The 72,089-nt window shown below is 40.0% G+C and overlaps 2 protein-coding genes across 2 annotated transcripts; one reads left to right on the forward strand and one right to left on the reverse strand.

Annotated features, from left to right (window-relative positions):
• Positions 1-576: 576 nt before the first annotated feature.
• Positions 577-33,138, reverse strand: LOC115367321 (immunoglobulin superfamily DCC subclass member 3). The gene is made up of 14 exons (XM_030062992.1): positions 33,090-33,138; positions 22,959-23,264; positions 19,236-19,380; positions 18,619-18,749; positions 18,027-18,164; positions 17,618-17,776; positions 8,479-8,644; positions 7,086-7,336; positions 6,132-6,296; positions 5,450-5,638; positions 3,307-3,420; positions 2,149-2,278; positions 1,699-1,822; positions 577-654 (listed from the first exon to the last, which is right to left on the reverse strand). The coding sequence occupies exons 1-14, from the start codon at positions 33,136-33,138 to the stop codon at positions 577-579; spliced, it is 2,145 nt and encodes a 714-aa protein (XP_029918852.1).
• Positions 33,139-50,807: 17,669 nt separating this feature from the next.
• Positions 50,808-57,627, forward strand: tmem200b (transmembrane protein 200B). Its single transcript, XM_030063253.1, has 2 exons — positions 50,808-51,090; positions 53,609-57,627. Exon 2 carries the CDS (start codon positions 53,659-53,661, stop codon positions 54,913-54,915), a length of 1,257 nt encoding a protein of 418 aa, XP_029919113.1. The 5' UTR covers positions 50,808-51,090; positions 53,609-53,658; the 3' UTR covers positions 54,916-57,627.
• The last annotated feature ends 14,462 nt before the right edge of the window (positions 57,628-72,089 follow it).

Consider the following 72,089-nt stretch of genomic DNA (forward strand, 5'->3'; position numbering starts at 1 on the left):
CAGAGAAAAATGCTATATGAAGGCAAAGCTAGCAACTCTCTGTTACAGTCAATAAGCTGGAAAACAAATGCTGAAATACAGTAGGTCAGTATATTTGGCATCATTTGAGGCTTTAAGACCACAGAGAACAAACTTGTCAGTTTGCAAGGGGAGATCAGTGAAACAATGAAAAGAACTCCCACTGGAAATATGGCACAAGTTTTTGTGGCACTGACATAAAAATACAGTAACAAGACTAAACCAGGAGTGACAATATTTTGTAAAGGCTTTCATCCTTCATGCACATGGGCACAGGCAATAAAGGCAATACGCTTTGGTTTGGTGGTTGGAGGGGGTGTTCATGGAGATTGTTGAACTCAGAATGATAAGGACTAACTCTGTATTGGGTCGGCAGTTTGTTACAGTTATTAGCAACAATGCTACGGGGGAAACTAAAACTAGGACCTTTAGCAAAGGGCAGGAAGGGAGGGAGCAGGGGGTAGGGTGGGCTTTGGTTGGCCAGGTGAGGTGGAGGAACCTTGCAGACTGTTGGAGGGGAGGTCAGGGTTGAGGTTGGGAAAGTTATAGAGTAGCCAGTTAGCCAGTGCCCGTGCCAGGCAAACCAGCTGAGTGCTGCTCACTAATAACATGGCACTGGGCTGGACATGTCACTTCCTGAGAAGCAGTCATTGCAGGATGAGAGAAGAGAGACAAAAGGGGAGAAAGGAAATTAGTTAATGATTCATGTATGCGAGTTACTTTGGACTTTCTCAACTAATGTCATGCAACACCTTGCTTCTTTGCGTCAAATGACTTTCTTAATCGGCTCTCTTGATAATAACCAACCCCATTACTACCAAGCCGGGGAAAACCTCTTACTACGATGCAAGGTCCTGTTTGGATGTGAGGGGACTTGGCAAGTAATGATACAGGGTGTCCACAAAGTCTCTTTACAATTTAAAAAATCTATTACAAAAGCAATTGATGAGATATATTAATCAGATTTGTTCTATGTACTCAGTGGTTATCAAAGTTTTTAATAACACCTGACATCAACGACCTGAAGCAAAAGATCACTGATGCCATTGCCACCATTGATGAGGCTCTGCTACAGTGAACATGGCAAGAAATCGAGTACCGTCTTGATGTACTTTGTGCAACTAATGGTGCCCGTATAGAGGTGCATTAAATGAGGCAAAAAAACTTCAATATATACTCCTCATTTTGTAATAATTTCCACAGATTTGTCTATTTATTTGCTTTTGTAATAAATTTGTTAAATTGTAAAGAGACTTTATGGACACCCTGTACATCTCCAAGATGAGATTTATCATAAGCACATACATAAATGCTATGAAAAACATAAAATGTTTAAAAATATATTCAAAACTTGCTACTAGCCTGTGAAACTGGACCACAAAACAAACAAACAAAACAAAACAAAAACAAATGCAGCATTTGAATGTGTGCAGTTTTCATAGACATCAGTTTTCATAGAATATAGATATCTTCATGGGCCATGGTATCAATTTGTTAGTAATTTTTTTTAAAGAAATAAAGGGAATTACATATACCAGTCAGAGAATTAACAGTGCATGAAAGTATTGTGGATACTTTCACATATTCACCACCTCTTTATAGTGAAGGAATACAGGTAACTTATAATTTTCGGTTGTATTGTTTACTGTTTTATGTACAACAATCTGTTGCAGGTACTACCTGAGGCACTTTTTCGACTCTTGAGCGAACCGCACCATCTTTGGGGATGCCATTGTGACCAAGATGTCCTGCATCGTCCCTTGGTACAGACCAGCTGTCCTGGGTCCCTTTGCTGCAAAACAGACTGAAAACAGGTCCCAACTATTAGGAAACATTCTACATAAGGTTGTAATACATTAGCATTGCTGAAGAACAAATCTTTGACATTCAGCATTTTTAGGGGCAATCATATTGATCAATAAACAAGCCAACTTTTAGGACATTCATTAAAAAGCTTAAGACTGTTTAAATGTTTAGTTTCAGGGAAATTGGCAGCAGCCAGTGATTGATTTTTGATACTAATGCATCATAAATCATGATCATGATCAAGTATATCCCATTTAGTTTTGGTTTATCATACCATGTACTAGTGTGTAAATAAAGGGATATGCTATGTGTACTACAGGTTACCTGCGACGGTATCCAAACATGAGGAAAAGAACACAGAAGATGATGCAGGCCATGCCGATATGAATGCCAATTATGATGCCACTCAGAGAGCCCTCTCCATCCCTGCAATGACACTGGGTTTTCCTTCCTGCTGATTAAAGACAGTTTGAGGTGAGCACTGTAATTCCATCCTCATAGCACACAGCTTACATGATCAATACCTGCTATGTATGCTGCCCGTCGTTTTTGTATTAATGTACAAAAATAACTGAATAACTGTACAGTCCAGCATACATGTATTAGCATTTTAAGACCATTAAAGTGATTAGTCCACAGAAACAGAGCTATAAAGATAAAAAATGAAGGACGCAAGCATTGCTGGGTCTTAAGTTAACACTAAAGGTGCTCTTTGGACAGATCAGGTGCTTCAGAACTCATGTGATGTGTGGAGTGACCATTTTCTTGAATTGTTGATTATTTTCTCAATTGTAAAATTTAGGTCTTTTCCAATAACTCCAAGGCACACTGTACTTGTCCTCTGATAAATTAGAAGCCTTTATTTTACATGGCAAATTAATAAATGAATTTTGCATGACAAGCATTCCCTAAGACTGGATTGTGGACTAGGTAAACTAGGTAAGAGTTTTGGGTCTGCATTCCAAGTTTACCATTTATCATGCAAAATATCTGCAAAATAAAATAAAATAAAATAAAATAAAATAAAATAAAAAACTGTTAGTTTCTTTATTCAGTCAACTTTCTATACCAGTGCATTTTTCTTAAAAGCACATTCAATTATATCATAATACTTTTCCTTTTATATCAACGGCAACTTTTCAAAATCATTCAAACAATTCATTGCCAATTCATTGTGTATTCAGCACTGTGATTGGATTCTATAAGAAATGATTTACATATGATATTTGATCACAGGTCAGATTAAATTGTCTCATGGGTTGGCCCCAGCCTCTGGGCCTTAGTTTGCCCCAGACTGGTCACATGGTTTTCATTTCAAAAGTCAAACCGTAGTAATGTTTGACAAAATGTGTCACAGCTGATACAGGATTCCAGTTGTAGTAATTGCAGCTTCAGTCACGAACATGCAGTCATTTGTCACCAGGAAGAGAAATGACTGCAGCTTGTGGCTGGGAAAACATATTCTATGAAGCAGTCACTCACCAGTGGTTTGTGCAGCTGTGCCTTCTTCTGCCAGTGACACCAGTCTCTTGGAGCAGTCACTCTCACCATTTCCATTGTAGGCAACCAGTTTAATTTCATACACTGACCCCGGTTCTAAAAGAGAGGTCCCATCAATATCAGTCAAAAGTTTAGGTTGAACTGAGTAGACACAGTCATTTTCAGCACATTTATACAACCATTCATACTCGGAAAGAATACTTCCTCTTGCTGCTGAGCAAGGGGAGACTGCTACCCCTGCACTTTCCTCCATTATGTTCGACCTGTTGTGGGGATTCAAGCCAACAAAGCTCTGTCTCCTAAAAATTACATTCTCATACAAATACAAATACAAATTCTCATACTTTCTCATAAAGTGCATTCTCAATTACATTTCAAGGGGAACGTATTTTGTCATAGATTAGCCTTGTAATCACTTAGTCTGATGTCCACATGAAGGTAGGGTGGCAAAATCTGTGACAAAATATGTTTCCCCCTAAACATAATGAAGAATACAGTTTAGTTGTATGGGAGTGTCATTTTTAGGAGACATGGTTGACCAAAAACAACCCTTCAACATCAGCCGCTCACTAGTAAGCTGCATATTCAAAACAAGAATGAATCATTTGGTCTTTTAGCTGTAAAAAACAGTGGGTAGTGTTTTCATAATAAAGTCTGTGGATTCAAATATTTAAAAGTGAAATATTAAGTATATATAGTCAATGTTGCTACTGTTGCAAGTGGACTACCACACATTTGTCCATTTTGTAGTGATTCTGAACTATGCAGAGGGTCTCATTGCCCACAAGTCTGTTATCTGTCAACAGAGTGTATGTTAAAGGGTTAGCATGGAACACTGGAATTATAAATTGACAAATGAATTACAAATGAGAAAATTTCTTTCTTGTTCTCTCTGTCATCCCTCTTCATCACCCTTGTACCCCGTCTGTCTTCTTGGCTTTATGGATCACTGTTAACTCCAGCCCCAGCTTCTCATTACAAGAAGAGAGATTCTGAACTCATTCAGTCATTCGCAACAATCCATCTAGTAATTTTCCAGAAAAAATCTTCAGCATGCCTTTCTTACTGACAAATAGCAAAAAATATCATATTGGTCAGTAAGCAGAAAAAATCACTAAAATTACTATAATTTGCTGGCCTTCAGTACAATAGCTATATTTTTGTTTTCATGACCAGCCACATGCAATGGCAATGACAAGTAACTCCGCTACATTATGGACTGATGCCTTATTGACATTCAACACACTGCTGCGTCAAACACCACAGGCATTAATAGCTCTTCTCTTTAGAAAACCTCTTCAGTACATTTTCCAAATACTGGAGATTTAGGACAACAGCTGTTAAACATGCTTACAGGCAACAAAGGATTCCAGAAAATAGATAACCCTGCAAAGGGCCAGGTACATCTTAGCCACATCTCCCGTTAAATCACCAATCTACTCAACCACTGAATTCATTATTTTCTCACAGCAAGCTATGACTGTTTCTTTTTCCTCATTCGATTAATTATCCTCTGTACCTCCTTCTTTATTGTTTTAATGCTGACTCGCCAAACAGTTCATATTGATAGACTGGTGCAAGCTCCTGAGACACAGCATGACACAGTCACTATCAGTCCATGATACTTTTTTGCCTTGAAAGTTGCCTGTAAAGTAGCTCTTCTTAACCCCAATCATACCATAGCCTGGGAGTCACTCTCGACCCTCCCCTACCAACAGGAACTGGGGAGCTTGGATATGTTTTCTGAGATCGCCGTTCACTGAGAAACAACATTTGATGTCAAAACAAGTTCCTGGCTACAATAAAAAAGCTTCTGCCAGCTGAAAACTGTAAATAAATACACACAAACTGTCATATTTTATTTGATGACTCCATTACACTTTTTGATTTTGTGCCTTGCCAACTTTATTTATTCAGTGAAAAAATGTGTGGTATTCTTTGGACTATGGCAAGCAATGAATAGGCTAAAATTGACCGAGTACCGCTCTCTGCTCCCAGGATGTCTTGAATGCAGGGTAAACCTAATCTCAGTTTTCATTTTAGCCTTAAACAAGTAAATTGCACAGGTGGGGACCAGGATTTTCCTCATCTTTCAACACTTCTAAAGACATTTGGTCACACTCACCAAGATGAGCGATGGTGTGGGCGTTGATGTGACAGGGCAGCTGAATTGGCCCCTGGTAGTCGGCATGAGGCACCCGGCGGTAGGACAGCCTGAAGCCCTCAACCTTACCAGCCTTACTGGGAAGCTCCCAGAGGACCTGCACCGCACTGGAATTCATCACCTTTGTGAAGAAGGTGGGATTGGTTGGCACTGAAAGAAGAATGGAAGCAGAAATAAATAAATAAATAAATAAATAATACTTTGCCCAGGATAAGAAGAGATTAGATGAAACATTATTGATCCTAATAGGCAAATTTGGTTCTTTTAGCAGCAAGTAGTAATAGTATTTAGCAGGAAAAAGAACACAAATTTGCACAAGTAAAATAGAAAGTAGGCAATAAAAACAATGGCAAAAACAATGAAGCAATAATTTACACACCTATGTTGATGTGCACATGTATGCTGCCAACAATTAATGGAAAGAGAGGGTGCAAAAACATGTAGAAAAGAGAGAAGTTGCTACAAGCTCTTACAGGGCTCAGCAAAAGTCTGACTAAAATACAGTGTATGGAGGGGCCGATGGAAACCCTGAGAGGGGGTGGACATATCCTGATTACAAAGGCATCAAGTGGAAAAACAAAGTTGGGGAAATTAATTTGCCACATTGTCCAGACCAGAGTTCAGCAGTATGTTATGCCCTTACCGCCCCCTAGTGTTGTGGCCACCACAGTGCTGGACTGCTGGCTGGCTCCCAAATTAGAATATGCCTTTAGGTAGATGGAGTAGGTGGTGGCTGGCTCCAGGTTGGTGAGGTCATGTTGAAAGGTGGTTTTACTGACAGCTTCCTGCAGCTCACGGCTGTTGGGCTCTGATACACACAGACAGACATCATTAGTATAGCGCTATTACCGATATACCTTTCTTTTCATTGCTATGCCATTCCTGCAGGATTTATGAAGTTTTTTGTGGTTATTAAGACTTAAATTGCGTGATTTTGCAACATGTGATTTGCTGTAATATTTAAGGAACTGATAAAAAAAAAAAATAACAAGGAAAATTTGCTGATATGGCACCAGAAATACATACCAATAATGGGATTTTTATATTACCTATTGAATTAGAGTTGTAAATGTAAAAGTAAAAATGAGCATATGACATACCACAGAAACATCTCAATCCCTTAAACTAGTGCAGAGCAGTTTAAAGGATTAGTCATTTGCATGACTGTGTTGCATCACAAACAATAGCCATAATTAGAAGAAAAAAACCCTCCAATTAGTCCAGTTCCATTTCTTTTTAATTGTACAAATCAACAGAACGAGCACCGCAGTCAGTCCACACACACACACACACACACACACACACATACACGCCCCACCCGACACCCCCAGCCCTAGTGAACAACACGTTGCAGTATAGTTTGGTGGTAGATCTCCTAAATTCAGATTTGAATAAAGTTTGTGCTAATGTCTTTGATTAATATAACATTTAATATAACAGGTTTTTGAGATTTATTTCTATGAAAATATTACAGGTTATTGCTTCAATATGAATATGTTTTTCTTGAGGGAAGCTTTGCTGTTGTTCAGTTTCTTTCAATGTGAGGTAAGTGGACAAACAGTTGCCTCCTCAACACTGTGAGTGTCCTGAGACTCACCGCCAATCTTGCGTATGTGCAGGACGTAGCCGATGATGTTGTCGGTGACATCGGCAGGCGGCTGGCTCCACGCCACCTGCAGGGCGCTGTTAGACAGGACACTGGCTGTCAGGCCCTGGGGGGAGGCTGGCAGGTCCTTAGCTTGAGCTACAGCCAGACGTGCGCTGGCCTGGTTGGTTCCAGCACTGTTCTCAGCAATGCATTGGTAGATGGCTTCATCTTCAGAGCTGATGCGTGTCACAGCCAGGGTGCTGAATGGAAATACAACCTGATCAGTACAGCACACATCACATTCCAGCAGGCACTACTAATACTAGCACTGCATGGACACAGTAATGTAAGTAAGTATGCATGTAAGTAAGTAAGTAAGAAAGTAAAGTTTAATAAATGAATGAAATAATTAATTAAATAGAAGAAGGGGGTTCATGGATAGGGACTTTGGTAGAGAACCAAAGCCAAGATCTACAGCAACATTACATCTAAAAGAAATTATGCCACATATGGATGGTAGTTCAGCAAACCCCTACTTGATTAAATTAACTCCCACATGGGTAGATTCTAGGAATGAATGCAAACCGTCTGTACCTTGAAAAATAATAGTGCTGAAAGCAAAATCTAGGACTACAATAAATTTTCTTACAGATTTCTTAAGTGGGATCATTTTGAGTGATTTAAATTAAAGTCAAATTAAACCCCTGACACTCACTTTGATTGGTACGACTATTATGATAGCAACTCCAATAAATTAATTGCATCACAAAAAAAGTCTCTGAACAGCTCATTAAGAACCACTGTTTTAGTCCAAACAATCAGCCTTAGATATGATTTTGCATGGAATTGCTTAATTGTCCAACAGTAAAGTCTTTGTGTATGCATACTTGTGGTTCTTAGAGTTTTTTAAAGTTAGAAATTAACGTTCATCTCATTTCAATTCATTATTCTTTAATTTCTTTAATTATTATAGCTTAAATATTCAAATGTAGTTCAAACATTCTGTGCTTTAAATCTTTTTTTTCCATTGCCTGAGAAAATCATATAGAATGATGTTTTAAAAAAATCTGTGTATATTAATTTTAATTTTATTTTATTTTACTGCAGCTTCTACTCTTATAAGTAACGGATTTTTCTATTATTTCTATTATTTATGGTGTTGTTTGTTGAGGTTTCCCTACCTGACAAGAAATGCATCCACACATGTACATATTCAGCATGCATTATTTCTCATTAGGGATGCACTGACCAGCACTCATTTTAGTCCTGTGACTGTCTATACTGATGGTTAGGAGCGGTGGGGTTAAAACCTATTATCAGAATGTGCTGCCTTTCTGTTAAATGAAATACAAAGTAAACCAAATTATTTCCCAGAGCCCCTCAGTGCTGTGTTTTGTCCCACCTGTTGTTATTGGTCAGCTTAACATTATCTCCAGGGGTCAGGACTTTGCCGTTCTTCAGCCAGATCAGGTGAGGCTCTGGGACGCCCTGGGCCACACAGGTGAACACAGCACTGCCCCCTGCTGGCTTGGAGACAGACTGTGGCCACTGCAAGAACTCGGGAGGAGCTAAAGAGGAGGAGGGAGAGATGAGCAGAGAGAAGACTCAGAGATCAGACTGGAGATTCGAATCACTTTTATGAGGAAGTAAGAGAGCACATACTAATAAAACCGTGACACAAATAATTCTAAAAGTAGTATATATTCCAAAAAAGAAAGAAAGGAAGGAAGAAAGAAAGGAAATTTACAGGAACTTGTAACTTGTAGCTTGTGTAACTTGCAAAAAAAAAAAAAAAAAATTAAAAACTGATAGGAGGACAATTGATAGAAATAGCATATTTAACAATATCAGGTTTCTTGCATTTAGATGCTGTTAGCACCTATAAGAAATTACCAGAAAATTACTGAAAAATATATTCATAAATAAATAAATAAAATATAGAAAAAAATTACTGCTTTTCACCAGCACTTTAATAATACTTTCACAATTTTTTACACACAAGACATCTGATGGAAATTCAGCATAATTTATCTGATGCTTGTTGAATGTCTTATAGCATCAACAAATGATCCTTCTTTTGACCCCTCTTGAGCACACACACACACACACACACACACACACACACACACACACACAGGCACTGTGCTGATTCCAGCCAGTCCTTTGCAGTCATGGGACAGATGCAAAGTTGACTGTTCTGCCTAACACCCGGCTCAGTATTAAGCACACATGAATATATATGCAGGGATACAGGCAGTACTCTCTAAGCCCTAATTCCATCCCTCTCTCTCACTCACACACTCACACTGCATCTCATTGATCTCTTGACACCAGCACCCGCTGTAGCTCAGACCCCCCACACACCACCCCCACCCACCGCTGCCCATTGTTGAACTGTAGAAACACTGGCGTTAATCTGGAGGGTGAAGTTTCAACAAAACGCCTATTTCATAAATCAGTGGAGCCAGGGATTTGTGTTGTCGCTCTTGTTTTTGAATGTGCCTGGACAGAGATGCACTGTTTATGGCCTCCATCACAGGGGGAAATGTAGATGTAAGTGGGAGAAGAACTTGGGACTTCATATTTAGGGAATTTGGTGAATAAACAGCTTTTAATGAGTAGCATTGCTCTTTTGTAAGATTTATTGTTATATCACTTTGTTATACCCATTTAGTCATGTAAAGAATGCTTTCCCACTTTTTATTTGGAATCTCATATCTAGGATACTTAGCAGCTGTATTTATCTGCTTTTAAAAAAAAAATGCATTTAAACACTGGAATTTTAAGGAGTTTAAGTACAATATCTAATTTTTGTGGTTCAGTACAAGTTCAAGGCTCGTGTTTCCTTCTTTGTCAATGCCAGATCAAGGATCATTCATTTGTGTGTGCATGTGTGTGTGTGCGTGTGTGTGTGTGTGTGTGTGTGTGTGTGTGTGTGTGTGTGTGTGTGTGTGTGTGTGTGTGTGTGTGTGAGTGTGTGCATGGGCACATGTTTTCATTACCAGGGGGAATAGCTGTCCACCCCTTCATCTGTTCAGCTGTCCCACCAACATGATCTAAACTGTCAGGCGTCCTCAGTTGACCATTCAACCAATCCATACTTGGTATTGATCAGCTATTCTTTCGGTCCCAGTCTTGACCTTGAGTTTCACCATAGGTCATTCCTCATTAGGTTTGCTCCCTTTGTTTTCTAGCCTTTTTGGGGGTGAACTGGGATTACATACATCTGTCCCCTCTGCAAATCTGCACCTATGGATTTTACATAGCACTACAACTTGATTTACACAAGAACAATTCAATCTGTGTGATCCAGGCTGGGTGGCTTTCCGAAATCAGATGTTATTTTGCTTGACATTGGGCCACAATATGTTTATTATCTTTAAATTCAGCCTATTTTGAATCCTAAATGTTTGGTATCTACTATATGTTGTGTGGTCTTTGTGGAACATGGGATTTGCTGTTTATCTTCATCAGTGTGTATGAGGGGCTTTGGAATCACTTTTTTGTGGAAACAAAGCTAGATCCTCAGAATTTCCCATCTGTAGTCAATATTTTTTTTACAAAACCATTACTAATATTTTTCATGTTGTTTCACTTTTCTTACAAATTAAAGAACTACTTTAAATGATCATTTTTGTGTCTTGATCCTAACTATAGCTAGACAAACAACTGTTCATATAATTACAAAAGTACAAATTACAGGAAGTAGTGTAGTAATCCTGTTAATTTAATAACAGTTACCTGTCATTATTTTTTTCTGTTAATTTTATAATTATTACATCATTGGGTTTTATTGCACTAAAAATGGGAGGGTGGCTGCAATCTTCTGTTTTCATAATGTATTTATAACCAAAGTCCCAATCATATTTCACAACTCAAATGTCATCTATTCACACATTTTGTTATTACCTACTATACTACGCTTCAAAGGGGATGAATTTGAATTCTGTATTACATTATCAGGTGTCCCTGCCTGAATATCAGCTAAAAGTTTACACACAAATAGTGACTTCTAAGTTTAGACACAAATTTATAAGTCACTAGCTGCTATATGCTGTAGCATCCCTCAAAAACAAATATACATGCATCCTTAGAAATGAACAGTAGATGTCAATAGAGATATTCATACAACCCTCCTGGTCGAGGCAGATAACTGCTGACCCAGAGCCGGGTTCTGCTCGTGGTTTTTGGCCCTGTTTTAAAGTTTTCCTTGCTACTGTGCTTGCTATTGAGGGAGATTTTGGTCCATGGATTTGGCCAATATCTGTTGGGTTTCTGTACAGCGCCTTGAGATAACTTTTGTTATGATTTGACACTATACAAATAAAATTGAATTGAACTGAAAGATTGATTTTTCTCTGTTCTGACATCCTATCATTTAACAAGTACACTTTTGGTTAATTCATATCTATTCATAGTGTGGGAAATGTTTTCAGGACATAAAGCATTTGTGCTGATGTTCATATAAAATGTGTGAAAGGAACCCTCTCAGTGGGATCTGCATCATAAAAGCTTTGGAACCCATCTCAGCCTTCTTCCATAGGAAAATATTTTCTTGACAAAAACCACCAAGGGGTGGTTGAATATATTTAACGCACTATTCAGAAAGCAGCCATCTCCAAAATGGCCAGTCGTCTTTTGTGTCTCCCCCTGTGTGATGACATCACGGTCACCCTCTCCCCTCTGCTGGGATACCATCCATCTTCCAACACCCCCCCATCCCCACCACAACCAATGAAACCTTGAAACCACACCTCCTTTCCCTTTCAACTTCCCTATGTTTCTGTCCATTTCCCATTCTTCACCTACCCCCCTACCCTGAGTTCAACTGCTTTCAGAGCAATATGCCCCCACCCCCACCCCTGCTCCCAGTACTCAGGTCAAGGTCCAGGGTCAGAGGTCATAGGTCATCTGTCAACCCCCCCCCCCTGCCCTTCCACCCCGCATTGACTATCTAGTCCTCCTTCCTCCCCTCCCTCTCTGCTCCTTGCATCTGGTCTGGCCTCCCCTTGTCCTCTTTGTCCCTTTATCCTGACCATGACCATGGACACAAACCAGCAGGCAAGCAGAGAGATAGACTGTGTGAAAGTTCAGACCTTGCTGGCCTCAACTAACCTTCTGCCAGCAGCAGCCGGTGACACTGACTTTCACTTCTGTATAGACCCATGTAAATTTGAGTTGCCTTAGATGATGTGACCTTCACCTTGACTAGCTGTCTTACTTTCAAAGTTAGTGTGAATCAGTATGTTTGCACATATGCAGTAAATTCACAATATCTGTTTCCTTTAGATCCTATATCCCTTTTATTGATATATATTATGAATATAGAGGTGTTCCAGTTGTGTCACATGTCCCATCAACATGTCTGGTTTGATGATGGAGATCTAACACAGAACTGTCTGTTAGAGGTAGACTATGCAGTTTGAAAGAGGAGGGCACAACACTTTGTTTACGTAAATAATGAGTTTGAGAAAAAAAAAACAATCCCCCCGTACACTCATTGCGTCAATGTAACAGTTATAAATGTCTCTTGAGTCCAATGTTTTAATATCACATGTCCACAAAAGCATAAAAAATGGAGTGAAATCCCCTTACATTTTGATTATGAGGAAAAAGAGTTGTTCAAAATATGTCAGATGTACATAATTTGTGAAGAATTACCTGACATTCAACATTTTTTACTGTATCATAACACATTGTTGTGCCCTCCCCTTTGAAACTATATAGTCTGCCTTTAATAATGTCCAAAAAACAGTCAGGCAAGAAAAAGAGAACTGGCTGAAAAAGCTCGTAGTCGTAACAATGTTTCCATATGTAGCTTAATGTGACACAGTAAACTGTCTCATCTTTGGCTTGTAGTCTCTACTCCAAAACACTGGAAGTCAGCTAGTTCAGTGAACCTGAACAAACTGCTTGCTAACTGTCCAGCAGCAAGGTCAAACTGGCAAAGCAACTGAAGTTAAAGTTAGCATGCAATCCCTAGCCCCTAGCAGATGTAACCCCCCCATTTAGTGCCATGTTAAATGGCACTAAATACAACTGTTCTTGTACCTTGTCAGTTGTTACTATGGTGAAAACTAAGCTGATTTATGGAATGATAGTTCTGGGTTATAATTTGTTTTAGTAGAGTATAGTTGCTGGTAGACAACAATTAAAGTAAAGCAGTAATTTGGCCCTGAATTAACTGAGCAATCTTAGGTCATTTCAACTGCTAAAATACTTGTGGCTCTCTAAGCAACCTTGTGAGTGAACATGGCACCAGATGACCAAAGGATAAAGCTCTTTGTTCTTCTCTATACCAACCCAAAAGGATAGAAATAGATCAATAAATTAATGAATATATTAAAGATCAGTCTGTTCTCCCCCTCCTCTCTGCCAGATGAATCGTCAATCTACTTGTGAAACACTGATAGGGGGAAGTATTGATTGATCCAATCAGAGAGTCAGACACAACAGTGCTGAGGGCTTAGATGGATGGATGGATGGATGGATGAATGGATGGATGGATGGATGGACAGAGTGATGGATGGATAACAGAAACCTAAGTTCAACTGAAGAAAAATATATGAATATAAGTCTATATTAGTGACATTTTCTTGCATCTTATATTTGGCTGCTACAGATTCTACATTGTAACTCTTATTTAGTGTTGATCTAATGAAACATAAAAATAGCTCTGGCCATTCATACATCTAGTTCATATAATAAGGGCTGTTTTTAGGCACACAGAAAAATAAGGGTTCTAAACTGGTTGTGTGGTTAAATGGAGAACCATCAGTTAATAAAGAACCACTTCTTTTGGAGAAACCCTTAAAGTCTGATTACGTTTCACCCTCAATACCTTCAAAGTTAGAAAAATAATGTTTTTTTTTTTTTTTTTCCCATGTTGTGCCACAATGTCACATCCATACTGTGGATCTGCTGGTTGCAGCACTTCATTGAAGCTACACCACACTTATATTGAGTGAAATATTCAAACCAAAATGCCAAAGATGGCTGCAGCATCACATCAAATAGAAAATATTCAGAATCCTGTGCATCATTTTAAAAACATTTCCCTATAATTCAGCTGGACATATTAGGAATCTTTGGAAACATTGGGATCTCCACTAAAAATTAAAGTTCTGTGGATGTTAACAATTCTCAGCCATGTTGTCATGGCCATCGATGGGACTGGCAGCGTTGAAGTGGTTAAAACTCTTGGAAGAACCATTTCTGGTTCCGCAAATAACTTTTTTCAGTGGGCCTTTGAAGTGCCTTTGGGGATTATCTGAGGACCCATTAAAGAAACTGCTCTTTTAAAAACTCAGGTCTGAAAGGTTCTTGGTTCTAAAACATTCTTTGTGGAAACAGAAATGGCTCTCCTATAACATCAATATGAAGAGAACTATTTTCAGTTCCAGTTAGCACCTTTACTATTCCTTTAAGAAAGGAGAGGTAGATCATTTTGATGTACTTTGTCTTTTCTGTCCTTGAAAAACCATCACTGGTTCCTCAAATAACTGTTTTGTTTTATGAGGCACTTCTGAACCATTTAAAGAAATGCCTCTAAAGAACTATGGTCAGAAGGTTTCTTTGTGGAACCAGAAACCCTATGGCATCACTCTGACAAAACATTCTTGGTTCCAGCAGCTTTGTTTTTCTGTGCATATAGGCCTATGCAACGTATACCAAACAAACTGGACATATTTTCATTTAACCTGCTTATTTTATTAGACCTTAGATTCCAACAGGAGCAGCACCATGTTTGTGGCACTAGAATTATCTAACAGGAAAATATGCCACATTCATTTCAGATTTGACTGTCCTGTAAGGAAAAAGCAATCAAACTCTAACCCTAACCAGAGATGTTTAGAATTACAAGTGCAATAGAGAGGCTGTTTTATAATTACATTTTGACGTAATACATCTGATGGTTGTTTATGGTTTGTCTTTTTCCTCTGTGTTGCCCCCTAACATCATGGGAGGTGTGGTAGTAATGAGCAAGCCTCAGGACAGCCAATTAAAACACAGGTAATGACAGTGAGAAATATGAGCAGGCTAAGAGTATGGACATCTATAGGGTGATGGATGAGCCTTTGTCATAGAAAGTATGCACACGCACACACACACACACACACACACACACACACACACACACAAACCCAGCTGGACACTGGTGTCAATGCTTAATTATAAAAAAGGGATGTGGGAGGAGTATGTGTGTGGTGGGAGGGAGGATCTCCATCACAGCAAAGGCCAGCCCTGGGTACCCAACCCCCTGTGGCTAAGCAACCAGAGGCCAAAGGTGAGAGGGAAGGGTGGAGCTTGGCTATTGACTCTTTCCTTCCCTTCATCAGCATAACTCATATCTACTTCAGGTTACTGTGGTGCGCACACACACACACACACACACACACACACACACACACACACACACACACACACACACACACACACTTGTCACTTAGTCTTAATGAGCAGTTCACCCATTTGTGATATTATTTCACTTTCCTACTTTCCTCCTAGCTGCTCGCTGTCCTACATAAGAGCTAGTGGGGAAGTGCAATAATATCACATTTTTCAAAATGGATGAACTATCCCTTTAATTGTATGTAAATGTATAAGAAGACGCTAGATCAGGGGTCAGCAACCTTTTTGACATGGAGTACCAGTTTGAAATCCTCTTGTCAATTAGTGTGCCACAGTGTTAATTTTGTCAGCTATTTTTCAATTTAGTTTTAGTCTTAGTCTTGTGTCAAATGCCCTTATTAGTTTTAGTCATATTTAGTCAACTTGAATTCTTTTTTGTTTAGTCACATTTTAGTCAACGAAAAGTCTTGGCATTTTAAGGGTTTAAGGGTATTGATTTTGTCTCATCTTCGTCATGAAAAAACCCATCGTTGACGAATATATTTCGTCTAGTCTCGTCTGACGAAATTAACACTGGTGTGTCACGGGCGAGCGGTCATAATAAGCTATAAATGCAGCGCATGCCCAAGCCCTTCAATTAAAATTTTTAAAATGTTGGTCTCTTAGTGTGTCCTTTTATAATATACCTTATTTCTATCATTTTGGTTGCAAACCGCTGCCTATATACACGTATCTATCTCAATTTGCTAGTGAAATGCTGGAGAGTTGACAGCTTGACGCGTGCATGTGCTCTGTGATACGAGTATTTACAGTAGTTTTGTAGCCGGTGTTTCCTGTACGTGGGCGTTTTGAATGGAAAATAAGCTGTCAATAAGCTGCCAATCAGCTTTTCAGAAGACGCATGCGCAACACGAGTAGCTACGTAGCTGGCTAGCTAGTACGGCAACGTTAACATTAGTTTGTTCTTTCATCTGCATCGTGCCAATCAAAATGGGTGAAAATACAACTTCAGTTGAGTAACCTGACATGTTTCATCAATTTAGGCTACTGCAGGTGTTCTGAAAAAGAGGTGTTCTCTGACGTTTATCACTTTGGTGCATAGCCTGATGGGCAGTTGGGCATGTTTGTGTGTCATTTCATTGTCCATGTAGGCTACCTGGTGACATTGCTGTGACTACACAAAAATGTCACCGCTCGCCACTGGTGTGCCATAATCAGCAGTAGCCTAAACAAAGTTAAATTATGGTATGACACAAAATACAAAAGCATTTCCATCACACCTGCACACACGAATCTTTTAACCCCACTGTTTGCTGATCTCTGACATTTTCTGCCATTTCATCGACACGTCGCTGAACACTTCTTGCTGACGTGGGAATGTCCTTGATTCTTGACTTGATTGTTTCTTTGTTTGGCAAGTTCTCAAAAAGCATATCTGAGCAACTGGGAAAAGCCTCCTTAACATATTCTCCATTGGTGAACGGCTTTCCATGCTTAGCAATGCAATGAGCAATGCGATAACTAGCTTCAGCGGCGTGATTTTTAGCAGTGGTGAGGTCTTTGAGCGTGCTGGCTTGACTCCCATACCTGGACATAGCACGTTTAATCGACTTTATCTGCATGGTCTGTGAAAGCCGTCTGGTGCTTTGTCTCAAAATGTCACTTAACACTTGACGTTCGGCACACAACAGCAAGCTAACGTTACGGTTACCACATCTGGAGCGTCGGCCTGTGTGGTAAATATGGGCAGGGCAGCAGGGCAGCGGCTGCACCTGCAAAATGCGGCGTGTGGGCGGGAGTTTGGGCTGTCACTCAAACTCACGCTGCCACTCATGAGCTGGTACCATCCTTGACAGGTGATTTTAAACAATAGGAATACTGAGAGGACCTTCACCAGTGTGCCAATGATTATGCTGCAGCGTGCCAACCGTGGCACGTGTGCCTGAGGTTGCCGACCCCTGCGCTAGATGCAGAGCTAGTTGAAAACGTGTGTTGTTATGTTACTGTTCATTTAGTAACACTGTTCAACACTGTAAGCAAAAGTGAACATTGTTATGATTTGTTTCCAAAGGTACATAACACTCTAAACCTTATTGGCTTAGACCTTTTCACTGCCACTGAGCAGCACTAATGGAGGTTAAGTGTCTTGCTCAGCAGTGGTTTCAGCAGTTGTTTCTGTAAGGCCTCACCTTGTACCACTAGCCTGCCAAGTGCAGTGCGTCTCATTCTGGTGCCAGGGCGGTTGGCAGCACATACATACACACCAGAGTGCTGCAGGGAGACATCAGAGATCATCAGGTTCCCAGTTCCCAGAACCTGGATACCCTCCACGCCAATGGAACGCCCATCTGACAGTAGAAAGACAGAGAGAGAGAGATGAACACACTCATACACTCACAATCATACACACACACTTACTGTGTTACACTGCCACTGAGCAGCTGCAATAGTACAAGTGAGATGTAGGGAGAATGATTTGTACTGATATCACAGCTCAAAGGTCCCATGGGGCAACATAAGAGAGGGTTCATGTCTGGTTTATGATATAAAACTGCTGTTCATCATCATGAGTGACAAATCAAAGAATGCTAGTCATACCCAGCCTACTCCAGGAGACAATGGGCCTTGGGTTTCCAGTGGCAATGCACTCCAAGATGGCTGTTTGATGGACATTGATGGTTAGATTCTGTGGTCCAGAAAGGATGACTGGCTCCTTGTAGGTCCTAGGAGCTCCATCTAAGAAGATGAGGGAAGAAAAATGAGAACATGTAGAAAGATTGGGATGAAGAATTAGTTACCATACAGTCACATTTTTCAGAATGGGTGAGCTATACCATCAATAACTCTGAAACCCATAACCTCTATATGACAGACCAAACCACTCAAGGGGTGTTCGGACCAAGTGCAAAGGGTGTTTTCGCACTACGAACTCGTGCCAATATGGATGTGAACTTTTTGCTTAAGTTGAAAAACTTCAACTGACGTCAATACATGTGAATCCATGTCATTTGTAATGTGAAAATTTGTGTCACCTGCTATGAATTTGCATTTATTGGCATCTTTGCATTGACTTTGTTAAAAACTTGCTTTGCAATTGGTCTGAACACACCATTACCCTGGCAGTGCCTTGCTCTGTCTATTGAGTTCCAAAATGAAACCTCTGTAGCTGGGGCTTCATGTGTCCACCTACCAGTGACATTGAGCACTGCCTCACGACTGTAGCGAGTGTTAGCGATGTTGGAGGCGACACAGCGATAAATCCCTGCATCAGTCTGCTGTACCCCCGTTACCTGGAGAATACCCATTGGAAGGAGAGTGTACCTGGAAAAGGACGAGATTTTAGAGCACTGAACAGAACAAGGTCCAGGGACCCCCAGGGGTCCTTCAGGGTCCAGAAAAGGGAACATTTCTTTTAAATCCCTGCACTATAATATACGGTCAATCTCAATTTACTTTATAGATATAGATAATGCCCACCAAATATTCAGCTGTTGAGTATGTGCATTATTAGTTCAGTGCATAGTGCATATATGTACATAAAAGATAACAATATAAATTAGATGTAAAAATGGAGTTTTAATAATCATAGTTATTCTTTTATTATTATATTAGTTAATTGCATTAATGATATTGTGTTTATTGGATACCTATCAGAGATGTGCATTGTGTGTTTGACATGAGGGATTTTCTGAGTTTGTGTTTGCACATATGCTTTCACGTCCATTTGCATTCAAAACTAGAAATTAGGGACCAATCTAAAAAAAAACGTACTTTACTTTTTCTGTGTGTGTATTTGTGTGACGGTACCTGCTGTTAGAAGTGCTAAGTGCTGTCCGGTCTCTCTCCCAGGTGATATTGGCCTCAGGTATGCCATTGATCTGACACTGGAAACGAGCCACACCTCCCTCATCCACCCACATGGACTCTGGGTGGGTGTGGAACTTAGGAAGTGCTGAGGAACAAATCATACAATCATGGGTTTTAATAGACAATATATCAGGTGATAACATTTTTAAACGTCAATATATCGTCAAATTAATTGTGATCATATTTCCCCTAAAGCCCCTTTGTTTCCTGCCTTGCCTTCATTTTCTTTTGTGTGTTTTTTAAGGGTGAGAAATTTCAAACAAAATTAGAGCAGTAAACAAAACAAGACAAAGTAAATATATTAAAAAAAGTAACTGTAAAACAAGTTTCAAAATACTTAGAAGTAACAACTTAGAAATACTTACAGCTTACAAATACCAGACAAAAAAGCATCTTCATTGCCCAAATATTTTTTTTTTTCAGTATTTTCTAGATAAATAAAGGAGATTTCATTCCAATCAAATAGTTAAACTCATTATACATATACTTACTTTTGCTTTATTTGTGATTTATGATAATTTAACAAGGGTAAAATGACACATGCACTATGTAACGAGAGGAGTAATGAGAGGACAATAGCAGCACTTCTGTTCTACATAACAGCTGGAGGAGAAGTGAAATAATGTCACGTTTTTTCAAAATGTGAACTATCCCATTAATAACAGAATAATAGATATTACATCTCAAGAATGGGCACCCACGCTGTCAAACGTGGTTTCCTTGTCTTGTATGTTCAAATGCTAAGGGTGGTGTGATTCCCAGTGAGAGGGAGGAATAGCATCAAAAAACATACAACTCACTCACACACACACACACACACACACACACAGAGAGAGAGAGAGAGAGAGAGAGAGAGAGAGAGAGAGAGAGAGAGAGAGAGAGAGAGAGAGAGAGAGAGAGAGAGAGAGAGAGAGAGAGAGAGACACACACACACACAAGGATTGCTATTAACATTGTGGCTATAATCAATAAGGTTGTATATTAACGGAACGGTCTGCAAAAAAGACTGTCACTATGGCAACTCTTTGCATTTAGGGAAGACCACCTAGAGATAACCATAATTCTCCTGCATTACCCATAAACCCTTGGTTTTATTGGGCCAAAGTAAAGGGTAAGGAGTGGTAAGTAGAGGGTTGTGTTCTAGGGAACAGGATTGCGTGTACATGTGTACACGTGTATATGTGTGTGCGTGCGTGTGTGCATGCGTGTGTGTGTGTGTGTGTGTGTGTGTGTGTGTGTGTGTGTGTGTGTGTGTGTGTGTGTGTGTATGTATGTACTCAGTAAATGTGGCCACATACTGTACTGTATGTGACAGTAGCAGTACATGTGTTTTATTGGTTTTATGTAATGAAAAACTACTATAATTGAGATAAATTGTGTGCCAACGAGTCATGAGTTCACTGTGTGGGTTGTCCATTCCTTCTTAAAACACACAAAAGATGAAAGAGACAGAGGGGGTCTTTGGTTGCCAGGTATAGGACAGAAGTGTTCGCCATGTGAAGCATCATTTATAACAGAAACTATGGGATGTTTTGACAGAAATGAGACAACATGCAGTGACTATCTGTGGGCAAGACTGAAGCCAATTCTTTCGCCCCGGAGCTATTTTATGACCTCTTAGTAATGCATGAACATCTATATAAAACTGGCCTGGGAAATGACCAAAGTGTTAATCTTTAAGTAAGCAGGAGGACGAGACTGTAGTGTATGGCAGCCATCTCTTATCTTATCACTTTCATGTGGAACCATTAATATGTGGTTACCTCTGTTTGTAACTGTGTGGGATGACGTATGCAGAAAAATAATGGCCATTACACAAATAAAAGAAAGAAAGAAAGAAAGTAAGAAAGATAGAAAGAAAGAAAGAAAACTGTGTGACATGCATATGACATGTGACATTTTGGAGGCTAATCAATAAATACTGTCTCTAAGAATTTTCCAAAGTAACATGACATGTATTTTATATGTAGATGTTTTTTTTTTTCTTTTCTGATAGGATATCATTGAGGTATCATGGGAATGAAATGTTCACTTAATGGCAATAAAAAAAATAATAATAAAATAAAAAAAAACCTTCAAACCATTTCTATAATACATCTTAGCATATACAGTATGTACCCTAAACAGGAATCCATATAAACACACCAATATCACTTTATTATTATTATTATTATTATTTTTTTTTTAAATCTTTTTATTTTTTTTTTCTACTGAGCCTCTACAATAAATCAGAACTACAGTCTATCAACTTTGAATTTCATTTTACTGAAGCTTAAAGCTTCTTATGCACACCTGAATGGCAGGTGCTGGAAGAATAGCAGAAATTTGCAAATAAGGGGTACACTCCCACACCATCTGCACTATAACATTTTATTTATGCAATTGCTGTACATTGACCTTCCTCAGACAGCGTTTTACTAAAGCTTAAAAAAAAAAAAAGGACAGCAAAACAAGAATTGCTGTCAAATTTGCTGTCAAATTTGCTGTGCTGATTTCAAGAGTTCTGTACCCATAAAAGGTTATGGGAATAATGAGGCATAAAACTGGTAATCGCCCCTGCAAGTTGCAACTGGAAAAGAGCTTGTAATTGTGAGAAGCATGATGACATTGTGATAGTCCTTTGTTTGTGATAGCATCCATCTTAAACCATTCCACACCAGGGCCCACTCCAAACTATCACATTACAGTTTTAGTTCTACAAACATTCCTTGAAGGCAGAAATAATCTCACTGGTTCAGTTGAAAAGCCTCAAGAACCACTTTTTTTCTCCTCTGGCCAAGAAATGTCACACTGAAGCTCCGTTATTATGAGCAGGTGGCCAATATTGATCGACCTCTCACACCTACTTTGTTTGGTCTGGACTTTTGGCCTTTTTTGTTTGATCTGAACCAAACAAAATAAATAAAAAAAACTGAAGCATGGTTTGCTTGCTTTCTAGTGTGAAAGCATTTTTTGGATGGTTCAGACTTTGGGACCAATTAAAGTGGTATGCATCCATTGTGGAGCTGTATGTAATTGGGCAAAATAAACCCAACATTTTCAAGCATTCAGAAACTTCTGCATCAAAGTGGCAGCCTTGTAGAAAATTTGAGTTAATACCGGGTATTGCACTTGAAGGTAATACTGGTAGTAATGCCATAATAATCTTGGTATAGTGGCAACAATATTAATCTCTTCATTTTTCTAGGTTTCTAGGAAAACAAAGCCATACACCAAACATAGGTGATGACAACAGGACATAGGTATGTCATGTAGCGTACTTTAGTGCTCTCACATAAGTGCAATGTGACACCAAAACTAACATGATCAAATCTATCCAATGTAACAAAAACATGAACCAAGGTTTGGCCCTTGATTTGGACTTTTGGATATGAAAAGGCCCTAAGAAACTTAGTCAATTTTGCTAAACTTCCAACTTCTTCCAAATTCATGCTAGCCTACAGCAAATCTCCAGGCTTTCCATCGCTGCAAATGCAATGATAATAAAAGAATGAGAGAGAGATAATTAGGCTACAATTGATATATATATTTTGAGTATATATTTCAATGTGGCACTTAGCTGACTTATGCTATGACTTAGCCTCCAAGAAATGTTTGTAGAGCTACAGCTCCAAAGCACCTGTTTACCAGTGTAAGTACAGCTCCACAAAGTGTCACACTTACATGCCAGCTGGACTTTGGCCTTACGGCTGACCAGCATGCCATATCGATTTTGGGCAGCGCAGTCATACTCGCCCACATCCGGGTCATTCCCGTCTCTTCGTTTCTGAAAGCTCTGGATGAGGAGTGTTCCATTTGCCAGCACTTGAACCCGCTGGCTGGTGGGCACGGGCACCCCGTTTCTACGCCATCTTACCATGATGGGTCCCTCGCCCTGCACCCGACAGTCCAACATCAGCGGGCGATCTCTCACCGCAATCACATCATTGGGCTCCAATAGGAAGGCCAGCTCTGAGGCCAGGCAGGCATCTGGAAATGGGAGGAAGGAACTGGTTAGCAGATGCACGTATAAACAGCACTGTCAATATGTAATATGTCAAATATATGCTGCTCAACATTAAAAGTGGTTACATAATCCACTGGAGAACTCATATTCAGAAATCTAATTAGATTTATGCTGATACTGCTTGTAAAATGATTCTGTCTACAAAAATCCATTGGATTTGCAGTTGTACCAATTTTAGGACAATATGTATGATGATGTTAGCACTGTCTACAGCCTTTATCAACCAGTTTTTCATGTCTAGCACTATTCTAATAGCCATGTTTTCAAAATATCCTTTGTGTGAATGAAGAATGGATAGTAGAAAGTGCAGGCTATTTTCCATCTTAAAGCCACTAACACCCAATGGTTCCATGGCGTCCCATATCTGTTAGTTACTTAATGTTGAGACACAACACCACAGGAAACCTCTCTGATGGACACAAAGCCTGGGGGCATACTTTGTACAAAAAATCTTCACTTGACACCAAAAACCATCTCATTTGATTGATAGCTCAGTGGATTTCGCAACCTCCAACGCTTTCACTGAAAACCAACCACAATGGAGGCTGAATGCCAGCGAGCCATCGAGCCAGTGCAACAACAATACACTTCCAAGAGTTGCTGGAGTCAAGTTAGGAGAGCCTCTACTGAAGCAGCGGCAAATAGCAACAATAGCGTTGTGATGATGCTTACTTCCACCCAACCCCCTGTAACCTCTGTAAAAACTCCCATCAACCACCATACACCCTAAACTCAAAGGGCACCATCTGCCCCTTCTTATGCATACCCTCCACCCCTCCCATCCCCAGCCCTCTTTTCAGTCCCATCTCCGAGGTGACTTTCCCATGCCACTGGATTGCTCTGTCTTTGCCCTTGTTCCATCGTCACATTGACCTAAGTGACACTCCCAGTCGTCCCCATTTTTGGGGTGAATATCCCCCAATTCAAAGTGCCCCACCCTGACCCCTTGGAATAGCCATTGTCTCTTACAACCCAGCTGCTGAAGGGGAGACAGGAAAATTGCAGTAACAATCACAAACTGGCCTTGAACCTGCATGATGCATTCAAGTTCAATGTGAGCTTTTGTCATCTGTTAGCCCAATGTTACTCACCCTACCCCCACCAACACCATCCTGCTCAGCTCATACTACTCAGTTAGGGAAGGTTAAGAGAGTAGTTTTAGTTGTCCCACCAACTAACTCCCAAACACAGTCAGAACATCACATCCACTACTGAGCAGCCTGTAGGTGAACTTGACTTTGTATTCATTCCAGAGGTTTCTGTGATATTTCTGTTCTTAGTAAAGTTCATTCCCCTCCTATAAAGGACATTTGATGTTAATACTAATGATTTGTACCTCCTTGTCTTTGTCAGCACACCATATATCTCCACTGATCTCTAAATGACCTGAGACATCTCTCTCCTCCATGTTTAGGTTTGTAACACATAATGTTCCTTAACAAATGACTTACAAGGCAATTATAAATATTTAGATGATCATTTTGACACTTTTAAGTACTTACAAATATGTTCATAAATGTATGTAAACTGTTTACAAATATGTAAACATGTACAAGTGATTATTGCTTCATTTATAAATGTTAAGTGCTTGCTTTATTGAAATATTTGTACATATATTAATTACATGTAAGTAACTATCTTTAACTTTCTCTAACCCTAAACCCAACACTAATTATCTGTGAAGCGTCACATATATTTATAACCACTTTATAATGATAATCTATTAAATATGTATGAATGTCTTTGAATCATTTGTTGAGGGACAGTATTATTAAGTGTTACCTTCAGGTTTCTTAGGGAATGGTTTTGTCTTACTGCTGATCTGTTAGCCCTAAGTGGGCTGACTGGTTAGAGCGGCTTATAGAGAAAGAAGTTGGGAAATTTATTGTCCACAAAGTAGAAAATTGTCTTCGGCTTCACCACAAAAACAGTTAACAATTTCACCAGGTTCTACTTCATCTAACTTATGTACAAATTTATGCCCTCTAAATAAAACAGATCAAATCAGTGGAGACATACATAAAATGGGATCTTTCACACCAGTTATATATTGTATGGCTTCATTCTCTGTGCGTATGTCAGATAAATGGTATGAAATGAATTGAGACTTTCCTGATTGTATTGTAAAGTATGTACAAAGATGGCCACATGACATATTGTTCAGCTGCATTTCCTCTTGACAGTGTACAGGGAAAACAGAGGGCTGACAACATGCTTGACTGAATGGCTGTTTCAGGTTCTATAATAGCCCATCAGATGACAGTTTCCTCCCTGCCAAGAATAAGATACAGCCATGCTGCTTTCCCATAACCTGAAAAGACAGCATAGTCCTTCCTCCATCAAGTAATCCCTATCATCAGTTTTCTCATCTGTCACATCAGAAAATGAACATCTGCACCCCTTGTAATGAGTGGACTCTCACCCAGCAGATGTAGCAAGCAGGGAGGACTGTGGGTCCTCCAGTCCGCTGTGTCTGGATGAACTGATAGAGCCCAGAACACCGACACAGTCCTGTCCCTCAAGGTTGTCAATGAAATTCAAGGGTCCCAAGGGGGGACATGCATCACATACTACACCCACAGTTATCAAACGTATGCTGTTGCAACCTGCAAGGCTTTAGACACACTTTCAGCTTTAATTAATGTACCATCGAACTATTAAAGCATGTGCTATGTACGTTTTGAGCCATCTTTAATATAGCTGTAATGCCAGGGAAAAAGCATGTGACATTGTTGCTCAAAATGTCACTCATAGTAAAGTACATCAAAATGGGAGCTCTTTGGCCTATTTTTTCATGTTTGGACAGCTGTTTTTGATTGAGCACCTAAATGAATTTTCTTTAGATTGTGGCTGTCATCACTTTTGTCGTTCTTGAGTCACAGTGGTGCATGACTGAGAACCACTGGGTTACTTATCACATTATTCCATGTGTTCCACAAAATTTGCAAGGGTTAAAGCCAAACTCTGCATACCATATCAGTACATCTCTCAATAGCTGTTGTTAATTAGCTACTGAAATTTCTACCTGGACACATTAGCGTTGACAAGGAATAAATGAGGGATACTCTTCTTTTATGTCCCAAATACATTGAGTCTAGACTAAAGTCTCCAAGTTAGCAAGTCTATCAGCATTAGTATGTATGAAGGGTGAATACAGAATGTCAAGGTTAAAGGATATCTGATTAAAACCTTTGAAGTAAACCCAGTCTTGAGCAGCAGATGACAAGTTCCAGTTTGCTGAAACTCCATGGGATGTGATTGAGTGCATAGTACTGGGGATGAAACACTTTTCAGTGTAGGGGGTAGGACTATAATGAGATTTTCACTTAGGGAGGGGGTTGTCCGGTGACCCACACACCAGTACCTTGTGGCTATAACCCCTGGCCTCAAGGGGGTCATGAGAGAGTTGGAGGAGAGGAAGATGGACGGATGGATAGAGGAGGAGGAGGGGAGTGGGGACAGCTTGTGTCCCGTCACCGGTCCTCCCCCAGCCCTCCATTACCATTGTTTACCAGACTGCCGCCCCTAAAGTTCACAGCTTATTGTGACTGCAACCCCTCCCAGAAAGGGATATATAATGAGAAGAGAGAGAGTGAAAAGGGGGGGTTGTCTTGGGCTCCAGGGATAAGACAAGCATATCCAAATCCTTTCACTAATTTCTTCTCCTTTCTCCACTCTCCACCCCTTTACATATCTCTGTTTTGAGTGCATGCTAGGCAGCAGTGGGCACATTTGAGCAAAGAATGACCATAATATCGTTATTAAATTATCTAAGGAACCTTTTGCACAGTTTTTTTTTCCTTCATGTTATGAAGAATCATATGAGAAATATAAAACTGTACAGTCTGAAAATTCTAGCATTATTTTGTTATAAAGTTTGATATTTTATGGAAGCAGTGCATATTGGGTGTAAGGCATATAAATATTAGGTGTACATGTTGGCACATAAAAACACACAGACTTTCAGAATAGCTTGGGTGCCCATTGTGCAGCATGACCAGTACATATGCAGCTCTAATTTTCCCCCTTCTCCTTTCTCCCTCCCTCCTCATCTCCTTTTATATCCATTACAGAAGGAGGGGGTGCATTTTAAACAATGGTCTGACCACAGTTAAGGGTCTGGGCTGGAAAATGGGAATGGCTGAGCAGGCGTGAAGCCTATTGCCCCGGGGCTTCCCCTTTGTCCACCTAATGGAAGTTAAACTCTTCTCCCTGCTCTGAGGCAGCAAGTTCCTTCTGCTACACAACGCAAGCATGCTATTGTTGTGCCTGCAAGGGGGCTGGCTTTTTTTTTTTTTTTTTTTTTTTTAAACCACTGATTTAGTTGACACAAACCTTCAGACCTACTTGATCCACTAATTTGTTGATCAACTGAATGTAGACTCATTGTGAAAAACTGGTCTCTCCAACATTACTTCTCATTTTCTTAACCTATCAATAATACCTGCATATGCATTGACCAATTTCACAAATGCTGCATCTGCCTTGGGAGATGGGGCATTCAATGATGCAAGTTTCTGATAACATCAGTTGAAAAAGGCCAAAACCAAGGTCCCAACTAGCCATGCAGATCAATAAGTAATAATATCAAGATGACGATGATGGAAATCATGGAGAAAAGGCCTCCCTGTTTGACCTGCAGTTTTAATCACTCTGGTGTCAGCCTACAGAAGGGGCACTACAACTCTTATTAGGGAAGTCGCATTCAAATAAAAACCCTGACAGTCCACTCAGCCCCCACAAGATGTAACGTAATGTCGAATCTGCCGTATAGAGGCTGGGCCTCTGACCAGGTAGATGATGTTGTGAACCTGTGAGCCCTTTCAGATTCTCTACAAGTTGTTTGCACTTTAGATATTTTCATAAGTACCTTTGGAGTATAGTATACAAGCTAAAAGGGGGGGGGGAAATCAGTGCTAGAAGACGATGATATGGCCACAGGGCATTTATTAGCAATAGGCTCTTACATCTTTGCTTCGTATTAGATGAGACTGTTGAATTTCTCAGAGTGTGCACACTTAGTGGCCAATCTATCTTGTAAGGTTGCAGCTGATATTATATAAGTCATAAGGTTCACCACTCCTCAGGTTCACTCTACTGCAGCTCCACTAATGCCAAGCCCTTGTCATTTAAATGTCATTTAAAAATGCCCCTCCTATTTAGTCACACAGTGGATACAACGATTAAAGTGGTAATGCTTGTATTTTTCATTATACCTTTGTTGTCAGTGTGTCTACAGTTTGAGCTTCTGTATTTAGAGCTCTGTTCTTTGTCTGTTCAACCTTGGTGTCTACTGGTGCTCATGCAAACCAACAACCCAGTTGTTCTTCTGTTTATTTCCAACAAACCACTGTTATATGGACTGTAACTCTGAAGGAGCACGATGCAGTTTCTTCTTCTTATTGTATCACTGGGTATGCAGTCTTAATACATTCACCAGTTCTGTAGTTCCAATGGTTTGTTGGAGAAATTTACCCTCCAGTGAACACCTAAGCTACCTGTATTGATAGAAACATGTATGCTTCATTGCTCTATTGCATTGCTCTAATATCCTATTGGGTAACTGATATGAGGGTGAATATCCCACTTACCAAATGTTTGTCTCATATGGGATGTTCATATGAAATAAATAGCTTTTATATATATATATATATATATATATATCTAAACTAATTTGTATGATCTAAAATTGTTTAGCGATCCTTTAACCCTTGAAATTGAAAATTTAATTGAAACTTTAGTGTTTTTATGCAATATTTTATCAGTGAAAACATTTGATTCCATCATATGCATTGTATTCCTCAAAATTTGTGTCTATGATCCTCACAGAATTAACTTTTAAAGTTTAATTTAGTAAAAAAAAAAAATAAAAAAAAAATAAAAAAATCCTTTGAAATTATTATTTATGATATTCAGATGTTCTAAAGATATTACCTTACTCTTAGCAGGTAAATTTTATGAATTAGAAAATGAACTGAATCTTTCTCCTTCCTATATTATAGTTAGAGATGGTACATACAACAGACTAACAACAGAATGATAGACTCAGAGATTTATTTTCCATCATCTAGATATTTAGATGGGCTACTCTAATTGTAGCTAATATTAGTAATTTGCTAGACCTTTTGATTGTGAATTAACTGCTCCGTACTTTATCACTGTTAGATGTGGTATTGAATAACTGATTGTTGGATTGATAGATGGAACTAATAAAGAAACAAACAATATATGAATGAATGAATAAATAAATATATTTAAATTTAAATGTTCATTGGAAGTGAGAAACAAACATGACTGAAATTTGTGTATGATCAAATTCTTAATTTAACTCATGAAGTTGAAGATAAAGAGGAAAACATGTCATGTTTACAAGGAAGAAACCATTCATTTCAATAGGGGGAATTTGGACCCCTACTGCATGCATTCATGGATGATTTTTGGGTCAGGCATTGTAGGGTTAAGTGCGTGCTGAGAATTAAACTGTTGGTCCAGATTACTTCACAAACCATGTAAATAGTGGGAACTGTTGCAGCTTTAATTAAAAGAAAGGATGTCTGACAGTGAGGCTTGGTCAGGGTGGTGGGATTAAACAACCAGGTATATTGATAAACTCCCACACCAAGACCGATGCTCCATGGGGTGCTTGATGGATGTGATATTGACTGCTGGTGTGGAACATGTGCATCACCGAAGGTGCTACTGACAGCATCAACTATATCTGTTGTGATAAATAAATTAAATAAATGAATAAATAAATAACAGAAGTAGAGTAGTAGCTTAAACCACTTTTCAGGTAAAGCTATGAAAACTATCATGGTCGACATACAAGCTGTCAATGTGCCAGCTAGTCTTTGAGCTGACATCAAAACCCCTGAACAACACTCAACCAAATGATCATCAAACTAAAAGACAAATACCTCAACTATTGGAAAGAGACCACCAAATTCCCAGACAGCAAAGTTATCTGTCCCTAAAAAAATGGAACACGTGAGCAGATTATCTTATCTCCAGGAAGATAGCAACCGGGTACAGGCTCACAACAGACAGCCACAGAAAAGGAAAAGGGAGAATGTCAAAAAGTATGGCTCCCAAGAGAAGACAGGATATGTGGTCAATGTGAAATGAATGTGCCTGAGACTGAGCTGTACTTCCTGACTGAATACTGAATTCAAATAAATTTGAATATATTGAATTGTGAATATATACGTGTAAATAAGTGAGCACAATGTTTGGGACCCCTATTTGTCAAGCTGGCAGGTAGCTTATCAGGGTGTCTATTTTCCCATTTGTCTTATATTTAGAGCCTTGCAGCTGTGGAACACCCTGCCTTTGGTTAACAAATTCTGTATCTTCTTTGAAATCACTCCTCAAACACTACCTTTACAAGAAGGGTTTCCTGTAGTTTCTTATCCATCTTTAACGACTAATATTTTACTGATTTATTGTACAGTTCATTTTAAGTTTTACTGAATTCACTGTATGCTTTGTTTTGTCAGGTCCTATGTTTTATTCTATTATTGTTTTGTTATTATCATCATTATTATTGTATGATTGTACTTGGCAATAAAAGTGCTGTCATGCTGATACTGCACCTTTGAATTGAACTGAGTGGTCACTTCTGTGTGTGTGTGTGTGTGTGTGTGTGTGTGTGTGTGTGTGTGTGTGTGTGTGTGTGTGTGTGTGTGTGTGTGTGTGTGTGTGTGTGTGTGTTCTCCTGTTCTGTGCTATTGGCAATCAGTTTATGTGTTAAAGGCCTTCAAATAGTCATTTGATCCTTCATGAAGTAGCTAGTGGTCAGGACTTGGATTCAGGTTTAGTTTTAGATTTAGCTATAACTTATTGTACTGGAACAGCTGGGGCTTCAAGGGCATTTCAACAGCAATCACTGAGAAGGGAGAGAGTTACTCATTTCCTGCTCACATTGTCCCACCTGATCTAGGGATTTCAACCCACAAACACTTCTCTGATCTTTAGTTTAGTGTTTTTCAAATTATGGGTCCAGACCCACTATGGGGCCCCAGCATAGATACTAGATAGATAATGATGCATTTCATTGGTTTCATAGATTAACTACTTTTTTGACAACTTTATTTTGCCTCACACAATAATTAGTGGATCTTGAGACAAATAATGCTTCTACCCCTGGGTCAGGGCATGAAAAGGTTTGGGAACCCTTGCTCCAGGTTACTCCTGCATTCAAAAGTTACTTTGGGAATAGAGCAAGAAAATACATTGACTCAGAACCTTGGTTGTTGGATTCAGGCTGGGACAAGAAAGTCCCACAGTGGTATACATACAGGGTTCAAATCCCCTCAGCATGAACATAAACCCTCCAGAGATTGAGCTATTAGCTTCTGCTCCATCACACTGGAGGAAACACCGACCACCACAGATCCATTGTGTCCCACTGTGGATTAAACCAAGGGGTGTCTTTTCAAGTTATCTCACCCTGGACATTGTGTGTGTGTGTGTGTGTGTGTGTGTGTGTGTGTAAGAGAGAAAAAGAGGGAAAGAAGGCAGGCCTGCAGGAGGGGGTTGTTAAGGACAAGGTCACGGACAGCTGTAGGGAGATTACCCTGGACATAAACATACACACACACACACACACACACACACACACATCTTTAATAAGGTCTCAATCTGAGGCCAGACTGGAGGGGACAAGCGGGTAGTGTTATGGAGATGAGGGTGTGAGGGTCAGGTCACTGAAGGGTGTGGGTGGAGGGTGGTGAGGGGGGGAACATGATTGTCTCCCTATTTTTTTTTCTGGCTCCCCCTCCACCAACTGCTCCACTGACCAGGGCAACCCAGAGCCTCCCCCTCCCCCTATAAGGTGAAAGGTTGCTAACCCCAGCCTCTCACACTGGTCTCAAGATGGAGACTCTTCCACACCATCTGGATTCTACCCTTTGTCATGAAAAAAAAAACAAAAAACAAAAAACAAAAAACTGAGCATGTTTGATTTTTCCCCTTGAAATAAAATAAGAACTTCCCTTCTTAAACTTTTTGAAGATTTACATTTGGCAATAATGCCTAGTAGCAACTTAAAACTTGATGTTGACCTTGAGGCTTCAAATTCTTAAGAGAAGAGGCATAATTAAAATATGGATAAAAATGAATGTTGGCTACAGAAAAAGAGAAAGAGAAAGAGGAAGAGAAAGGAAGCCCAAATAAAACTAACATTGCTGTGCAGCATGGCCTATATGAGCTGAATAATAAAACTAATACCCTGATGCATTAAATTATCAGATCAATCAAATTGAACTCTATAATGGAATACAAGTGTAAGCGTCTTATGTTTAGGCATGTTAACTGGCTCATTAATTAAACTTATCAGCCATGTCTATTACTATTTTCAGCCAAGTAATTAGCTGATAGAGCTGAAGAGTCATCCCACCCCCTCCTCCCCATTCAATATCTTACTTTCACTGTTTCAAAGGGGAGAAAGTGACACATTGACAGTGAATTTGCATAATAATTTCCACACTACTGAATGCAGTGGACACACTGCATTCAATAGTGTGAAAATATCAGCTGAAATTGGACTTGTAAGTTAGGTTTTGGCATAGCACAACAGAGAGAATCAGGCATACTTAATATGCAATATAGCAGCAAAACATGAAATTTAGCTGAGAAGTTCTACTACTTGATGAGTACAGGCACTTAGCATGAACTCAACCATTTGAGGTTACATCCAACCACCCTGAACTTAACTGGCACATTTACTCTCTCATCCATATCAAGCCATATCAGCTCACTGATGTCAAAATATTGTACACCATACTTACTGAAACAGATGAAAGCCACTAAGCAGGTGAGTAGAACTCTTGGTTCCATTTTGGTCTTTTACAATCCAGACTCCTTGGTAGTAAAGCTTCTTTCCCTTAGACAATTCAAAAATCAAACAGATGGAAAAAAAAGTATTCCAGAAGAGAATGTGCTCTATTTTCTATTAGCTTCTTATCTATATTCTTTGGTGATAAAGCTAAAATGGGATATCCTTTTTTCTACAACATTGCCGTTCTTTAAATTCTCTGGCCCAGCATTTGGCCCATGGAAGGCTGCCGGTCACGTCCAAAGCCACTCTAAGAATAGTGAGAGGATGACACCTCACCCTGGAAAGCATACATTAGTTATTCAGCATCATTGTTTTCGGCGAATGGACATTGATGCAGCAGCTTTCACCGGGCACTGGCAGGTTGGTCTCCTATGAGCCAATCACAGCCCCTGGATGTCAGAGGGGAGGGCGTTCAGCCTGGGAGGCATGATTGATATTCATTTGAACAGAGGGCCGCTGGCTGTCCGCCCTCCCCTCCCCTGCTGCCTGATGGGCCAGCTGTGGCCATGCCTTGACCAGCCGCACTGCCCCCAGTCAGCTGTCAGCAAGGCTGGACCAAGACTTTAAGGTGTGAATATTTTGTTTAATAAATCACTAGAATGTGAAACATGCAGTATAAATCTCATTAAATACAATTTGGGCAGTCATTCTCAGACTCAAGACAGGCAACAGAAATTGCCTTCTTTTAATGTTTGCTATGTGTGTCTGTACAGGATGTTGTGATGTTTTCTCTACCTAAATGCACTTGAGGAGCTGACCAGGAGCTGACCAGTATCACAATTCAAGTTATTGACACATGATATTTTTAAATGGCACCAAATTGACATGGAATTACCACAATTACAGAGTTTTTAGTAAAACAAATTGGCAAAAAGGAAGCTGTGAACTCAATTAAAATATTGAAATAGAATAATAGAACAGAATGCCTTTGTTGTCATTACAAGTACAACGAAATTAGGAGCAATACTCCTGATCATTGCAAAAATATTAATAAATTAATAATAAATGTATAATTGTATCAATTTATCATTGTAAAGCACACAGTGCTTTACAATCCAGGTTATCCCAGATCATCCAGAAACTTGTATGTGATTAAATGCACTTTAAAATGAATTGTAAAAGAGACTGGCAGCTAATGCAGTGAGGCCAGGATTGGAGTAATATATGAAAACTGCTTTGTTTTGGTCTGGCTGATGAATTTTGGACTAGTTGTAGCTATTCCTCAGTTGATAAAAGCATGACTGGACTACTTTCTGTACATGCTGCTCCAGATTCAAGTTATAGTCTAGGATAACACCCAGATTTTTTGTGGCTGACTTTATGCTGGTAGTGAGGGGGGCAAGGAGTAGTCGAATTTGTTGTGAGACATGCGCAGAGCCAATGATGAGAACTTCTGTCTTATCAGAGTTCAATTTTAAGAAGTTTTGGGACATCCAGCTGTTTGTCAAGTATGTAGCTTACGTAATGAAGCAACTGGTGTCTAAGGGTTAAAATAACAGATACAGCTGTGTATCATCCACATTAAATGCACTTTAAAATGAACTGTAAAAGAGACTGGTAGCTAATGCAGTGAGGCCAGGAATGGAGTAATATATGAAAACTACTTTGTTTTGGTCAAAAGACTGGCTGATGAATTTTGGACTAGTTGTAGCTATTCCTCAGTTGAAAAGCAGCAACGTGAACATGTCATGTGCATCTTATACAAGGGTAACATGTACAGTGTGAACAAAATCGGTTCCAAAGTTAATCTTTGTGGTAGGAAGACGGCAGGAGAGCAACAAAGGAGGGATCCCTCTCCAGGACAGACAGATATGCAATGAAGTTGTCTGCGCAGAGCAGAACACAAATTACATAATACAACACAGAGACAGGATAACAAAATTATTATGGCTTCATACTGTATATAAACAATGTGATGAGGCAGATGCAGAGTGGTGCCAGATGTACTGGTGCAACCTAGGATCTGAGCCACCAACACCAACACCATGGAGACCTAGATGGAGAAAAGACTACACAAGCACTCAGTAGACTCACATCAAACCATTCACACACACGGGGGAGAAGACAAGAAGGTATCAGATACAGAAAATAAAGAGTGTGACAAGAAGCATGCCAAGCTCCATTTAGGTGCATCCGGAAAACAGCCTGGAACCTGAGCCACACAATCGCCATCACCATGGAGACCTGGATTGAGGATAGACTACACAGGCACACAGGGGGAGACCCACATCAAACCATTCACACACATGGGAGCGAGACAAGAGGGATGTTAGTCACACATCAGAGAGAGAGAGAAAAATATAAGATCTCTATAATCTATGATGGATCTCTATAATCTATAATTATGTTGGCAGGTAAGTGCCAGACTGACAACCAGCCCACTGAGCCACACAAACTGATGAAGTACTCAGTGGAAGACAGCTAATTGTAAGTTAAAGCAAAAAGCTGAGTTTTAAGTTTTGATATAAAGGACTCAACAGACTCTGATTGTCTGGTGGCACCAGTGTGGTTATTCCATTAGAGCAGAGCCCAATAGGAAAAGGCCTGGCCACCTGTTGACTTTTTGAAAACTTTGGGTTCACTGAGGTCAAGTGATAACAACACAGAACATGCACCAGAGTCTGCAGCCATCAGTAAGTCATTTGTGACCCTGACAAGGGCGGTTTCTGTGCTATGTGGTTTGCGGAAACCAGATTGAAATATAGAGACTGTTCAGAGTCAAAACATTATGTAAACACCAGGTCTAATGTGTGTCCACAGTTTTGGGTCGGACCATGCACATGTTGGACAAAATCATAGGACTCAGTAAATTTAAAAACTATGTTGTCACACAACATGAAAATTAAAATCTCCAACAATCATAAGGTTATCATACTCAAGAACCACAGAGGCTAAGAATTCTGGAAATTCAGTGAAAAAACACAGAGTTAAAAGTTGATAAATAGCAATACAGAGGACTGGAATGACAGAGTTGATTTTAAAAATCATTAAAAATTTGCTGAATTATTATCAGAAATCAGGTTACTATTAAAGTGATTTTTGAAAACTACTGCCAGACCTCCTCTGTGACTACTTGTCTTTGGGGAACTGTAAAATTCATAATTAGGAGAACAAAGCTGATTCAATTGGCTGTGTTCACCGGGTCTAAACCATGTTTCTGTTATAATGAAAAAAAAAAAAAAAAATCAAGGTCATCACTAATGATAACATAATTTAAAATAAAGGTTTTATTGGAGTCTGATCTCACGTTAAGTGGGACAATTTTGGCTTTAATGGATTATGTTGTAGTGGGAAGTATGATGCAATATAGTAGGTTTTGATGGTTAATACTACCAACCTGAGACCGTACAGAACACTTGGAATATTTAAAATTCAATCTGGGAGTAATCCCAACAGGAATGCTGGAGGCTGTGAGAGACGTTGTGTGCTTTTTATGCTGTTTGGAGGAGCTAGTGAGCGAGATGGTGCCAGTAGCAGCAAAGAAGAGTCAATTTAGTGACTCATGTTGTGTCCAGGTGTGTTGCAGAGATGATTTGTCATGTGCGTGAGGCGGTGGAACTGGCATGGAGAATGAAACATGAATGAAATAAATATGAAATATGAAACTAAAATAAATTCTATAAAAAGAATGGATATTTCATTTAAAAACATTATGTGTTGCATTGTAAAGAGATTTTATTGCAAAATTTTATTTAAAAAACCTGATATGAACAAACCAAAAACATTAAACTCAAATGAGACAAATAGGAAGAGCTAAACACATTTTATTGGATAGGCTGTACCCATGGCAACAGTGTTAGAGGCCGCCATTTCTTTTTCTTTCCATTTTATAATAAATGTTTGTAGCACTTCCAGAGCATTTCCAAACTCTGAGGAAAAGGGTGCAAATGATTCTATCACATAGCAAGTTGTTTACATAGGTTGGCTAATAGTTCTAAATCTGAATGTTGCATATGCACTTGAATTCTTTCATAGGACTTCTACAGTGATTAGTCCAAATGACTGAAACTCCAACTCAGGGGAGCATGACATTGAACATAACATCTTTTCACCCCAATGTGACAACACAGCACTGTATCTAAAACAAATGGTTGGCTATTACCACCCATCGTCCATAAGAGGCAATACAAAATACTGTCTCCTTAGGTTAAAGCAGAGCAGTTATCATCGTGAAGGCACAGTTGTCTGTTAGCCTTGCCTGCAGTAAGACCTGCACACATTCTTCCAAGCCACTTTGGGTTAACACTTGTTTGTTTATTTGTTATCACTCAACTCCAGTAACTGATAGTTACTGACTGACAATATGGCAGCCATTCACTAACAAGGTTTCACCATGGTGTACAGTAGAGTAATGTGCTAGCTATGCTTTTAAAGAGTGCGCAAGCCACAAATGATCGAATCCACTGGAAGATGTAAATACTAAGAAATATCAGTTAACGTTACCTTCATAATATACTGAATAGAGAGTAGTAGTAATGACTAGCTACAATGCTGCCAAAAAAGGCCACTGCTGCTGATGGGGTCTATAAGCTTGTTTAGTTTTGGTTTTTCACAAAGAAACGGCTTTAGACAACTGGAACTGATGTGCTAGCAAGGCAGTCAGCACTAGTTTGCAACAGAAGCTAGCTCAGTTCTTCTACTCATTTGTACTTATCCCCTATTTATTTGTACTTTTTGTATATTGTTGTATATTGTATACAGGTTGTTCATTGTATATAGGAATGTCATATATTCTTTCTATTTTATCTTTATTTTTATTTTATTTTATTTATTTATTATTATTATCGTTATTATTATTTTTTTTTTAATTATTATTATTTTTTTTTTTTACTTGCACAGTGCTGGAGTTGTTGCAATTACATTTCACTGCTGCTGTACCTGTACATTCATGCATGTGACGAATAAATCTTGAATCTTGAATCTTGAATCTTGTTTCAGAACCATGGACAGCGCTGTCTGTTGGGTGTGGTCAGTCACTTCATCCTGGTGCTGTGCCTTGACTGGCATATCTCAGGCTATTGACACTTTGTTGTCTTTGTAGTATTTTATTGTTCCAGAGTCCTCTGCCCCTTTTGCTTTCGTTGTGCTTTCTGTCTTGTAGGTTATACTGTCCTGCTCATCCTGGAAAGTCATCCAGCTGCAGACGAGAAGGCTGGATGCTGCGTGTCACTACCATTTAGATTACCTGTCAGTATATTCTGTCGTTCTGTTGTTGTCATTTGTCCCAGTTTGTCCTTATCTCCCTGAGGTCTCCCTGAGATGTTGTAAGCACAGAAATCAAAACACAGATAACATAGGGCACACACAGACTGATAATGGTGTTATAACTATTGCAGAGAAAACTTTTCGACGCACTTTATAATGTTTTTTCATATTTTATATGAAGCGCATATTAGCGCTTTTGGGTTTTGTTATCAGAGACAAGAAACCCATGTGAAAGTATGTGTTTTTTAATGTGTCCATTACAAGTGATGTTAGAGTGAGGACAGTGTAAAGTATGCCTTTTGGCAGTACTCAGCAAAACATGACCACACATACAACAACATACATATGCAGGGTTCTGTTTCATGGCTAGGATATAGAGAAGATACGTATGCAAGTGGTGAAGATGGTCTCTTGTATTGTCCCATAGGAAATTATTGCCAAAACACAATATAGTCAAAACCTACAAGAAACGTTGAGTTCTTTGTGAAAGATTTCTTACTGGCATAATTTATCTTTATTATTATTATTTATTTACAATCAATTTATTTACAATCATTCTAGATAATAGTAACAATTAAAAAAAGGAGAGGAAGAAGAGATGGATGAAGAATATATCAACGTTTACATTGCTGACAGTATAAGCCTGTGTTTATTATTTCTATTATGTTTTATGGTTCTATTGCTTGTTTTTATATTCTTGCTGTGAGCATATATGGTATTTCTTTCTTCCCAACTGAATCATGTTGTTTTTGCCACTGTTACGAACTCATTTCCCTACAGTGAAGCAGCAGTTTAGTTGTGTTGAACCATTAGTAAATCAAGGTAGTCACATGAAGGGTAATAACTTTTTTTTTGTTTTTCAACAGTAAATTATGTCACAGACAGGGAGACAGCTGCAGATTTTATCTGTTTTTTATTTCATTTTGGCCTATTCATTTATTAAATGGATTTGAATTTAATGTGCTGTGAGGTGGTGCTTCTACTATATATGCATGATCTGTTTTTTTTTACTTCACACACTGGCTCCATCAAGTGGCTATAAAGGGAACTACAAAGCCAAACAAGCTCAATGCTTATTCTTATTAATTAATTTATTCTTTCCCAAATTTTTACTCTGCATCAGAATGATGTTGATACATTTTTGATGGTAGACCTGGAATGTATGTATGTATGTATGTATGTATGTATGTGTGTATGTATTTGCTTATTTGAGAAGGAAAAATTTGCCATTGCAGAATATTTGGCTACAGTATGGCCATCAAAAATGTATATGTTGTAGGTGTAGGCCAAGTTGTGTTGTTTAGTGTTTGTCACAATCTGCGTCTTATATGTTGTTGAAATTGTGTCATCTAATCCCATCTAAACGTTTATTTTCATGACAAGAAAATAAAATCTTCATTCATTCATTCATATATTGATTTTGTAACTTCTTTTCACAATCCAGTATCATACTGATCTTGATGATTTGATATCATTTTTTTCAAAACGTTATCAGACAGGATCATTACGTTCTGTAAGATCAGGATTTGCAGAATCCAGATTGTCATTTTTTTCATTTTTTTTCTCTACATGTTAGATAGATAGATAGATAGATGGATAGATAGATAGATAGATAGATAGATAGATAGATAGATAGATAGATAGATAGATAGATAGATAGATATCCAATCCAGTCCAATCTAACTTTATTTATAAAGCACTTTAAAAACCACAGTGGACCAAAGTGTTGTACATAAAAAATAAATAAAAAGAAAATACACAGCTCACACAAGGTATATATAAAAAAAAAAAAAACAGCAACAGCATTTATGCAGTTGCTATACCGGACTGTCATGGTGAAGAAGGAGCTAAGCCAGATGTCAAGGCTCTTCGATTTACTGGTTAATTTTTGTTCCAACTCTTACCTATGGTTACAACCTTTGGGTCGTGACTGAAAGAATGAGATTTTGGATACAAGCGGTGCTGCGGAAATGAGTTTCCTCTACAGGGTGGCCAGGCGTACCCTTAAGGATAGGGTGAGGAGCTCGGACAGCCGCAAGGAGCTTGGAGTAGAACTGCTGCTCCACTGCATTGAAAGGAGCCAGCTGAGGTGGACTGGTCACCTCCTGGTGGAGATGTTCTGAGCATGACCACCTGGAAAGAGACCACAAGGCAGACCAGGATACACTGGGGGTATTAAGTATCCTGGCTGGCCTGGGAATGCCTGCCTTGGAATCCCCCAGGAGGAGCTGGTGGATGTGGCCCTGGAAAAGACTGTCTGGGCTGACATCCTCAGCCTGCTGCCACCACAACCTGGTTCAGGATAAGCGGCCAAAAATGAACATGATGAAGATGAAGAAGACTTCAAATCACTGGAGATAAAAAGCTCATGCCATCTTAAAAGTTTGATAACAGGGCCGGCTTTTGGCATAGGCAGTATAGGCAGTTGCCTAGGGCACCATCTGCTGGAGGGGCACCGCTAGTGGCCAGAGGGGCACCGGCAACGGTTGTTTACTGGTGGGATACTGTTGGGGCATGGCAGGGCGCAAGGGAGTAATTTTGCCTAGAGCGCCAACATAGGTAGAGCCGGCACTGTTTGATAACAGTGCCGGCTAACACAGTTAAAAATGTGGATTTTATTATTTAGTAGTAATCTTGAGTTCAATCTTCATCATCCACTAAGATTTGAGAGTTCCTGTAAGTCACCAACAGTAGTAAAACATAGTTTTAGGGGCTGTGTTTTCTAAGGCCAAATAACTAAAATACCTAATTCAGAAAGTATTCAGACCAGCTTCACTTTTTTCACTTTTGTTATGATGCAGCCTGATGCTACAATTGTTTATATTTTTTATATTTTTTCTCTCATTAATCTACACTTACACCCCATAATGACAAAGTGAAAACTAAATTTTTGAAATTTTTGCTAATTTATTAAAATGGAAAAACTGAAATATCACACTGACATAAGTACACTTGAAATTTAGCTCAGGTGCCTCCTTTCTCTTGATGGTTGCTGAGATGTTTCTACACCTTGATTAGAGTCCACTCGTGGTATATTACATTGAACTGCCTTCAGAGCTCAGAGACAGGATTGTTGCAAGGCAAACTGCTTTACATTAGCGTATAGCCTGAAAAGGAAAGGATCTAAAATTATAAAAATACAAATACAAGTAATAAGGCATGACAACATGACCAAAAAAAGAGTAATGAAAATTTTAAAAAAGTAATGAAAATTTGCACATTATAATTTATCATCCTTTTCATACAATTATAAGCACTACAAAAACACATGATGTGGAAAGTTGAATAATATCTATTTGTAGAGAAAACACACCCAAGAACAATCATAAGGGCCATTTGAGAGCTGGCGTATTTCAATTCTAGAGCAAAAACTGCTGTTAACATGGAATTTCCTGTTAAAGTGTTAAAGTGTTAAAGCGTTATACTCGACAGTAAACCTCAGTTCCCCATAATACAAAGTGCGTAACACACAAGCATTTGTGTCCAAAACATTGCTCACACACTGACAGCCAGCCTCTTTTTAGCTGCAAAAGAAAAACATTGGTTCTTCTCTTATGTCATTGTATCCATACATGTTGTTGTATACAGGATAGCTGCTGTAGTTCCTCGTTGTGATGGAGTTTCTACATCAGTAGTTTGAAGGATAAACTGTAATACTGGAATACTGCAACATTCATTTTGAGGGTAAATGACTTCAGTTGTCTGTGTCGTTGAAGCCAAACTCTTGTTAGTGCCTGGGCTGCTCTCTGTGAAGGCTGTAGGGTTTATGTTGGCACAACACCAGCAGCAATCTGGACTATTTATGCTGCTCATAAACAGTGTGGAGCAGCATGAGGGACTTCTTCGTTCCCCCTCATCCCATCATTACCACTAGTCCCTGTAGAGATGATAAGAGGAAAGCAGACTTTTTATCTCTCAGTTTCTCTAGCTTCACACGCTGTTGACTCTGTAAGTGTCCTCCAAAGAGGGACGAGAGACAGCAGTTCAGTGGGAAGTGGAGGGAGCTGTGGATTGAGAATGAAACATGGAGACTGAGAAGTGTGAAACAAAGGAAACAATGTAAAGGGGTGTGAAACTGATGTGGATACTGACCATCAAGACATGAAGAAAGAGATGAATATCAGTGATTAAACAAATCTGGCAGAAGTCTGGTCTCCTGACGTTTCATAAAAATGGCCACAATGTCAGAAATACAAATGTGCTCTCAAGAGAGGGGAAGAGACGTGATGCAACTAGATAGTTTTTGGTCTTGGGTCAACATAGGAAAATGAATGTTCACAAAAAGAAGAAACTCAGCATTTTCCTCCATGGAGAATACCAAAAGTGCATGCAGCAGATTTTGCATAAGTAGTGAATAAATACTCTTATACTGATTCATTTAAGCTAGCTGTCCTCAGTCAAGTACTCAAGAATTCCCTCTCTGGTTTGTTCCAATTCTTCTCTTTCACACTTAATCCAATTAAGGGATCACAGTTTAATGGACACTTGAGCTATGTCCCAAAAGCACACAGTATACTGATTCAAAACAGTAGCTGTTGCAAACTCATTTTCACAGTGAACTATTTTGGCAGTTAGTGTGTTAGAAATTCAGCATATTGCTCTGTTATTACTAACTGAAATGATGCAATGTGTCTGAATCTGATGTCATGTGACCTACATCTAGACATCTTCTGCTGCCTCACAGTTTCAAATAATAAAAAAAGAATCTCAACTGGTATTTCAGTTTATTTTTGTTTTTATGAACTTCTCCTTTCAGCTGTTGTCTATTGAGTAGCTTGTCCCTTTGCACTGCATTGTGGGAAAGCAGTGTGGAGTAACTGCACACTGCTCAAAATACTGAGCCTTTTGTGATAGTCCATGCTCACTGACCAGCCCTAGTCTGGCTAACCTTTCCACAAAGTTTTGCACAAATTCATTCAGAACTTTTTGAAATACTGCTTACAAACAAACAGACAAGCAAATGGACACAGTAGGGTTAAAACATATCCTCCGTCCAGCTCTGCTAGTGGAGGTAACTATGGTGAGACAAGGGGCTCTAGACGACTGGGTTTAGGTCCACTGTATTTGGCTTGTTAAGTGCCAGGCTATTTACCTGCACTTATGAGGGGTTAGACCCTGAAGATCATGCCCTGAGATTTTCTCGCACTCAGCATTCCATTTGAGACTGACCTGCCACTGCCTTTTTTGTAAGGAGAGCTTTGTGTTAGTTCTGTCCTTTAAATGAGTTCTTAACACTCCTATTATGTTTGGGATCAATTTGACCCCAGCCAATGTTTAACATGTCTAAATAAATGATTAACATCATTTTTTTTTTGCTTCATATTTAATGAGTTTTCCTAATGTAATAGGTACTACTGGGTAAACATGAAATTCACATGATGATATGTTTTCAATGTCCTGTACACACTTTGTAGCACATCGGTTATAAATAACAAAAATCTGTACTTAGAAATAATATACAGCCATTAAAACACCAAAAATTAATATTTATTTCCAATGTTAGGCCAATCAGTGAGATTTTATGGTGATTTGCATATTTTTCCATAGTCGCATAATAGGAATACTGGATGTATAAGTGAGGGTGGGGGGTGGGGGGTGGGGTTATGTTTTATTTAAAGGGCTATTTAGGTTGTCAACAAAGAAACATAAAGTATCTGACACATAAACTTTGTTAACAATTTTAGTTATAATAATTTTGTGGGTTTAGGTCCACTGTATTTCAGCACCAGCATCAGCACCAGCATATTCAGCACCAGCATATTTAGCTTTAAAACTAAAATTATAACTAACAATAAATAAATAAATGAAATCACAGTGCTTCTGGCTACTCTAATAAATGTATGAATCATTATACTGTTACCTGATACCTTATTTGATTGTGGAGTATATAATTCTTATGTTGAACATTTTAGGCAATTCATCAGCTGCTCAGTTTTAAAAATTTCTCACCAAGCCAAGAAAACTGTTACTGCTATTGAGTCATCCTCACTTTCACAGAGCATCACAGTCAACAGTGCTTTCATGGGGCATGGTGGGTGTAAAAATTGTGTCATCTACCACAAGTGGCCTAGACCGCGTGCTTTAAAAACTTCTGCCTGCCATTATTAAGAAGAGAATGCATTTCTGTGTGTGTAAATCTCATATATCTATGCATCTGTCAACGCTTATGCTAATAAAACACAATGAAATTTAAACTGAAATTATGCAGCTTTCCCATGACCCACCTGACTCCACTGCGGGCCAGAATCCACAGTTTGAAAATCACTGTAATGTGGTATGTATCCTGCTATGCTGACTGATTTGACGTTGATTTATGAAAATTTGTTTGTATACTTTGTCAATTCTGTATTTTAGCAATGTTGACAGGCACTAGTGAAATCCAGCCACACTTCCACTATTTTGCCAATAGATGAAATACTTCTACTTTAAGTCAACATGTGTGGTTGCTGTGCTGCATCTGTAACTAAAACATGAGCTATATACAGGCAGTTTGGTTTCTTATGTACGTAGGCTGGATTTTTCTGTTTGAAGTGTTTGGACTAAGCCTGTCAGGGCACCAGGCCTGACTGATCTAACTCAGCCTCCGCCCTCAGTTCCCAAAGGTAGTCCTTATCACAATGGGTGGAATATTGCCTCTGGCAGGGTAATGAGAGCAACAAGCTGTGTCAAGTCAACAGGAATCCACAGAAACATCACTTCCACTCATGTGATTTTTGCCTTCAAAATGAAAGCCCACAAATTGGTACTGCTCTGAGGTTTCCATCAAAGCAAAACAACATATCAAAATATCATATCATATGGAAGTAGAGGAATGCAGCATTAGGCTCAGATCTAGCACAATAGTTTTCAAAGTAGGGTCCAGGAACCCCCAAGGAGGGCTTCTAGGGGGTCCTCAGCAAAACAAAAGATAGTTTGATTTCACTAGAAACTGTCATGGTTGTGTTTTTGGTCTCTGTTTTTGGATTAGGGTTTTTTCTGTTTCTGCCTGTCTGGTGTTGTGTCTCTATCACTGTTCCCCCCTGCAGTCCTGTATGGTGTAGTGCTTTCACCTGGGTCTCATTGCCCAGTATGCTAGTCCACCTACTCAGCTTCCCTAGCCAGTCTGCTCCTGTGTCTGCCCCCTTAAGCCTTGTCCACACATACATATTTTTTAAAATGATGTTTTACCTCCTTTGTTCTTAAAAAAAAAAAAAAAAAAAAAATCCCATCCACACAAGCACTGTGTAAGAAAAAAAAACCTATCCATCTAAATGAAAGAGCAAAATGCAAAAACTCTTCAATGTCAGGGGCAAAGCAGTTCACTCAAAGACCACAGCGATGCTCTTGACATCTGGCCATTCTCTCACCATTCTTCAGCAATAACTACTTTGTTCTCAAAATTGTCTGAAAATGAACCAAGGTATTTCCATACAAATGAAATTGTTCACTTATAGCTACATTAAAAACAGTATATAAATTTAATTAAGTCACAAGACGGTGGTTGTCACAAGATATTACCTTCCCACTATGTCCCACTGTCTGCAGCCTGTGAAATAGCTTAACTGTTAACTTGTTCACATGTTAGCCATTTCTATTTTTAGCTTATAAAACAGTGATCATAGTAATATTGGTTTGGATTCATAGACATATGAACTCAGGACATCCAAGATACATGTCTTATAAAAAGGTAAAATTTTTACCTTAAAAAAAAACTCCCCAAAACAAAACACTTTCGCTGATTGTTTTCTCAAGGGATTTGAAAAGCGATACCCAAAGACAACCAAACATGTGCAGTGAGTATAATCACTAGCCTATTTCTTACACTTAAAACTATACCAGGTCTCCCTGTATGTGTTGTAGCATGTAATGATGTAATAATTTCCTGAAAATGTAATAAAGGTTTCACTTCACTTGATCAAAAATGTAATAAAATGCCCATAATGTAAGAATTAACCTATAATAAATGTTCTGTCTGATATTGCAATAATGTTTTTACAGTTAATGCAATAGCTTTCTGGAGTATAACACCCAAAAATGTAAAAAATAAATAAATTAATTAATTAATTAATTAAAAATTAAAAATTAAAAAAAGAAAGAAAGAAAGAAAGAAAATTAAAGCTGCAAGCAGCGTTGGACGGGCCCTCGCCCCCCCGTGCACGTTGGGGACGGCGCGCTTGTCGAAGCGCAGACAATTCGTCCGTGTGTTCCAGCTTTAAGGGTATTTTTCGGTGCTTTTATTGTGAAAGAGTGTTGGGCTTTTATTTTGAAAGGCCGCGGAAGTCCTAGTGTGTGACCGACAGGACTACTGGCAGCTGCTGCATGATCACACCAAAATGCAGGCACACACACTCACTCACTCACTCACTCACACAAACACACACACACACACACACACATACGCACGTGCACACACACACACGTGCACACACACACACACACACACACACACACACACACACACACACACACACACACACACACACACACACACACAACGCCAACAAAAACCCGCTGGTAGTACATTCGCTGCTGGTGCCCCTCTGACCACTAGCAGCGCCCCTCCAGCAGATGGCGCCCTTAGCATGTCCTAGTGTGTGACTGACTTGAGTACTGGCAGCTGTGGCATGATCACACCAAAATGCAGGCAGACAGAAAAATCCTCATTCAATCCAGTGGAGAAATCCATAAAACCCACCCCTGTTTGAGGTGTCACAGCTCGGTCACAGTTTGAGTTACAGACTTGATTCAAAGTTTAAATGAGTCACGAGACTCGGATCTATAAATCTCCCATTTACATGATTTTGCTATCTTTTACCGTTTTTGAGTCATGGCAGTTTTAGTTTGAGAGTGTTTTCTGCTCCCTCTGAGCTCTTACAATGGGTGTGTATTGCGCATTCCTGAGGCAGCTAGAGTGAGTCACATGTCCAGGCAGAGTGCAGAGCAGAGCACACCAGAGTCAAAAATGTTTGAAAACTCTTCATAGCTCCCACAAACTTGGTCCAATCTACATCAAAACTACATATTTTTGTAGGAATTTTTGTCCTCTTTCCATCTGCATAGTTTTCAAAGCTGTCAGACTTTTACTTTAGACTCCAGGTGCTTAATTAGTGCCAAGTGTCAGCCTCTTCACACCAAACTCCATGGGAAAAAATGAGGTTTTGGCTCTGGCCCCTCCGACTTGGAGGTGTTATCACATCCAAACTAAACGAGTAATGAAAAAATCCTTCAGAACTTTTGTTCAGCACTGTGTCCTCTGTCATCTGTGCAATTTTCAAGCCGCTGACATTTACGCCCTGGGAGGAGATAGATTTTGTTCAAAGGCTGAATTTTGGGCGAGAACGTGACTTTGCAACGCAAATTGCGGACTTCCTGTTGGTTTTAGGTCGGGGGTGTCAGCGCGTGAATTGTAGGGCTTGATGAGACCTACATTTCGGCGTTGGTTTGGTGTTTCTATGACATTCCTGTGGGCTGCAGCGGCTGCCTTTGTGTACCTAGGTGGCGCTACCGAGCCCATTTTTGCACCTTGGGGGTCTGTTTGACCATTTTATCAAATTTTTCGCCAGACCTGGCCTGCGTGCCGAATTTGGTGAGTTTTGGAGCATGTTTAGAGGGTCAAATTAAGGGTTATTTAGACGTAATAATAATAAAAAGAAGAAGAAGAAGAAAAAACACTACAAAAACAATAGGGCTTCGCACTGTTCCAGTGCTCGGGCCCTAAAAATGATATCAGAGAACTATAATACAACTGCTTGCTTTGGGAAAAGATTAGCAGAGATGTGAAGTATATACACTTTAGATATGCTGAACATGCAAGATCACTGGTATGGATCTTTAGGGTTGCACAAACTTTAAAAAAGAGTTCTCTAAAGACTGCTTTTCACCATAGTCCATAGAGTATCCAACTGGTTCAACAAAGAACCCTTTTTGATTCTATTTTTTTTTCATATGGTTGAATGAAGTGGTTCTTTAGTAGTTGATAATTCTTCACAGAACCACACAGTCTTCTAAAGAACCATTAAGAACCTTTTTCTCTGTGTGTAGTAGTTGGCTGATACTCGGGCTGTTCAGACACAAAGCAACTGCTGGTGCAGTTGGTGGGTTGTCATTTGTCATTTAGGCAACTAGATTTTAAATCATTCATTAATTATCTTGTTGGTTCCTCCGTCCTCCACCTGGGTTGGTCAAGTTTCCCACACTGTCATTCAAAATGAGCTGTGTTGAGGTAACCTGCATCCATAAAGCCACCAGAAGCATTGAAGAGAACATCAGATACACCCAATCTGCAAAAGAAAGAAAGAAAGAAAGATAAGAAAATAGCAAACAAACATAAAAGCATCACTGATCAGCATGTTATTTTTTCTTTTCTTATTGATTTCAATTTTGTGACATCTCTGCGCTGGATGCTTAGTCACTCGCCTAACCTTGACTGACACCATGTCAGTCAAGTATTGAAGTATTGTATTTAAGTATTGTACTGTCAGCCACAACCAGGCTGGCAAGCTGTCAGCAAACGGTATAAGCCCCCAAATGTCAACAACATTACTTAAAAACAAATATCAGACAACATGTCTAAGACTAAGTTCTTCACGCAGGGGCCTGGGCCCCTTGCTCTTAAATCGCTATTTTTTTCTTTGATGATAGATTAAACTTCCTTGCTTATTATGTATCTCCCAGCTGATATTGTTTTCTATTGCCCAGGTATGGAAATCTGGCCTTCCTTTTTCTGCTTCATTTTTTGAAACTTTTAAAATTTTAATACCATTCAGTGTCTATTTTGGAATTTATTTAGCTGAATATTTGGTGTTGTTATTAATATATTGCACATCGGTAGCTTTTATTTGTGATTATTGTTACTAAATAATTTGCTGATAATAGAATTATTGCTGCAGCTGTGTGCGGGACTATATTCTGATTCGGCCTACAATTTATAAGTGGAGTCTCTGTAAAGTTGCCTGTCACACTAGTCTAACCTGAAAATTGTCTGAGGGTCAAATAAAATAGAGGACAGTGGGGTCAGATGTTATGGCAACTGTTTGTCCAAGAATGCTGATACTTTCAACTGAATAACTTGTAACTGTATTAACCACTGATAATGTATATTTGAGTCAAACGAAAAGATAAAGCCATAATTTGAAGTCAAACAGGTTTTTCTTTTACAAGTTAACAGTGGCAGGGTCAGTTGTTATCCTTATTTAAAATTGATCAAAACTTCATAAAACAAAATGAATCATTACTTGTTATAAATTATTGTACATGTGCAGGCATATGTTTTTTTATATATATTATATATATATTTATTTTTTATATTTTTATATTTATTTTACATAGGATTTAAAGCCATATTGTCCTAACATCATCTTACCTGTGTCATTTTGGTTTTGTTCTTACCAACAGGATTTGCTGCAGCTGCTAGCTGAAACACTTTTACATTAGGCTATCCCCAGCTGACCAACAGGTATTATACCAAAAGGTGTTAAGATAAGATAAGATAAGATAAGATAAGATAAGATATTCCTTTATTAGTCCCACGGTGGGGAAATTTCACGCATCACAGCAGCAAAGTGGATAGCAAGATATGAAGCACAATTTACACAATAAACAGTATATACAGATAACAGTACCCAGAGCAATATAAACACTGTAAACAAGGAATGTAGAAAATATACAAAGTAACCAACAGTCACTTGGTATAATACCTTTATTATGATTCACAATTCTATTCTTAGTTTATGTTAGCTGTAAATAATAAGAATAACAATAACAATAACAATAAGAATAGTACATTTGTATAGTGCTTTTCACAAACATAAGTCACAAAGTTCTTTACAATGGCATCATACAATTACAAACAGAATAATACAAATACAAAAAGAATAATACATTTGAAGAACAATGCATGAAGTACAAAATGATAAATTTAGCAGAATATATTAATGAGAGTTCACAGATAGCTGATTAAAATAATATATGCTGTAAGAAATTCACAAATAAACACATTAGCTGAAAAATAACAGCAGCGCTGACCAGAATCTCATGTGCATCATACACTAGTTAGTTGACACCCTAGTTGTGTCATGGTTCTGTCTTTGGACTTGATTTGACTTGTGTGAAATGGACTTTGTTTCAGTTCTGTTGCTCCCAGTGTTTCCTTGTGTTCAGAATTCAGAAAAGAAGAAGATTGAGACAGAACCCAGATAATTATGTCAGAATAACTGTAATGAATTCAGAAAAACATGGCAGGTTTCCATGAAAACTTGTCTCAGAATAATTATAAGATAATTATCTCATTAATTCATAAAAATCAGGCAATATTTTTTCCTCAAGTAAATGCAACACTAGTTTGACATTAAAAGCTTGAATACAGAGTGGGCCTCATGAGTACTTTTACTTTGAAGAACAGGCTGGTTTTCCAAGCGGAAGTTTTGTTTTTTGCCGCAGACTTGACGGTGCTGAGAGGCGCTGAGGCGGCTGAGGACCGCTGGGGTAGTTTAGTGGAGCAAAGGCAACGGGCTTGGCTGCGTTTCTGACTTCACAGCAACATGTTAGTGGGCTTCATCTCGACAGGCGTCCTTCACACGGTTCCAGAGGAGTTGTAGAGGAAACGGGAGAGGACATTTTCCAGTCTCCTGTGTTCCATGTGATGGAGTAGGCTTTTCTGTTGGATTCAGGAGGACTGGACAGCCTGGACAGAATGAACATCACATTGTCTGGATGTTATGTGCCCTCAAACTATGAAGAAGCTGCAACAGGATCCCAGAAATATACAGGCAAGTCTCCAAAAGTGGACAATGCATGACCGGTCAAGTCAACAATCACCGCTCACCGGTGGTTTTAAGTTAGCCGAGGATTGTGTGAAATGAATTCCGAGTATTTTCCTCGGCTGCTCAACAGCGTGTAGAGGCTTCGCCAGTTTTCCACCTCAGGCTGCAGTGTAAACACTTGAGTAGCAGCGGCGACAGCTCATTAACGCATTTTTGGGGGTGACCATATTGTGCACGTTTTGTAAGTGACCAGCTGAGGGTGTCTGTTTGGTCTGGTACATTTGTGCTGTGTTACAGGCTGTTGTGCTGTGTTGGATTGGAAGTAGAGGAATGCAGCATTAGGCTCAGTCAGTCATCTCATTGGTTGGTATCAAATTCCTGTCTGTAGTTTCCATACAGCAGATTTTTGGGAGATCGTCCGGTGAGGCATGACCGGCCTTCGATAAGGTAAAGACAAACAGCTAATTGCAGTAGATTGGTTACCCTACGTAATGTTAGGTTTTACACACATACACACACACACACACACACACACACACAGGCAGACACACACACACAGGCAGACACACATACACACACATACACACACGTATATACATACATACATACATATATATATCTATATCTATATAGATATAGATAGATAGATAGATCGATGTGTGTGTGTGTGTGTGTGTGTGTGTGTGTGTATATACACACACACACACACACACACACACACACACAAACAATACGAAACAGCTCTCTAGTATTCGTGGTTTTGCATGCACAATTTTGCGTTGACAGAAAAGAGAACATTGGCCTAGAGGCATTTTTTATATGTTTTATACATTTTATAGAATTGGATCAATTTGAGGATGGTTCCACCCTTCCCTCACCAGAGTGACCTGTTCACTTAAAGGTTGAGTGTATCATAGTGTATTATTCCCATATACAGTGTCTACTTGCCTCATGAAGCACAACTTGTGGCTTCCCATGAGTATTTGGCCCCAGTCCATCATCCTGTGCTGTTTGAAGTGGCTGGAAAAAGCAGCACATGAACGGTATGGTGGGACCTTATCACAGACTGTGAAGCCTGATAGGGCTGCTCACACACAAGACTGCAGCTCCTGATGAAAAGTCTGCTACTGACTAACAAACTTTACTGTTTTGGACAGTGTTTATAGTAATATTTTAATAACATGGATGTAGACTTTTCTTGTCATTATCTTGGATCAGGCAAGTGTTTTAAGGCTGGGCTTGTTGTAAACAAACTTGTGTGTTGTTTGGATTTTAAGTCCTTGCTGAAATGGTCATCCTAGTAATTTCTCTTGTAGTGGGCATGTTGTTTTTTCATGGCAATCCCAAAAGGAAAAGCCATTTAGATTTCAAATTGTTTTAGGTGGTGTGAATAGTGTAATATATCTATTTTTTTTCTCTGTTCAACACACAGCCATTGGTAAACTCCTAGCCAGACTCCTAGCCAGTTTCTTATCTGGACATATATTCAAAATGTATTCATGAGTAAATTACCTACATTTTTGTAAAAGGAAACATTATACTGGTGTTTCAGTTCATTCTTTTCTGTATAAGGATCTGTTTTGTTTTACAATTTATAGATTAATTTTGCTGCATCTATACAGACACTATTTTATGAACCAAAAAAGTAGTCATAGTAGACATTTGTGTCAAACCTTGTTCCCCATCCAACCAAGAAGACCAGAGACCATATCTAAAGAGCTTTGATGAGGGTAACCATGATTGGTCCTGAGCCCATCTGTACATGAATATTTACACGGCTACGAAGGAGAAATGTCTTGGCTGCGTGCAGTCTGACAGACAGCATGGCAAAAAAGGCATTTCACAGTTGCTGTGACGTGCTCAGAACCTCACAGTAATTGCATTCAGAGTGTTTTTCCAATCCATTGCATTTTGTTTACAGCCATGTGGGAACTCAAGGGGAGTTTCTTTACATATTGTTTGTACCTTTTTGAATTTACAACCTCTGTGCAAACACGGAGCCACCTTTTTTCATCACACATTTTTTAAATGGTAATTAACACTGGAAAAGGCTGTACATGCAAAACAGCTGCATATAAAAAGGTAACAAAGGTCAGTAAAAGTGAAATAGATCAATTGCAGGCACACAATGAGGTCTTCATCTTGATGGCACAAACATCAATTTCAATTGGAGAGCATTTGATTGTATCACTCCATCAGACTCTTGTAATGAAATAAATAAAAGCAGTAGGACTGAAAAATTAAAAGAAATATTATTAAAATCACAATACGGCCAAGTGTAATATCCAAATCACAGGACCTGCAAGTTTTTGCTAAAAGTGAAATGTGTGACAGTACATGGCTGCAAATAAAGTATTATGGTGCTACAGAGTTGAATTACTATTACAGCAATTAGGCCTATTATTGTTACTGCAATCATGATCATACCACAGGCCTTGGCTTTGAATACGTAATTTGAATAGGTATATGTAAATTCACCATTATTTTCATATCATTAACTCTGAATTTTCCACCAATCCAACAGTCCTCTGGTAGGGTGTGACTGGGAGCAGAGGCTCTGTACTGACCCTCGCCATGAAGACCCAGAAAGCCCGAGGCACCACGCCGACTTCACCCTCGCGCCAACAGAAGTCTCGTTTCAGCTTACGCAGCAGAAAGAAGAAAGACGGGGTGATCCAAGGCAAGCTGCGCATCCGCTCCATGCCTGGCGCCTTCCTGGTGCTGGGGGTGATCGTGGTGGTTGTTGGCACTGCTCTGGCCGTGGCAGGATACTGGCCATACAGGATGTCACAATCATCCGTGCTGGGACCTGCAGAGGGGGAGGGCATCTCTGACCTGCAGGCTTCTAGCTGGAGTCTGGGAGCCAAGGGCCTCCTGTCAACAGCCAGTCTTGTTCATAGTGAGCGCATGAAGCTGCTGGGCCCTGTCATCATGGGAGTGGGGCTCTTCATCCTCATCTGTGCCAACACGGTTCTGTATGAGAACCGGGACAGGGAGACTCAAATGCTGCTGGCTCAGATGCGCAGTGTTATCTGTTCTGTGTCAGCGGCTGTGCCTTCTGCGGATCTCAAAGAAATAGCAGCAGCCAACTCAATGGCCAAACACTACCAGTGGGTGAGCAGTTTACCAGCTGCCCATCTGAACATCCTGTGTCTGCAGCAGCTGGCCAGCTCTGAGCCCCTGCTGCAGACTAGAGACTCCAGACAGCAGGAGAACAGGGTGGAGGGCATCTACCAACAGGCCATCCTGCGAACAGAGGCCCTCCACCACCAGGAGTCAGCCCCCCCTCCCTCCCTCCACTCCTCAAAGTCCAACTCATGCAATTCCAGCAAGACAGACTTAAACACACAGTCTGACACAGAGCAAGGAGGGAGTGTCAGCTTCAACCCCAAGTCTGCCTCCCTTTTCAAGCTCCAAAACAGCTTGGTGTCAGCCAGCTCCATGTCCACTCTGGGTGGAGATGATTGGGACATCCCAGCAACCCAGCCCAGGCGCTGCCACAGTATGAGCTACAGGACTAACACTCACACAGCACCGATTGTTTTATGCCTTGAAGAAGGACTCCAGAGACCAGGTGAGGAGGGTCAAAGGAATCAACCCAAGGTTACGAGGGGAGACCCCAGTTCACAGGTTTGTGTGAATATGCCTGGGCAGGTTGTGGATGCTGTTGAGGAGCAGACTCATCGAAGCTGGCCCCGGCTAGACTTGGGCGGTGGAAGGAGGTACCTGAAGCTGGAGAATAAAGAGGACTCTGTGGACAAACTGCTGGACCAGATGGAGCAGCAGTGTTCTCTGTGGGATAAGAGTTTTGGCTCAGGGCCTTTCCAGTGATGGCTCCCTTAGCTTCACAGTCCCAATGTGTCAAACCGTATTATCACAGAAGGATGCTTCTGGAAGGAGCTGCATTGCCAACCAATGATTTTTTTTTGTCTGGATCCCTAATTGTGCACTATATTTTCTGAATTCAGTCTGACGCAGAGAGCAATCTTAATTGCAAAAGCCAAGCTATGTAGCATTCTGAACTATTTTCTCAGCAAGAATCTTCCAGCGTGACACTACAGAAGTTGAGCTTGTTTTCCAATCTTCTATTGGATATGGATGCACATTGCAAAAACTGAGGTTATGGTTTGTAGTTGGATTGATTTGGCAAATGCTTTATATTTTTCTGAAGGGGAAGAACAGTACACAGACCCTATCCTGTTATAGATGAGCAAAGCAATTTGACTGTCTGTACTTTTGCCGTTTTGGTTGACAGTAATGCAAGGAATCAACTTGTCTCTCTCTGCAAAAAGGGTTTGCTTGTTTCCAGGCCACAGTGAGCACAACCCAATTAGAGATATGGGAGGATGCAAAAGATGAGGGACTGTTATCACTGTGCGATCAATTTAAAACCAAACTACCTGGACTTCTGAGCCCATAAAGTGCTGAAAGCTTTTGACAGATGCAACTAGTATATAAAAGTGGGACTTCTTTTACCCCAGGTCCCATTGTTTAAATGCATTGCATGGTAGCGATGTACAGTATGTCACATCTTAATAGTAATGCAGAATGATAGCTGTGTTAGTTTATGTGTCAGAATGAATGATAGTTTAAAGGATGGTACACCCCTAAAACTAAATTTCAGTCACCAGCTACTCACCTCTTTGACAGTAGAAACCTGGGTTTGTTAGCACAACACTGGATCATTTTTATTCCACACTAATGAGGTAAATAGTGGCTAACTTTTTCTAGATTGATAAAAGTTAAAAGACCATACCAGTGATTTTGAATGTTTGGCCCATTTAATTCCGTTTACCCAAATTATGCATTGCAACAAACCACAAGTTTTTCATTTTTGGTTGAAACACCCACCTTTATAATGTTCTGCAAACACAACTTGCTATCATTGGGAGAAAAACGTGTTGGATAGTTGTAATTCCTCCTCTGAATCGTAATATTTGGCATAGCCTTACATATGGTCGTTTTATACTTAAGTGTCAAAATGCTGACATTGGTTCCAGTGGCCCACAGAGGCTGCCACTGTAGCTTACATGCACCTCTCCAAAAATGAAACCATGCAGTGTAAGATTGCAAAGACAGTGATTGGTCTGTTAGACCACTTTGTGCTGCCTCTGTGTTTTGCGCTGGTCATGTTGCCAGTTGACGTCTCTCTTCAACTGGCTAGAACTGAGGATGTCTGCAAATACGTTCTGTTGCTGCCAACTCATCCCCAAATTATTCATACTGCAAGAGTTCACTAAATTCATGGTAAGAAATATCCCAAAACATTGCTTTGGACATACTGTTTACATTCTTTGGATAAGAATGTGAACAGTATTTCTTCCATGTTTATCTGTCTTTCATTGGTGCAGTATTACAGACCCTCTTTAGTCAAAAATGGCTTTCTTTTAATGCTCTTTGAAGCTTGACTTTGACTTTGCAGCTTGGTATCGGCACCAAATCGTGTTCAAATTGTGTTCACATCCCTCCACTGAAGGAGAAAGGCCTGGCCTTACTTTCCTGATATCTAGTATTGTGCCAGGCATGTACAAGCACAATTTGTGACATCACAAATGAATAGAACCTATCAACGTCTATGCAAAGATGTATGCAGAGATATATGCAAAGATACATGCAACGATATGCAAATTAAACATAATATATGATGCTGCTGCAACCAGCACAGTTGAGCATTTGGTGATGTAAAACACTGTCCACCGCAGACAGCAGTTGAATGGCAGCCATTGCCAAAAGACTGGCATCACACAGAGGCAGCCTGGTGAGTGGCGAGAATTTAAACTTATGTAAGTTTCCTGCCAAGCAAATGTTCAATCAAAGCTATGATAACCAAATGCGTCACAGTGCACAGTGCTAGCTAGGGTTTCAATGCACTTGACTGACTTGACTAACAGCAATATAAAACACATAAAACTATTGATATCCACCAGAATTTTTTTAAGGATGTAGGGGGATTTAGTGGTGTACACCACGATGGTAAGACTTCTATGCAGAACTATACATTAATCTTTATTTGAACGTGAATATACTGAGAAGTAAGTTTATCAGATAGATGAGGCTGCATGAAGACAGAGAGCCTCAGAATTCTTCATTGCTGTGAAGTAGTGGTGGGCGATATGACGATATATATCGCAGGTAAGATAGAAAAATGTCCATCCCGTCATTTCTCTTCTATCATTTCTATCGCCATTTTATCAATTCAAGCGAATTTTCACAGTGTAGGCTACTGTGAATGTATTATTGTTGTCACTGGTCGCCAATATGCACTCAGATTATGAAACAAACAAGAATAAAAAAAAATTTTCGCAAAGAAGATACCATTCTGTGGACTTTCCATTTCTGGTTTTGCGACACTACGCTGCTGTATGTTATTCACGTGGTACCACACATGCGGGAATACAACACACAGCAACACACGCGGGCGAGCAGAGACATGAAAACATGGAGGAGGAAGAAGGCTTAGAAAATGCATCATTCTCGCAATCGCAACCGACACCGACAGAGCCCCAGGAAGCCTAAATTGAACTGGGTCGGTACCGCGCCCAACTGGTCAGGTCTGCCGGATCCGACAGGTGAGCGGCCGGCTCGCCCGGCTCGCCTGATGCTGGCCGGTGCCGCGGCTGGCCCGCCTGATACTGACCGGTGCGGCGCCCACCCGGTCAGGTCTGCTTTTGTTCATACGCGGCTGCAGCAGCACAACAGACAATGACAGACAACATGGTTGATTATTGACGGCTCAATGCGGCCATTCGCCGGTAATCGCGGCATCAGGCGAGCCTACCTACTGGTTTGCATATGCAAGTACAATATGTGTATTTGCTTAGACCCCCAATATTAGACAGGGCGTTTTTTAGGGCATTTTCAATGGAAAAAATATAGTCATATATTCAGATGAATACGGTATGTTGTATAGTACGTTTTCAAGTTATATGAAAAACTATATCGTGGTTTATCGTTATCGTGATATAAAATGGTCCATATCGTGATAGAAGATTTTTTTCATATCGCCCACCCCTACAGTGTGAAGGGAGTTTGCTGCCGCCACCAGCAGAGAATCTGGAGATTTCAGCCGAGGGGAGGGTTCCTGTCTACGATGCTTTAACAGTAAACCACCACTAAGAATTCTTAGTTTCCTGAACTTTAGTGGACATTGATCTGGCAATTATGGAGCTATCAAAGGGTCATGGTGAGATTTTTTGTGTGTGTGTGTGTGTGTGTGTTACCTCACAATAACTTGTGCTCTCCCTCGCAATATGTCTTGCATTCTTTGGCAATAAATGTTGCATTCTCTTGCAATAAATTTTGCGTTACCTCACAATACTTTTCTACTTCTGTTCCATTCCCTCTGAGCTGTATACTGTTTCCGCTCAGCTGCTCACAGCTCATAGGTCTCTTGATCTGAGAATGCATCTAAGTTTACTTTCACTAACCACATAACCGTGCCTACTGAGCAGTAGGACTATATCAGCAGAATTAATGCCTAGTTCAAAGTCAGTGAGCTGATTTGTACTTGGATGCCATACTGCATAGCAGAAACAGACATATGGCTTAGAGGGAGCGAAAGTAGAAAAGTATTGTGAGGCAACGCAGAAGTATTGCGAGACAATGCAAAACTATTACAAGAGCGCACCAAATTTCTTGTGAGAGAACCCAAAACATATTGTGAGGTAATGCAAACTATTGCAAGCCAACGCCAAAAAAAAAAAAAAAAATCTCATCCTGACCCTACAATGGCTCTGTAGGAAAGAATTCTCTTCAGTTTGGAGAGAAAAAAAAGCTCGTTTGGTGTTATGCTAACAAAAGTCTAAAGTCTATGTTGGCTGTATAAAAATCCGAGTTTGTACAGTCCAGGAGGTGAGTAGTTCATGACCGATATTTAGTTCAATGGTTGAACCATCCCTTTAATTTCTCATCAGGAGAATTTAGTGTCTGTGTGTTTTCCTTCTCCTGTTTATGATAGTATTAGCTAGTTATGAAGGTGAGGCGACTCCATCCTCTGTTCTCCTGTTGTCTCTTTCAAAGTCCCAGAATGCTCCCCGCATTTATGAGGGTTAGGGTTAGAGTCCCTGCTCCCAGTTAAATTAATTTGAGTGAATATAGGACAAGGCAGATGGCTTTTTCAGTTTGATGTATAGGGATTATTAGTTATTGCATGTCCGAATGTGTGGGTCTGTCATAGAGGTAAGAGAACATGAATTAAGACTCACAAGGGACCCCCTGTCTTTCTTCACCCCACCCACTGCAGATGTAGAGAGGAGTCCACCGTGTTTTAAACCAGTCTTACTCTCTTTTTCTTTTGTCTGTGCTGCCTGTTTTGTATGGTGTATGTGACAGTTTGTGTTCTAAATGTATACCAAGCAATATCAGCAGTCTGACAGAACAATCAATGGCTGTGTCTCGCCCTGTGTAGACCACCAAATTTAACAGCGTTGCCATGCCTGTGTTTCAAATATAAGGCAATGTGAAAGCCACTTTTCTTTGCCGCTGTTTCATTTATCAACTTGTCAAGGTTATGTTACCTGGCATATATGCAGCATAGTCATATCTCAGTGCTCACTACTGACAGTCCCATTCCTCAATAGATAGGGACTTTGCAATTCATCCATATTTCTCAGGCTGAGGCCCAGCTGGGATGTGGAGCAGTTAAGGATCAATTATAGCAGGTCAGGACTGCACATTCTATTACCTGATGCTGGGATATCATTTCAAATGTGATGTGTTCTCAAGCCTTTTTTTCCCCGCATAAATAAATCAACAGGCTTTTGTTACTTTTGTGTATATGTACAAACCCTTTGAAACCAGAGCAATAATTTGATTTCTTTCAAAACATTACAGATTTAACATTAACTTACAAGAAAATAAAAATAAATAAGTAAAAAATAAAAATTAAACAAATTCAGCAAAAAATTTTAAAATAGATTGCAAGAAAACAAACATCGAAATTGACACAAAATTATGTGGAAAAAGGTAAAAGACAAAAATAAAATAAATAAAAATAAATAAAATTGCTTGACAATGACCCAAAATTTTGCAAAAATAAACAACTTCATTTCTTAGTTTAAGTATTTTTGGGGATTTTTTGTTACATTTATTTTTTATATATTTTGAGAGGTTTTCAAAGGGATAAGTTACAGCCTGAGGCTGTGTTCAGATACCTTTCAAAGCAAAAAAGATGCAATGGGCTTGAGTCAGGATAATTGCAGCTGGGAATTCCCCAGCTGCAATTATCCTCAGCAGAACCCCCTGCACAGTTCAACTTTTTCCCTCCTTATTAGATTTTATCGTTCCTTCCAGGCAGGTATGCAGGCCCTCGTGATCTCTTTTCATTTAATTGATCGTTTACAAGATGGCTTCTGGGCTCCTAACAGCTTGTAAAGCTACCAGACTGGACCTCAGGCCCTCTGTTGCCAAAATACATGGAGGTAGAATAGTACATGGCTGTAGGAGAGCATGGAGGTGGACATGAAGAGAGTAAGGTACATCATTTACAGCCCATGGTGCCGTTGCTGGCTAACATTTTGCTGGGCATCATCTCCTGTTCCACCCTACCTAGCTGATTTGTCAGGATTTTCATTGCACTGCCAGCAAAAATAGAGCAGTATTAGGAAAAGGAGATTTCTGTAATGAATAGGTCCATTGAATCAAGATGCAGCAGGGATCATTTGCACTGGCACCAAGTTGTTGATGTCCATTAGCTAATATACCCAATGCATTAGTATCTGGCGAGCAGAGATTAGCAAACAGTGGCATCTGCAGAATGAGGTAAGGGACTGACAATCAGTGCTACATCTTTGGTTTGTCCTTTTCAAATGACTCCTCAGTACTCAAGATACAATGCTGTTAAAAAGATTTTTTTTTCTAGTCTTAAGTATCAAGTGAAAGGCAAGTTCAGTTCTATATGTGTGTCAGCCTTGGCTTGCAGCATGGCTTCTCTAATGTTAGGTACTTGGTTGTGTAATGTATGCAACATTGATAATGAGTCACTAAAAGACATTTTAAATAATTTCTTGAGGGAGAGGCAATTATATGTCACCCAACAAAGCAATGCAGTTAGTATGTGAGAGGCAACAATGCTAGAAAAATCTTGTTTAAAAGCTGCTTGTAATTGTTTTTCACTGCAGTGTTTCCCAGTGGTTGTCTCACTGGCCCATAGTCAATGAGATCTAGTAAAGTTGTTTAATCATGAACAGAGACTAAGGGATAACATGAGAGAACTGTTTGACAAATGTGAGTTTTTGGGATTACAGGGAAAGGCCCTCTTGGTCACTTTTTGGTATACATACTTTCCCATAGTATGCCATGGGTGCGTCCCATGACCCTTAAATGTCTCCTGCTTTCCTTCACTTGCCCCTTTCCTTTGTGTCCTGGGAACCGGTTTTGACCTCGCCATCTTGCAACTGTAGGAGACAAATGAAGCAGCTTCAGCCTGGGGGAAACTGGGGGATCTGATCTGGAGAGATTTTTTTTGAATGCTGCAGCCAATTCTTATCAGCTGACACCCATGTTAGATCAGCTGATTACCAGCTGTCATATATAAAGCCATGGATTTGAGGAATGTTTTGGCAAGATTCTTGGCTTGCAATATTAAAATGGGCTTGCATGATGTTGGATGTTTATTTATTTTTTTTTTTTCACCTTAAAAATACTGCTTCTGATTTTGTCTTAATTTTTATTTAATTCAAATGCCACATATCATTATAATGCCCAATACGTAGAAGACACTGTATTTATAACATTTAATAAAGGACATATTCAAACACTACTGTTATTTTAAACATTAATGGAATACAGAGCATCTTGTTTTCTCCTTCAAGCTTTTCTAAAAATCTCGACAAAACAAAAACAAACTTTTATTTAAAAAACAAAAAGCCCTGATATACTAATAAAATGCATATTAAACTGAATTTAGTGTGTTATGCAACATTTTCTTTTAATTATTCTTATAGCACAATATTGTAACAATTTAAATATGCCAGCTTTGTTACTGGCTGTTGGACTGACATCTGTGACAGGGCCGCTTCATCTGGAATGATGACAACTGTCCTTATTCTGTTCACTTCTGCTTCCTTCTCTCATTTCCTTTCCACCCTTCCCTCAAGTTACTTCCTGCTGGCAGAGAAGTGGTAGTGAGGGAGGAGGAAAAACAGCAGGAAACAGGTTGTTTACTACTTCACACGCTAGTTTCCTATGTTTCCCAGAGTGCTTTGCAAGAACCCTAAGAATAAGAAGTTGCAGTCAGCTGGTGGTTACATCTCTTCACCAAAATATACATATTAGCTCCAGAATTTTTTTATTCTGAGTCACTGACACCAAAACTTGGTGTTTACTGTTATTTTAGAAACATTTTGTGCTAATACTGTGATGTGACATCACATTGTTTGGCCAGTTATTGACAGGAACAAGAAAAATAACCTTCTTGGCTGTTATGTAGGACAGTAGTGGTGTTGGCGATTGTTTGTTTTCCTCATTTAACACATGTACGCATGTTGGAGGACAAAAATAACAGTTTTCTCTAAAAGATAGCTGACAGGTTGCCTAATGTTGTGTAATCTTCTTTTCTCTGACCCCACTATGGCAAATGTTTCACAAACCTTTCAGACTCGAGAAAGCAATTCTATCTTTTTTTTTTTTCACATCATTTCAGGCAGTAAAAATTCTGCAACACATCAGCGAACTCAGACTTTTGATATTAAATAATTTGAGTGGACTGAGGCAGATATTTTTATGAATGTTAGCCAAGGAGGGCAGGGGGAACTCTACCTAAAAGGGTGGGAAGCTAACAGTTAGCATTTGGAGCATCCAGCCATTATCCAGACCTCAGTAACAATAAGAGGTAAATAGCACCACTACTGTCCTACAGAACAGCTAGGGGATTAAGCAATAATATCTAATTTTTCAAAATTGGTGAGCTATAAGGTTGATTTTCCTTCCTTCCTTCCTGGCTGGGTTAAAAGGCATTGAGGCTCACCTAAACTGCAGATATTCTGTCAGGTCAGGCAATAGTGAGAGAAAGAAAACACAGAAGGCCTTTCTGCCTGTCAGTGAGGAGAGGTTTTAGAGTTCTTTGCAAGGCAGCTCTGAATCACAACACACCACTCTGTGGGGTGGGGGGGTGGGTAAGCCTAAAAATGCCTTCATGGATACAGAAATGGGAGTTGATATCTGCATATGCATAGTTTTAATATCTTTAGAATGACAGGCATGAAAACATTTGATTTTTAAAAACTGTTTTGGCAATTGCATGGAGGAAGTAGAGACTACATGGCTACATATGTACTGCATAGGACTATATAGGCATAGCAAAAACCCCATATAGGCTATATTTATATTATGTTAATAATTTAACGGAGCACGGGAAAACCACTGCCCTCTCTCTCTTTCTCTGTCTGTCTCTCCCTTTGGCTTACAACTCTTCAGTTATTGAACCACTCATCATAGCCAGTGGACCAAACCTTGTAGTGACTTTGATGCAATTTCTGCCTGTGGGTTTTTGAGGATGCTGAACATGCCAGTCTTGCTCCCGTGTTGCTATGACCTTCCGCTCTGGAGATATTTAAAATAAATAAGTCAATAAATACATTGGTTATCAGTCGAACTCAATGTAAAAGGGTAGGGCTGTCAGTAGCAGTGCTGCAGCAGCTCCACTCCCACGCCAGGCAACATGATGGCTCAGTGGTTATCACTGTCACATCCAGCAAGAAGGTCCTGGGTTCAAACCCTGGCCTCCTTTCTTTGGAGAGTTTGCATGTTCCCCCCGTGTTTGTGTGTGTTTTCTCCAGGTGTCCAGGTTTCCCCCAATATCAAAAACATGTGTTCTAATTGTCCTGTCAGTGCCCCTGACCTAGGTGCTGGCATAGAGCTGAACTCCCTGGGCACTGCAAGTTGGTTGCCCACCCATCCTAATAGTTAAGATGGGTGGGCAACCAGAACTTAAAATATATAGGCCCCTGAACCCATACCTTCACTATTCCATACATGTAGCCAGTGGAACCAGTGCAACACTAATCCAAGTGCCAAGCCAGCTTATTAAACAAATAACATCTCAGTCTGATATGGATGGATATTTTCTTCATTTTGCACCCATACAATTTTTGCTTTCATCACTACCAAATTTTGCTACATTTCTCAAAATCTTCCATATAATCTACAATTAATGTTTTTGATACAACACTATAATAATGTTCTTCAACAATTGATTCATGAGGTATTCATAAATATCAAAATAGCCTATCATTCCTACATTTATAAAGTAGTAATAGATATGGTTATATGTAACTATCTACAAATAAATCAGGGTTAGTCGAGTGTTATGGTTACAGGGTACAGATAATTACTTACATGTAGGTAATATATTTAGAAATATGTAAATATTTCATTAAATTTTCTTTAATATTTACATCTGCATTTATAAATAGAGCAATAATCATTTGTATGTTTAGTTATTTTTAAATAGCTAACATACATTAGTGATAATATTTCTAACTAGTTTACAAACTTTTTAAGTGTGGGAAAGATAATCTTCTAAATATTTATTAATACCTTATTAGTTGTTTGTGATTTTACAGGGAAAAAAACATGGTACTACTTTATAATAATGTTCCTGAACAATGTTGTATTTAGAACAACTCCTTTGATATCTGACTGAACATCTCTCAGAGGGATGGGCCTAGCATCTCCCACATTCTCATTCCATCACTACACAGGCAAAAGGTTCTTTTACATGATGATGTAGTAACGTTGAGAGAAATGTTGTGCAAGTGTAAGTGCATGCATGAGTGAGTGTGCATAGAGAAAGCGGAGTCAGGGATATATTCCTCCTCCCAGAATGTGACACACCAAACCAAGAGAAATCTCTGAAAGCTGAAGACTGAAAATTTGATTGTCTGTTCTACATCTATCATCCCCACCCAGTAAATCTGTAAGACCACACTGGACCATAGTTAAAACACTATATATGTGATTATGTTTGGTCCATTTACTGTAATTAACCCACTTTTTTATGGCAACAAAATTTTGCAAATCACTCTGGGGTACTAAAAATTTCACAACATACAATCAAAATCAAACATTTTTTGGTTGAAGCACCCACTTTATAATGTTCTGTGTCAGTGGCAAACAAAGTCATCAACATTCAAACCACAGAACTAAAAATTGTCAATGTTTATTGCGGTGATGGAATATTGGTGTGAAGACAGTTTGAAGTCTCTGAAAGTTCATTTTCCTATTGTAGTGGAATGAATGGAAACCAATAGCTGGATAAAATGGGCAAATGATCTCAGATTACAAAATATGACTGCTTGTTTAGGGAAAAGATTAGCAGAGATGGGAGGTATGTACATTTTGTAGATATTACGCTAAACATGCAGAATCATTGGGATGGTCATGTACAGAAATGGTGCTGGTACCGCTGAACCTCAGGTGTAAGATGAACATATCCATTCCATCCTGGCACTTGTATTCTGAAACAACTGCAGTGCTGGAGTTTGACAGCCAATCGACTGGGCTTCCTGTCTGTCTCAGATGCGTGGATGTGGGACTTGGCATTAAAACACTGAGCCAGTGAGCAGAAGAGTGTTACAGAGTCTATCTCAAGAGTCATCACCTCCTCCTGAGCACATCTTTCATTCATATAGGCATACACTAGCTCATCTACTACAACAGCTCTTTGTAATGGAGTTGCTGTGTGCATTTGGAAAGAGACATGAGGTCTTATGAATGTGTATGTTGTAGTTTTACAGATGGGAGGCTTTTGTGCAGACTTGTGTTTATATTTAAGACAGTTCAGCTGGACCTGATGTTTACAACAGCACATCTGACGATTTAAAGGCTTCAGTGTGTGTGCAAACACTGAGGAGTCCCCCAGATTCCCGGACTTGTTTACCATAAGTCTCAGGGTTGTAGTCATGAATCTGCTCTGTTGCCAAGGCGGGAGGGGGAAGACGAGAGCGCGTGTCTCTGATATTCAAACAGAATAATCAAGCTGGATCTCTCTCACTTGCCCTCTAAACTACTTATCTCTGCACCAGTCTCTCCCCTGCCCATCTTACATAATGTTATCAATTTTGGATGGATGTACAAAGATAGTGCAAGAGCTTTAAAGAAAATAATTTCTCTTAGCTGTCCTCCAGCGTCTTTACCAGCATGCTATGTGGATGTAGTTGACATCATCCAAATCTTTCTATAATACTATAAGCAAGACTTGAGAAATTCAGGAGGTGATCACATTTGTGCAAAAAACAAGTGGGGTGCTTTTCTGGAATAAAAAAAAAGGATAGTTCACCCATTTTAAAAAATGTGAGATTATCCCACCTACCCCCTCTAGCTGTTGTGTAGGACAGTAGTGGCTCTATCTTCCTCTCATTGTTACTGAGTGCTGGATACTGGCTGGATTCTCGACATGCTAACTGTTAGCCTCCTGCATTGAGGTGGACTTCCCCCCAGCTAACATTTTCTTCCTCCACTCCCCTCTATAACACATTTCATGTACCCTTCATGCACCTGTCAGCCACTGTTGTAACTGAGGACCAGCACAGAGAGCTGAGACCACACAAAAATAGCTCTACTGTTTTTCTTTGATTGGTTTTGTTTATAGGGTCAGCATTACTGGATTAAGGTGGTTATTTATTTATTAATTTTTTTTAAAATGTTAGCCAGAGGGAAGTCCACCTCAGTGTCAGGAAGCTAAACCTTTATCAGTCCCCTCACTCTGTGGTCTTTGTGGATTTCTTCCATTTTTCCCTAATTCATCTGTTCATTCTTTATTTTCTTGCCTGGTATTAAGGTTAAGTCAGAGGGTGCAAAGCCCTTTGAGACTGTAAATAGTCATTATGGGCCCTAAATGAACCTGAATTTGAACATTTGAAGCCTCAAGCCAGTATCCATCACTCATTAATGATTATACCACTTCTGTCCTACTGTAGGTAACAGACATTTTTCAAATTGGGTGAACTATCCCTTTAAAGATTTAGATTGATTTGTCTGGAAGCCTATTCCGATTTCATGTTCCAACCATTTTGGGCAAAAAAGATTTCCTGATGTTTTGAGACCTGAAATTATGTTTACCATTTGATAACGTGTGTGAATGTATATGTATGAGTTATTCACTTGAGATTCTATTCCCACAATGCACAACCTTCTGATTGCTACTGCAGCTCTGTCCATCTGTATTTGTATGGGCTTGTAGAGTGGATCAGTTTTCCTCCATTATTACTGAAGCTGCCCCTCTTGCAATAATTCTCTTCCACAGTCATAACATCTCATTACACATTTGTTTCCATCATTAATTTTTGTCGTGCAGGGGGAAAAAAGTCCTGTCAAAGCTGACACTGTATAACCACTGGATGACATTATCAGTAATTCCCACATGCACAGTTTCCCTAGTTCAGGATTAAACAGTTGTCAGCTTTTCAGGGATAATTACGATGTGCTATCTTCTTTTTGCACTTCTTTTTTTGCCTCTTGATTTCAGTTGCCTGTCAGCCCAGTATCATTTTGCATTAAGGACGTTCAGTTAAGTCCAGGGCCTCTCTGAACAGCCATAGATGCACAACAAAACTACACCCTTTTCCTCTATACCTGTACACTGTGTATTTGAATATATGTATAATATCCACCTGCATCATAGTGGTATAAAAACCACTTCCTCCAAATAACTTGTCTTTATTCAGCAGAATGAAAGTAGCAGTTTGATTGTTTGGCATTTCTCCTTAATTGGATAATGACTGTAGAAAGAGACAGGAAAGACAGCACAGAAAGAGAGGGAATGACATACAGCAAAGGGCCTGGGCCATAATCGAACCCGAGCCGCTGTGACAAGGACTAGCCTCATCAGTATCTGCTACACCTTTCTACCCGCTGCTGCTCAGGTCAGAGCACCTGAGCAGCACATTTTCCCCCATAATCCATATTCTCATACTCAGAAAAGAAATAGATGCCATTGCCATTAGTGTACCATTGGAGCAGCATGCAGTCTGTGCTCAAATAGGTTGTGGCTCCTTATTACTTCCAAATAATCATGTTATGTAATATTTGATGATATTACTTTGTGTGCCTATCAGCTAACACAAAAACAGACAAATCCTCTATTACTGGCACAATCATATGTAGTTGTCATCCATGGTAACCAGTGGAGAACTAATTTCCAGGTAAAGGGACAGTTCACCCATTTTGGAAAAAAAAAAAAAAAAGATCATTTCACTTCCCCACTAGCTGTTATGTAAGACTGTAGTGGTGCTATCTTCTTCTCATTGTGACTGAGTCACAATGAGAGTAACATTCTTATGCTGGTAGAGTGAACGTCATAGCATCACCAAAATTGCCAGGTTTTATCCTCTAGCCACAAAATGTTATAAAAATACAACAATTTTCTGAGATATTAGCAGGAAGTATTTCTGTACAATAAACAAGAATTAGAAATGCTGTCAAGACGGTGATATTTAGCTGGGCAGATACTGGTTAGTTAGCTACCAAGCTAATATTATCTGAACAGAAAACTAAACAGATATATCAGTGATAATATCAGTTCCCAGTTCAAAACAGCATGGAAATATGTTCGTTTCTGCTGAGACAGAGGAGCCATTTGTTTCAAAATACAATCAGTTGGTCTCAGACACTGTGGCCAAGAGCTGATAACCTCCAATACGACTGCCTGTGGATGTGTTGTCATGTGAAAGCCTCTATTTACTTGGTTCAACCCTCTCCTTTTCATTTCTCTGATGCAGCAATCATAGATAAGGTTTCAAGATGTGCTGTCTGTAAGACCCAAAAGGCCATCCACAATTGGCAATGCAGTAGCTGAATCATATTTTGTAGGAGGCTAGTGCAATGTGCAGTACAACCTGCATAGGGCAACAAAGCAGAGGAGCTGATTTTGCACTTCTCTCCAAGCAAGTGCTGGAGAAAGTTAAAATGAGCTGGAAAATAAACAGGAGTTGAGAGAGTGTCTGTTTGGCACTGAGAAATGTCTGAAAGGAAGAAAATAAGCCATGAAACCTGGTTCTCAATTTAGTATTATAATTATAATTATTGTTATTATTATTATCATTTTACTTCACGCTCCTTATCAAATAACAGTGATGCAGGTATGTGATGATAACAGATCCTAGCTTCTCATCATTCAACCATCTAGTGGAGCCATAGTCATAGACAGATTAACACAAACCCAGGCCCTGGGCACGAATGCCGAGGGCCCTGTATGACTAATTTCACACACTCAACTCAACCCACAATAATATGTTATTATATTATATATTATTATTGTTGTACGTTTTGCGTACCCGTGTCGTGGCTTCTCCATGTTGTCAAACACATGTCTAACGTTAACGACGTAAAGTGTCTATCCAGGTCAAATGACGTGACCCACCGTGTGATTGACACGCGACATTGGCTTGACTGAGAAACATTTTTGCTAAAACATTTTTTTGTACAAAAAAGGAGTAAATTATGAGGGATTGGTGTTTAATGGGGGCCCACATTTATTTTCATGATTTAATAAAATAAACAAATAAAAAATACACTCTTGGCCAAGAATGGCCAAGGACCCTGATTGGCTGCCAGGACCCTGGGCACGTGCCCAATGTGCCCGTGCAGGGATCCGTCAGAGGCCATAGTGCAACATTATCCAAAGAATGGCTGTTGAAGTATGTGGCTTCCCACTAAGGGATACAGAGTTGCAAAGTAAAAACCTACAACTACAGTCACTCTGTTGACTAAGATGGCGCCGTCCAGGGCTGCTGTGGTGTTAGAGTGTGTTGTATTCTGCCTGTTTTGTGTTGTTTACGTGTCCTGTGTAACTTCTTTCACTAAAGAAGAGTTACTGCACATTGGGTGTTCAACCCAACCGGACATTTTTCCTACATTACTCACCCGATCCATGGATGTATTGGATATTCTGGTGAGAGGGACAGCGTTCTTCGCCAGTGCGGTGCGGTGGACCAGAAGGCAACGGGGAAAGAGAGGAGGCTGCCTGGCTCGCCTACGCCGTAGAGGATCGCGTGCACCACTCCGTGGAATATTCCTTGGCAACGTGAACTCTCTTTCCAATAAAATGGATGAACTTCGGCTGCTGGTATCAAGAAACAATGATTTCCTCTCCACAGCTGTCTTCGCGTTCGTGGAGACCCATCTAACGCCGGCTGTCCCAGATGGAACTGTACAGCTAGAGGGTTTCTCCGCGTTTCGAGCTGACCGGAACTTCAAGGCAGTTGGAAAGTCGTTTGGAGGCGGATTAATGTTTTTTGTGAACAATCGCTGGTGTTCCGACACAACAGTGATCCACCAACACTGTTCTACTGCACTGGAATCTCTCTTCATCCTCTGTCGTCCATTCTATTCCCCCCTGTGAGTTTACTGTGTTCATCCTCGTGTGGCTTGGCTAGAGAGTGCAGGATGTGACCAGGACTTTGTTGAGCGGGTGGGCCCTGAGGCTGGAAACAACCTGGATGAATTCACGGACACTGTCATTCATCAGCCTTGGGGAGGAGGCGTGTGTCCCCCTCCGCTCCAGGAAGACCTTTAACAACGACAAGCCCTGGTTTTCAGCCCAACTCAGGAGGCTGAGGTCGGAGAAGGAGGTGGCCAGGCGGAGTGGGGATGTGGCTCTGTTCAGGCAAGCCAAATATAGGTTTGCCAAAGCGGTGAGGGAGGCGAAACATCGCTTCTTGGAGAAACTGCGGCAGCAGCTCTCTGAGGGGAATTCCTCCTCTGTCTGGAAAGGCCTCAAGACCATCACCAGCTACAAGCCAAAATCCCCACAGACGTCCGACAACCTCCCCCTTGCGAACGAGCTCAACAACTTCTACTGCAGATTCGAGAAAGAGAGGTTCACCCCCGCCCTCTTCCTCCACCCCCCTCAGCCACAACCACTATCCCCGTACCCCAGTGGGCCCCTCCCCCCCTCCCTCGCCCCACCTCCCTGCTTCTCCCTTGCCTCCCCTTGACCTCTCCACCACCCCCGCCTCGCCCTCGCCCCCCTTTAACCTGCCCCGCCCCCTCCCACCTCACCTCCCCCACCTTCTCTCTCTGTCACAGAGAGAGAGGTAAAACTGCTACTGAGGAGCCAGAATCCCCGGAAGGCGGCCGGCCCGGACTCTGTCTCCCCCTCCGTCCTGAAGCACTGCGCGGACCAGCTCGCCCCAGTGTTTACCAACATCTTTAACGCCTTGATGGAGCTGTGTCATGTCCCAGCATGCTTCAAGGCCTCAACCATCATCCCCTTCCCCAAGAAGGCCAAGGTCTCGGGCCTTAACGACTACAAACCCGTCGCCCTGACCTCTGTAGTCATGAAGGTCCTGGAGCGCCTTGTCCTGGCCCACCTGAAGTGCATCACAGATCCTGTGCTTGACCCGCTGCAGTTTGCGTACAGAGCCAATAGATCCACGGAGGACGCCATGAACATGGCTCTGCACTACATCCTGGACCACCTGGACACTGCAGGCAACTACGCCAGGATCCTGTTTGTGGATTTCAGCTCGGCCTTCAACACCATCCTGCCATCGACGAGTCGGCCTACAGAAGAGAGATCGAGCGGCTGCAGAGTTGGTGCTGCTACAACAACTTGGAGCTAAATGCACTAAAGACAGTGGAGATGGTGGTGGACTTCAGAAAGAACGCAGCCCGGCCCCCTCCCATCATGCTGGGAGGCACCCAGGTGACTTCCTTGGAGTCATGCCGCTTTCTGGGCGTGACCATCTCACGGGACCTGAAATGGGAGCGTAACATCACGGCTCTCCTGAAAAAGGCCCAGCAGAGACTGTATTTCCTCCGGCAGCTGAGGAAATTCAGGCTGCCGAGGACCATTCTTGCCCAGTTCTATACGGCCATCGTTGAGTCTATCCTCAAACTCCATCATCACCTGGTTCCCCGCTGCAGCTGCAAGACATCTCGCCAAGCTGCAGCGGGTGATACGCTCTGCGGAGAGGGTGATTGGCCATCCCCTGCCCTCTCTCAAGTCCCTGCATGACTCCAGGGCGCTGAGGAGAGCACGGATGATCATGGCCAACCCCTCCCAC

Source organism: Myripristis murdjan, chromosome 11 (genome assembly GCF_902150065.1).
Source record: "Myripristis murdjan chromosome 11, fMyrMur1.1, whole genome shotgun sequence".
Classification (NCBI taxonomy): domain Eukaryota; kingdom Metazoa; phylum Chordata; class Actinopteri; order Holocentriformes; family Holocentridae; genus Myripristis; species Myripristis murdjan.

Excerpts from the sequence above, each read along its gene's own strand:
- LOC115367321 (XM_030062992.1), bottom strand. The coding sequence starts at position 33,138 with ATGGAACCAAGAGTTCTACTCACCTGCTTAGTGGCTTTCATCTGTTTC. Across the intron at positions 6,297-7,085 it reads GCACATACGCAAGATTGGCG|AGCCCAACAGCCGTGAGCTG; the intron begins GTGAGTCTCAGG and ends TGTGTGTATCAG. Across the intron at positions 3,421-5,449 it reads CCACACCATCGCTCATCTTG|AACCGGGGTCAGTGTATGAA; the intron begins GTGAGTGTGACC and ends CCTCTCTTTTAG.
- tmem200b (XM_030063253.1), top strand. The coding sequence starts at position 53,659 with ATGAAGACCCAGAAAGCCCGAGGCACCACGCCGACTTCACCCTCGCGC.